The following is a 71,745-nucleotide window of genomic DNA, read 5'->3' as shown; positions in this document are numbered from 1 at the left end:
TGATATGTTATTATATGATTCAGTATGCTTATGTTATGATCATGAAACCAATATGTTTATGCTATGGATTATGTGATAGGGATAAGGGGGGAAATAGTCCCCAGATACCGGTTGGAAGATACCGAAGGGGGGGTTAGCTCCCGGGTACCGGTTGGAAGATACCGAAGGGGAGGGTAGCTCCTGGTTACCGGCTGAAAGATACCGAAGGGGAGGATAGTTCCCAGTTACCGGTTGAAAGATACCGAAGGGGAGGGTAGCTCCCGGTTACCGGTTGAAAGATACCGAAGATTCTGTGCTATGGGTATGATGGGGGAACTCACTAAGCTTCGTGCTTATAGTTTCAGTTTTGGTTTCAGGTACCTCTTCTTCTAAGGGGAAGGAGTCGGTGGTGTAGCAGTGCATCACACACGTACATGGTTTTCGCACCGGTTTTCTGGGATTGTACTCTGATTTACACTGTTCTTGATTATATGGTTTTGAGACATGACATTATGTTTTTACAAGTAATATGAGATTGATGATGTTTTGGTAAACTGATTTGTGAATTAAGTAATTTAAAAACGAAATTTTTGGCCTCGAAATTTGGGGTGTTACACTTCATCTCCTCGTCAGCCACATACTATGAAACCAGCAAACCCGTCTCTCATAACATGGTGGTGAACTCTGCCACAGACGCAATAGTCTAACGCAGGTCGTGAAATTCTCTCGCCAACTGTTGACCCTCAATCACTGGTGCAAACTCATCCCTGAACCCAAACTTGATCCCTCACCGGGACTTGAACCACCTTGATTGACCACCATACTGAAAATAAACAATGCAACCCATCAGAAAAAACACTCGAAGAATCTCACACCCTACAAGTTCGTTAGTATCCTCGTGACTCCCCTTGATTCGAGTACAGATCTTGCTCTTCCAGTAGTACTTGCCCAATTCTACCTTCTATACCTATCTGTACTTTCCTCAAGATTCATCCCGATTCTCCTAAGTAACTCCCCTACTACCATACATTCGCCATTCCCACTAACAATGCATCTTCCAAGCTATCATACTTCCTAGGTTCTCCTAGGATTCCCTTCACACCTCTCCCCGCCATCAGGTGCAGAAGAAACTCCCACTAACATCAACTAACTACCTTACGAATACAATTACATGCAGTAGGAACTAGATAACTCTTTGACTGCAAGGTATCACACTACAATGGTTGGACTCAAACTAGAGTTTCACAATAGAGTTAAACCTAACCTTATCAAATTATCTAACTTCTGTAATATGTAACCTAGTGTATTCGCTTGATAGTTAATTGGTATTAGCGGTGATTCCTAAAAGCACAAAGCAAGCAGCATTCAAACATCGAGTCCTAAACCAGAGTACTACCTAATCAGGCCACTCTATCCAAAAATCTGATATCCATACTAGCATGTAGTTCTAAAGGCTCATACAGCAGGCATACAAAGGCATCTCTCATAGCATTCTATCATACAATACCAAGCAGATCCTTAGCCTTCTTCTAGCATGCTATACACATATACACATACTAAAATAAGTAACATGTATAGGTATTTTAGGAAATACTTACTTGAGCTCGGCCGATTGCACGCATCACACCCCTTTCTTTTATAAAAACCTCTTTGGAAAATAGTTTCTTTTTACCAATTCCTCAGTTTGAGTTCAGACACACCTAAGAGTGTGTCTGAATCCCAAAAACCAATGCTCTGATACCAACGTGTAACGTCCCAAAAATACAAAGAATTTTTTTTTTATATTTTAAGTCAATCAAAACCGTCATTCATCCATTTCAAAAACCAATCAAGTATGACAATGTAGAAAATAGTTATATGAGTACAATTCAAAATCATAGAATCCGGAAAACTGGTGGATGTTGTGAGATCATGTCAGGCCCTTCCCTTTTCTATCCATAGGTACCTGAAACCATAAACATAAACTATAAGCACAAATCTTAGTGAGTTTCCCAAAATACCACATACCATACATACAATGAGCCCCACCGGTATCGGACCCTGTCAGATACATACCTGTTAATAATAAGCAATGGGACCTACCCAAACATACATACAAATACATACAATACATACAAGAGTCACACAGATAGCTAGCAAACTATAAACATAAACCAATGGGCTGGACTTGGGAGTACGCCATGTATACTCTCTTCTTACGCCCTACGTACTGAGTTACCACCAAGAAGGAAACAACACAAAATATGTTACGCCCTGCGTACCCTAGGGTTACGCCCTGTGTAACCCCTCTGATGCCAAATTCGATTTTTAATCTCTTAATACCTAAAGACTAAACGTTCAACTCACATATCTTAATGTTGGGAAGGTGTTAACTGATGAAGTCATCAACTTTAAGCATTTGCATGGCTTAATGGAGCCCAAAACCAAACCCTAAGTCCATAACACTCTTTAATAGCCTTAAACTCTCACATGAGTGAGAACCAGCAACATAGACTTCATTTTTATGACATAAGATCCTCAGAAACAACATAAAGTGACAAACTTGAGCTCTAGAGTAGCGTTTACTCACAAGAACCAAAACCATGGGAGCAAAAGCATGCAAATCTCTAAGCTAGTCTAGATCTAAGCCATAGAACCATAAAGGTGAGAGCTTTATACCTCCAGAAGCTTGCAAAGGTGATGAAGGCCCTGGATCTTCAAGCTCTAGCAACAACAATCCTCAAAGGAAACTTTTATTCCTTCATTATGCACCAAGAACACACAAAAGAGGCTCACACAAGCTAATCAAGGATTAGGGTTTCGAAACACTGGTTGGGGAGGATGGAGGTTGAACATGGAGAGGCCTCAAGGGACTTAAGGTCCTTAAATAGAGGCTCAACCCAAAAATTCAGGGTTTAGGATCTGCATAAGTACGCCCTGCGTACTTGACGAAGTCCGCGTTCCATCTTACTTGACCTACGTCCAACGTACGTATAAAGTACGACATGCGTAGGAACTAATTTTGCAAGAAAATTAATAATTGAGCTGGAAATGAAAATATCTGAAAACGAGTGTTACATAACAGTGATATAATCAAAGATATTTCTTGAATCTGACAAAATATACTTAGAAAAAAAACCTATAAATGTCAATAGCTTAGTTCTTGAGCAATAACTTGCAACCTCTTCAATTTCCTCATTTATTTTGGATCTAATAATCCTTACTTTTTCTATTTCATTTTTTTAAATATAATGATGTAATAGGAAAATAAAAGAAAAAATTTGAATTTTGACAGCAAACAAGGAGAATATTTTTAAAGATATATTTATTTAGAACAATTTATAAGGACATAGGCACATGAACTTACATAAGTTATGTTTCTTTTTAAAGTATCCATTAGCCATTTTATTGCAAGAACTAAATAAAAAACAAAAACCTTAAAAAAAATAATTATCTACATCAGAAATAAAAACTTATCCACCAAAGCATGTAATATATATATATATATATATATATATATATATATATATATATATATAAAACCGGTGGGTTACCTATCACAACCAAGTACAACTTTGAGCATCCTTAAGCCACATGCTACCTGGAAAAAGAAATGCAAAAGTGATTTGTCCATAATTTAAATTTAAAAGTATTTCTTAATAATTTAACTTTGTATGGCCAAGCTTTGAGAGCACTTCTAAAACTATATATGAATGTTCTTTAAAAATGCGTTGAAGCTGTATAGTACCTTTGGTAACTTGTTTTTCTTCTTTTCAAGCTCAATAAGGCGGTTTTTATCCAAGAATGTCAAAAATAATATGATATAGTTTTGGAAACCTGAAACAAATAATCATGTGATGATCTTCTTTCCAGCATCATTTTTTTCCTCCACGTATAACATCAAGGTGATAACACATAATGCAATTCGTTTAGTAGTTATATGAAGAACAATCATAAAATAACTAAATTTGGGATATTAGCTTAATAACGTTTGTTTTTTTCTAAAAGTAAAAAAGAATATGATACAGTTTTGGAAACCTGAAAAAACAATAATCATGTGATGATATTCTTTCCAACATCTTTTGTTTCCTCCATGTATAACATCAAAGTGAGAACATTTGATGCAATTCATGGATCTATGCAAACTACATATATCGTAATATTAATCACTTGGTCTCATAAGTACATTTAAGTATTATAAGTTAAAATACTTTTTAATGGTTATTTTTAATTATGTGAAAATGAATAGTCGTGGGGGTTTTAAATGATTGTGCTAAAGCTAAAAATGCCTCTTTTATAAGATACTAGGCGAATATCCGTGCGTTGTGCGGAATATCATAATATTAATATATGTTATTAAAAATAGTAATGTCGGTATCATTGACTTTAAAATAATATTTTTTTTTACATTGTAATTACTTTAAATATAGAATAAGATATATACATATTTAAACTAACTCATCTCAAGAGTGTTTATTCTTAGATAGTATAAAATTTCATTAACTTTTGATTTTTTGTATTATTTACTATTATGATAATTAATCAATTTGTATAGCTATCTTTTAGAATTGTATTATCTTACTGATATATATCCAAACATGTTTTTGTTCTCTAACAATAGTAGTTTGATCTATTGTTTTTTCCACATAAAATACATCAATAAATATTTTCTTCCATTCACTTACACAAATAAAAATTTACAATCCATATATAATATCAATTAACATTGAAAAAAATACTTAATTACACATTTACATAGACACAAATGTGAGTAATGAAGTCATTTTACCTAGAGAATATCACACCACCGAATATACTTCATGCGGCATGATCGTCATGCGGGTAAGTCAGATTTCAGGTTATCGGTTTGATGTTTGTCACTTAACCGAATCGTATTACTTCCGTTAATCCGCTTTTTGGTTATTCGGGTCCAGTTTGAACAAATTCGTTTCGTTACTCAAATAACACACTAAATCCAAATTGTTGCATTTGTCTTCTCGTACTCACATAATCTCATCAACTTGTTTAATATCATCTTGGTTATTATATCTTGGCAGCTATTAACTTGGTCAAGCTTTGCGACGTCTCCGCAGTCAATTTGTGTCACGTGTAGGTTTCTCTGTGGTCCGCGTTTTCACCTTCTAGAAGCGCACTGTGTGCAACGCAAAACACATATTTTGTAAATTCTATAATTTCTTCATACGAGCTCCGTTTTTTATGTTCTTTATTGAAGGTTTGTATCGATCAAATACACTCTAGTATGAATAACAAAGAACAAACAAACAAAGCAAAGATTAAATAGAAAACAGAAGAACACGTATGATCACAAAGATACTTTCACTAAGAAAGAGGGTTCTCACAAAGAGAACAAGGTCACAAAGACGATGCCAAGCTCTAGTAGGATTTGACCCTAATAGTACATTAGATACGATTATAATAATGAAGATCCCACTGTTTAGGGGAAGTATACTAATCTAAGTAAATGTTTAATCCTTATCACTAAGATTACGGATCAGACATCTATTCTCTATATATAACATATAACTACATATTATACATATAATCATCAAGATCATTAAGTCCATGCTGACGCTGATCATACTGAAGTTGGCGATGGTGTTGGTGGTCACTGTGTACTGTTTGACTCATCAGATCATAAGATGTGACTTACAATATCCCCTGTCTGACGATGTTAAAACTAATCTTCAACAAGTTCTTCAGCATTTTATTGGACACAAATAAAAATATCTCCCCCTGATCAAATGAAAGGTATATCCCCTGAGAATATGTATATGTCATCAAAGTATATCTCCCCATTTTTGACATAAGCAACATTGTTGTACTAGAAAAAGCGATCAATGTATCAGAGTTACTCTATCAGCAGATCAAGGTTGAAGCTGACAATCGAGTGAGATTCTGATGTCTCCTGATAGCATGGGTTAGGACTATCATTCACTGACATAGTATTGTATGGTCTCATCATCGTATGTTTTTATACGTTGAATCTTCAACTTCATTTATTAGTAGAATAAAAGGCGAGAATGGAATGATGCGTGTAATACATTCTAGTATGGAATGTACCCATCGACAATGTGTGTCGAAGTTTTATCAGTGTATGGCAGATATAATGAATCGTTAACTTCTTTAATGGAAGATTTATTGGGAGAGAATGCGTAGGTGCGTATAATACCTCACGGGACGTGATATACCCATCAACACAAAGTTTTCGAATTCTCATCAACGTTTGGTTTCATAGGTTGAATCATAAAATTATAAAGACGAATGTATGGTGGGAATGGATTGGTGCATGTGATAAGCTACGGTACATAGCTTAACCAGCAGCACAAATTTTTCAAACTTTTATCCGTGTGTGGTATATCATAGTGAATCGTTAAGTATCAACGAGAAGTGGATTATCTTCTATATCAATCTAGAATTTATAATTCACCATCAATTCATTTAATATGGTACAAGACAAAATGGTAAGAAGATTATAGCGTAAGAGATGGTCAACAGATTAATAGTTAAAAAAAGAATATACAGCTTCTTCAGAGGACCTGTATGTAGCCTTTTCCAAAAGAATTATAAAACTTATGCTAGAAAATCTTTGGATTTAAAAGCTCATGAACCAGTTTCCTTTCTTTGAGATATCTCCCCCTCAACACTGTCTATAAAAGAATACACAAGCAAGATCAAATACATTAACATAAAGCACAATTCACAACAAACCAAGAGAGAAGATGTCTTTAACCGTTAAAGTATTACAGATAGATTACAAGCTTCACGTTCACCCAGAACAAGAGAAGAACGAGAACCGGTCTTTGTAACCAACGAGTTAATGGGCTCTAATATGTGTAACCATCAAGTTGACAATATCAACACGAGGACACTCGAGTTTTTATCAAATTATGATTCAGTAGATGAAAGTAAGACTCATTGTATTGATGGTGGTTTTTTGCATCCATAACAGTGAGAGGAGGAGAAAGAGGGTATTGTTAACAAGAAGAAGACATGATGAAAAAATTCTCTTTAACAATCAGAGCACTCAGAACATGATGCACGGCTCCAACTCTTTCTAACTCCAGAAGGAAGAGATGCAGATCAATTGTAGATAAAATATTGGTAGACCTGAAAGAGAGAATATAGAGAAAAGAAAGCACTTGTAAACATTAGATACAAAAATTAAGAAAGTTGTGTAAACTTATTTTATGACGGCAAGATAAATAACGTACTTTTTTGTGTTTTTGTTTTTAAGAAAGCAAATAAAAGCAAAGTTTTCAAAGCAAGCTAAAAGAAAATTAAGTCACTGAAAGCATGTCCATATCAAGAATCAGTTTATTTCGGGTCTTCTCACCCAATGCCTTAGTGATAATGCTAGCCAATTCATCAGTGGATGGAATGTAGAATGGTTCCACTTTGCCCTTTTGAACTATGTCCCTGATGAAGTGATGAAGAATGTCGATGTGCTTGGTCTTAGAATGTTGCACCGGATTTTGTATCATCTGAATGGCACTGGTGTTGTCACAACAAATGAGAGTCTTAGAGAAGTTGAAACCATAGTCTAAGAGTTGATTTTGAATCCAAAGAATTTGAGTGCAACACCTTCTAACGGCTACATATTTAGCTTCAGTAGTAAAACAAGCCACTGATGTCTACTTCTTGTTGGACCAACTCACCAGTCTATTTCTCGGCATTTGAGCGCCTTCTGAAGTACTTTTTCGATCAATGCTACATCCACCATGATCTAAGTTAGTGTATCCCACCAACTTGAACTCAGAATCACGAGGATACCATAACCCAAGATTGGGTGTATGTTTCAAGTAACGAAATATCCTTTTTACAGCGATAAGACGAGATTCCTTAGGATAAGCTTGATATCGAGCACGTAATATGGTGGTGAACATAATGTTAGGGCAACTAGCAGTAAGATATAGCAACGATCCTAACATTCCTCGCTATAGGGTTTCATTCACATCAATGCCAATTGGATCAATGGAGATAGACGTTGATGAAGACATTAGAGTCTTCGCTAGTTTTCTATAAAAAAAAAGCCAAACATCTTCATTATGTCTGCAATGTATTTAGATTGATAGAAAAAGATTTCGTCGGTGATTTGTTTGACCTGCGAACCTAAAAGAAAGTTAGTTCACCCATCATGCTCATTTTAAATTTCTTGGCCATAACCTCAGCGAACTTAACTTCTTCGTTTGACCTGCAAACCTAAAAATTAAGTTAGTTCACCCATCATGCTCATTTCAAATTTCTTGGCCATAACCTCAACGGACTCAGCTTCTCATCAGCGGATCCGATAATGATGTCATCAACATACACTTAAGCAAGGATGATGTGAGATCCTGATTTCTTGATGAATAAAGTGTTGTCATTTTTTACTCATTTGAATTCACTCTCCAGAAGATAATTAGCCAATGTTTCATACCATGCCCTCGTTGTCTGCTTCAAACCATAGACAGCTTTATCCATACGATATACATGATTGGGAAATTCTTCACTTTAAAACGCTGTAGGTTGTTTTAGAAAGACTTCTTCTTGAAGATCCTCATGTAAGAAGGCAGTATTTACATCCATTTGATAGACTTTGAAGTTCTTGAAAGAAGCAAAAGCAAGGAACAGACAGATTGCTCCAAGTATAGCAACATGGTAAAAGGTTTCGTCATAGTCCAAACCTTCCAACCGACAAAATCCTTGAGCCACAAGTCTTTCCTTGTTTCTAATTACAATTCCATCTTCATCTATCTTGTTCCTGAACACCCAGCGAGTACCAATAATGGTCTTTCCTTCAGGCCTGGGAACTAGAGTCCACACGCGATGACGTTCAAACTCATTTAGCTCGTCTTGCATAGCTTTGATTCGATCATCAAGACAAAATTCACAAACATGCAAAAGTTACTACTGAATCTGTTGCGAGTGAGAATGCCATCATTGACATCTCTAATGATTTGAGATTCAGGATGATCTCAAAGAATTCTAAGATTACTACTTTCATTCATATTATTTGGGACTGAATCCTCCTAATTTTAGGAGTTTGATAGCTCAGCTTCTTCAGAAATGACAGCCTAATCTTCAGAGTTAGAATGAGAATTGACAATTTGATCCATATTAGGAACAACAAGCTCAGTGACATTTGGCAATAACTCAGGAACATGGTCTAATGGACTAAAGTGAGGCTACTCAGAATGGAAGAATGATGATCAATCTGATCATGGATGAATTAGTCTTCATCGAATGTGACATGAGTAGTTTCCTCAATAGTTTGTCTTGAAAGATTGAATACCCTGAAAGCCTTGGACACACTAGATTATCCTAGAAACACTCCTTTATCAGCTTTAGCTTTGCACATTGAGTGATGATCTATTTGATTCAAAATGTAGCAGACACATCCAAACACATGAAAGTAAGAAATGACAGGTTTTCTCCCATTAAGCACCTCATAAGTAGTTTTCCCATGACGTTTTACAATGATGGAACGGTTTTGAGTGTGATAAGTTGTGTTGATAGCTTCAACCCAAAAGGATAGAGGAAGACCAGCGTCAAAAACCATAGTTCTCCCAGCTTCAATGGGAGTCTGATTTCGTCTTTCAACAATGTCGTTTTGTTGAGGGGTTCTAACAGCAGATAAATTTTGAGAAATTCTTGAATTTGAGCAAAAATCTTCTAGGAGGAATTTTTGAATTCAATTTCTTGATCACTACGTAATTTCATGACTTTATAGTCATAAAGAACTTCGCATTGCTTGATGAGTGATATGATTTCATCAGCAGCATGACTTTCTTTCTCAAAAATATCACCCATGTAAATCTTGAATATGCATCCACGATGACAAGGGTGAACTTCTTCCCATATCTCAACTTGATTGGGACCGGTCCAAACAGGTCCATATAGATGATATTAAAGGGTTTGGTGATGGAGGAACAGGACTTTGGCTTGAAGGATGACTTGTTTTCTTTCCCTTTTCACACGTTGAACATAGTTTTTCTTTAATAAATTGCATCTTAGGAATTCCTCGCACAAGCTGATTCCTAGAAATCTTTGATATGTCCTTGAAGTTCAAGTGAGATAGTCTCTTGTGCCACAGCCAATTCAGATGAGATTGAGCACAAGAGAAGAAGAAGATTTGAATAAAGTTGTCAGCATAAAACATGTCCAGAAAATAGGTGTCATTTTGTCGGTTTGCAGTCAGTACAATGACATTCTTTTGATCAACAATTTTTCCTTCCTTTTTGTTAAAATGAACTTCATAGTCAGCGTCACACGGTTGGTTGATTGAGATAAGATTGTGATGAATACCTATTACGTATGAAACATTCTTGAATACACTAGATTTAGATTTAATAGTGCCATATCCCTTTCTAGCTCCCTTACCATTGTCTCCATATTTAACAGTTGGACCATCCTTTTTTACGAACTCAACCAAAAGTGACTTGAATCTAGTCATATGTCTTGAACAACGACTATCTAAGTACCAATATGTTCTTTACCCTAAAAAACTAAAATATACAATTAGTATACACTAACCCATCTTGCAATGGGCCACTTAAGAGAAAATATGATAACAAGCATCAGGGAGACAATTTAATGAGTTTCCCTTTTGAACCATTTATTTTTTCGAGTCATGATGTTGTCAGCGCGAACAAAGATTTCTTCAAATGTACGCTCGTTGACTCATTGAGAAGCATCACCACACCGATAACAAACTCTGGTTCCAAAAAATTTTCTTTTAACATTAGAACTTTGATTTCTTTTAACAACGAAACCTGAGGAATATTGATCATTAGATTTGAAAACTTTTGCTTTAGTTCTGGACCAAGGAGTGTCATCGATGGTGTACTTAGATGCCACTTGGGCATGGGGCACAGATGAGATGGATGAATCATCTAAAGTAGAGAGCTTTGATTGACTTTCAGATTCAATGTTGCTAATAGAGCACTAAGGAAACATGTTGAGAATTTCGTTTACGGACTGAACTTCACCATTGGAAATGGGAAATTTCAGCAAGATCTTTGCGGAGTGCAAAACATACTCATGATGAGGAGGTTGACGAGAAGGGTCAAGAGAAGATAAATGAGATATACATTTAGTATTTCCATTTGAGTCAGTAATACAATATGTATCAGGGGCGGCTCAACTAATTTGGAGGCTCTAAGCAAACCAAAATTTTGGGGCCCTTTGTACTCACCTAATATTGCAGTAAAAGTTGTGCTGCTTTTTTAATCTCCTTGACTCTTCAATGAGGACCTAAACACATTCACTATATTTGGTGTACACATTATTACCTTAAACTAAAATTTAGCATCTTCCAGTTTATAACACCAAATTAAATAATTATGTACATTAGCTTATGTTCATTTTTTTTAAATATGTATTTCGAGTTAGTTAACTTTTAATTAGAATATTAGATACAGTGACTTATAAATTTTAATAGTCCACAACCACCCATTTTAAAAATCCAGTCCATAGTAGCATTTTATATACATTTCCTATTTACTTTGGATTTTTAAGTAATATTCAACTAATTAATCATTTAAGCCTACAGGCAGTTGGGAATATATAAGGTTCTAAATAACGTAAGGCGTGACTTGGTGGTAATGTCAAGCCTCAAGCTTTTCCGAGCCTTGGCGAGTCACGTCGTTTGTAAGGCGTGACTTAAGGCGGCAATTTTGTGTATAATTCATATTTTTATATGTATTTTCTAATATTATTCATTTTTATACATATATATGAGTCAAGGCGGCGTTTTGGTAAAGCTTGGCGGCACATGCAAGCCTTGGAGTCATGGCGCGCCATGGCGGAGCCATGGCGAGCTTTTTAGAACCCTGGGAATATATATAAAATTAGCCAATTTCAATCGTGAAAAGTACAAAAAGTCAACATGATGTGTTATTAAAAGTTCACATTTTGTAATATGTTCTTTTGTAGGCTACTATACTTAGTGAAACAAAATAAAAGAAAAGAAACAATATGTAGTCATGGGATTGCTTTGCTTGCTGAGAGAAAGTGCCGAAATTAAGAGAAGAAAAGAAAATACTATCAAGGCACGTGGGGAGGAAGGGGTCCATCTTGATATATAGTTGAGTTATATATGGATAAAAGAAGGCATAAAAAAACAAGATATTAAAGACAGCATATCATCATGTTTCTGTCGAAGGATATAGAAGGGTAGAAAAACGAAAACAACAAGATTAAGCTGGCTTAGATCACCTTGCATAAGTCAAAACAAAATTATATTATATTTTTTCGGTTTTTCTTACCTATTAGGGGCTAAACCGGGGTTCTGTAATCAATGGACAATGGATTGGTTGAGCCTCAATGGGGCGGTGATTGATTGCGAGCATCAAATGGTGCGCGTTTGGACCCCAAGTGGGGGAGAGTTGGTGGTCCATGGATAGGGCGCTCAGCGCGGGCCATTCCTATGCTCAGCCGTTAGGGCTAGACGTTATCTTCATCAGGGTTGTTCTAGTTTCATCACCAATGTTATGGATACCCGGGAGAAGGGTAAGGCGATGGTAGATAATGTGCCGATTGTACGAGAGTACCAGGATGTGTTTCCGGATGATTTACCTGGAGTGCCTCCAGAGAGGCAGGTGGAGTTCTGGATTGACTTGGTTCCTGTTGCGGCTCCGATAGCCAAAGCACCATATTGGTTAGCCCCACCAGAGATGCATGAGTTGTCTACACAACTGCAGGAGCTGTTAGACAAGGGGTTCATTCGACCGAGTAGTTCGCCTTGGGGAGCGTTGATCCTGTTTGTGAAGAAGAAGGACGGGTCGCATCGGATGTGTATTAACTACCGGGAGCTGAATAAGCTAACAGTAAAGAACTGTTATCCACTCCCGAGGATTGATGATTTGTTTGACCAGCTTTAGGGTGCATCTTGGTTATCCAAGGTTGATCTCCGTTTGGGTTATCATCAAATGAGGGTCAGAGAAGACGATATGCAGAAGACAGCCTTCCGGACTCGTTATGGTCATTACGAGTTCGTGGTGATGCCCTTTGGGCTCACTAATGCTCCAGTCGTGTTCATGGACCTCATGAACCGCATATACCGACCAATGTTGGATCGGTATATTATTGTATTCATCGATGACATCCTGGTCTATTCCAAGACCAGGAGTTGCATGAGGAGCACTTGAGGGAGGTGTTGGAGACCCTGATAAAGGAGAGACTATATGCGAAGTTCTCCAAGTGTGAGTTCTGGTTGCGTGAGGTGCAGTTTCTGGGGTACCTTGTCAACCAGAATGGTATTATGGTCAATCCGGCCAAGGTCGAGGCCATGATGAGGTGGAAGGTTCCGAGGTCTCTATCTGAGATTCGGAGTTTCCTTAGGTTGGCAGGTTATTACCGGAGATTCATTCAGGACTTCTCCAAGATAGCGGTTCCTCTTACTCGACTGACGAAGAACACTGCCACTTTTTGTTGGGGTCTAAGCAGCAGGCAACGTTCGAGACCCTGAGAAAGAAATTATGCGAGGCACCGATTCTGACCCTACCGGAGGGTGTTGAGGATTTCGTGGTTATTGTGATGCGTCTATCACGGGATTGGGCACAGTTTTGATGCAGAGGTTACGCTTCGAGGAAGCTAAAGCCTCATGAGGCGAATTATCTGACGCATGATTTGGAGTTGAGGGCTGTGGTTTTCGCCCTCAATATTTGACGACATTACCTCTATGGGGTTCGTTGTACTATCTACACGGATCATAAGAGCCTGAGGTACTTGAAGGACCAGCTGAATCTGAATATGAGGTAGCTTCGGTGGTTGGATGTGGTGAAAGATTTTGATTGTGAGATCATTTACCATCCGGGTAAGGCTAATGTGGTGGTCGATGCTCTCAGCCTCAAGGCGGTCACGACTCCGATCGGGGATATCTGTATGAGGATGACAGTGATTACTCCATTCTTGGAGCAGATACGAGAGACTCAGGTCAAGGCTATGAAGGAAGAGCACCGCAAGAGGGAGTGCATAGTGGGTCATGTGGCTTCCTTTGATTATGATAGTCGGGGTTTATTGACTCTCCATCAGAGAATGTGGGTTCCTTATTGGGGAGGTGTGTGTCAGGTTCTGATGGAGGAGGCACACAAATCAAGATTATTCATTCATCATGGGGCGACGAAGATGTATAGAGATCTTCGTCCTGATTATTGGTGTCCCTATATGAAGCAGTACGTAGCTTGGTATATGGAGAGGTGCTTGACTTGCAGGAAAGTCAAGGCCAAACATCAGCGGCCTCACGGCAAGATGCACCCGTTAGAGATTCCCGTTTGGAAATGGGAAGAGATTACCATGGATTTCATTACGAAGTTGCCTCGGACAGTGCGTGGAGTAGATTCGATTTGGGTCATTGTGGATCGATTGACCAAGAGAGCGCACTTTATTCCGATTCAGGAGAGTATCTCTGTGGAGAAGTTGGCTGACATTTATATCAGGGAGGTTGTGGCACGGCATGGGGTGCCGGTTTCGGTGGTTTCAGACAGGGATGTCAGGTTTACTTCCAGTTTTAGGAAGAGGTTTCATGAGGAGTTGGGCACCCGTCTGCATTTTAGTACAGCCTTTAACCCATAGACGGATGGTCAGAGCGAGCAGACCATCCATACATTGGAGGATATGTTGCGGGAGTGTATTCTGGACTTCGGCGGTAGCTGGGATACGTATTTTCCGTTAGCGGAATTTTCGTATAACAATAGCTACCACGCCAACATTGATCGACCTCCTTTTAAGATGCTCTATGGGAGGAAATGCAGGACCCCGATATGTTCGGGCGAGGTCGGTCAGCGAGTCATGGGGAGTACCGAAGTGGTACTCAAGACCACCGAGTTGATTCAGTAGTTTTGGAGTAGACTTCAAACAAGTCGGAGTCCGCAAAAGAGTTATGCCGACAAGTACCGATCAGACCTGGAGTTTCAGGTTGGGGATATGGTTCTCCTGAATGTGTCACCTTGGAAAGGTGTCATCTGATTTAGGAAGCGGGGCAAGTTGGGCCCCAGGTATATCGGTCCTTTCAGGGTTATAGCCCGGGTGGGTAAGGTAGCGTATTGGTTAGATCTTCTGGTGGAACTCAGTCAGATTCACAGTACTTTTCATGTCTCTCAGCTATGGAAGTCTTTGGTTGATGATTCCATAGTGGTTCCATTGGAGGATATTTAGGTGGACGGCCGCCTGAACTACATTGAGAGGCCTGTAGCGATCCTCGACAGGAAGACGAAGACCTTGAGGAACAAGGTTGTTGAGTTGGTAAAGGTGTAGTGGCAGCACCGCAAGGGTTCATAATGTATATGGGATCCAGAGAACAAGATGAGGGAGCGTTACCCAGAGTTATTTCCGACAACGGACTTCAAGGACGAAGTCTGATTCAAGTGGGGGAGAATTGTAGTGCCCGAGTGGTCAGGTATGAAATTAATCTATTATCCTATTAATTAAACAAAAAGGTGGTGAACGGGTTCAATAGTACGATGGGCGTACATTAGGTACGTACGGCGTACTCCTTCCATACGCATCATCGGGGTGATGCTGGCGTATGTTGGGCATATTCAAGCCAGGGCAAACCCTAATTTTTAGGGTTTGCACCCTATTTAAGGTCCTTAAGTTTTTCAAGTGCATCACCCTTCAGCCTCCATTGCCTTTTAGTGCTAATCTCAAAAACCCTAGCCATCTTGAGTGCATTTTTGAGCTTACATTATGTGTTTGGGTGTTCTTTGGTGGTTTTGAACAAGAAGGAAGTTTGATAAGAAGCAAAGAAGAAGAAGGAGCTTGTAGATCCAGATTTTGCGCAGCATTTCTAGCCTATTGAAGGTATAAAGTCTGAAACTTGTTCATTCTAATCTTAGATCTAGACTTAGGGAATATTTTAGCATCTTTTGGTCCCATAATTTGCTCTTTTGGAGTATGGGATACTCCAGGCCATTTGAGTTGTCCTTTTGGACTCTTGGGAGTGCATGGATTCATAAAAATCATATCTTGGAGGTTAAGATTCAATCATGCATGTGTTAGTGACCACCTAAGAGAGTTAGAGGGCTTAATTCATGGTTTGAGTCCCATTAAGGCATGGAAGTGCATAAAGTTTGCAACTTTATGGCTTAAGACACTATTATGAGCTTGGATCTAAGTTTTAGACGTTAGGGCTTAATGGATTAAGACTTGGGTGCAAGTTTGGGATGACTGGCCAGTACGTCGGGCGTGCTCTAGAGTACGTTGCGCGTACTGGGCCAGTGCCCCGATTTCGGATCGTCATCAGCGTATGTTGGGCGTATGAGCCATGTACGTCGTGCGTAAGCAATCTGTGGACTTAGAAGATTTTTGGGCTCGAGTATTATTGGGTTTTTGACTTGTTTAGGTTTGGGCCTCAGGCCCACCTGTTGTAGCAAGGTATTTGTGGGCTTAGGGTCATGTTGGGTACTCTTGGGCCATATTGGGCCTTAAAGGCCTTGTGGTTGGGCTTGGATGCCTTTTTGGACTTGTATGGATTTGGTCCTTGGTGGTAGGAAGGCCCAATGAGGCAAGGGTGAAGAAACCCTTTTTGCCTTAAAGTCAAGAATGAGGCTTTGGACTTTCGGGTTAGAATATTGGCCTAATTTCTAATTAGGGTTTTATACTTGTGCCTTAGGGAGAGGATTTCGCGAGTCATCCGTTGAGTGAGATTTGACACCTTCAGTCTGAGGTGAGTTTCCTTCACTGTATCTGTGGGTCGAATGCACCAATGTCGGCCCACTAGTTCATTATGTAGTATGATGATTATCTTCATGACAACTGTCAGTTATGTCTGTATTTGCTTGATGACTCTGTGATTCTTGTTATGATATTATATGGAAGTGGTAGGGGTGAAATAGACCTGATATCCGTTTGAAATAAACCGAAAGGGATTGCAAGCACCTAGATATGCTTGACAGTTCCGGTTGAAATAGACCGAAGGGGATTGCAAGCACCCAGATATGCTTGATAGTATCCGGTTGAAATAGACTGAAGGGGAGTGCAAACACCCAGATATGCTTGGTTGTACGTTTGTATGGTATGTAGTATTTTGGGGGAACTCACTAAGCTTTGTGCTTACAGTTTTCAGTTTATGTTTCAGGTACTTCCAGTTCGAAGGGGAAGGGCCCGGCCTGATCGCACCGCATCACCCTACGGTTTCCGCATTTTGATATTTTGGGAATTTGTACTCTGATAACATGTGGCTATGATACACTTTGACTGTTTTGATATGAGTATAGTATCTTTTGAATGAATTTAAAAACAAAATTTTATCTGTATTTTTGGGATGTTACACAAGCTTTTACTTTTTCCAATGTACATTTTCATTAAAAGTTATTACCTCCTCAAGTATTGGCTCGTTGTCATCCATCTGAACATATGGATCGTCATAAGGTAGATTGTTTGAGGTTGGTTGCACCTTGGGGCAGAGCTTGTTCAAAAACGCATCATTCAAGGTCTTGTTCATTGGAATGCAATAAACATATTCAACGTCCAAATTACCTTGCACTTCATCTATGTCAATGTCAACTTCTCTCTCAGCATGCAACTCTTCTATAACTTCACCTACACCAGAAAGCTTGTCCTCGAGGGTGCATACTTCAGTTTTCTCATCAACAACCCATTGATGGACAATGACACCGAGATGATCCATGTACATAAAAATTACACAACCACATACTTCGATCAACTCCCGGTAGTCTTTTTCAGTGGCTATTATCATCAATCCATCAGGGAACTTAATATCGGGAATGCAAAAGTATACATTCATGCATGTCTCGTTTGTGAATCTTTGAAGGAAAACCACAAATTCGTTGTTGTCCATTCCAGAAAAATCAAAATCCTCAAATCTCTGTTCCACTTCATTTGAGTAACTAATCATCGGGTACCTTGTAAATATACCAGCAAAATGAAGATCGATCTACATGTAAACGACCATAGCAATAATCCAGTGGAGAATTTTTTGTGAGGAACATTAGAAGAAAATAGAATAAAGCCGCAGAAGAAAGCGGCTATAGAAGAATGTGTCCTTTATCTTCTAGAGGAAGGGTTATGTAGCTCGATTAACGATAGATTAGGTGACATCCGATTTGGTATTTTTTTAATTTCATGTACACTAAAACCGGCTAATTAGGAAGGGGGTCACCGGGCGACCCCTTCATTTTGTAGAAAATGGCCTTAGAAGCAGGTAAATTGTGAATTTGTACCCTTAAAAAGCCAAAAAAAAAAAATACAATATGAACGTTTTAAACCAAAATGTATAAGATTGTGGGGCTATAGTGATATCTTCCCCTGTATAAACAATGACACTCAACCATGTTATAATCCCCTTGCTTTTGGTACATCAGGTGCAATTGTTTTCGACGACAGTCCTATAAACAAAAACGATTTTGACATCATTATTCGCTTAAAGGATAGCACACCTCAAAGAGTTAACAAATTGTAGCCTTTGTACATGGCGTTGCAATTCCCACTATTATTTGTATTTGGTGAGCATGGATGGTCACCTAAACTAAAATTGCTCGAAGAATGTTCACGAGGTGCCAAGCAACTCACCATGAATATGTTTTATAGTTACCAGCTTCATGATCGTTACAATCTGCATACATTGTTAAATCAAGGAGGAAAATTGTTTCAGCAATATTCAATTATCGTTGATATCTTTATTGAACAAAATAGATTGGAATATATTGAATCGGTAGAAGGTCTTTTGCGAAACAAGTATCTTCAAGGTATTCATGATGCATTATTAAAAAAAAAAAGACGACTCTAATGGCCACGATGTTGGAAAAAGGATAATACTACCATCATCTTTTATTGGCGGTCCTAGATACATGTACAAGCATTACTAGGACGCTCTTCAATATGTAGGGTACACAAAAATCCGTAATGTTTTATTACATTTATTTGAACATCTAAAGATTAGAACACATTTTCAAAGATTACCATAAATGAATGCTGAAGATAGGAGTGATATCATTGCTATAAGAATCTTTCAGATGAAAGTACATCATTTTGTTGCCTATCTGAAAAATGAAAAACCATTCGGCGATGTATCTACACGTACGTTACAATTCTTCAAATCTTACATAATATTCCTTTTGGTCGTTTAAAATGACTAAAACTATGTTCATTGTACGCATTTACAAATTTATATACCATAGAATTTTTTTTAAAAAAAAGGGGTCTTCCCCATTGTCATACACTTCCATGGGTTTCACTTGCACCTACGCGTGGAAAATCAAGCAATCTTGTCATGTTTTTGTCTGACACGATACGACACGACAAGATTTTAACTTTTATTTAACACGAACACGACACGACACGTCGTGTTTGTTTAACTAACATGAAAACAAACCAAATAAAAAACGACAAACACGAAAAAGATAACATGAAATAACAATAAGTTTATTTAATTAATATTTAATCACACATAACACGACAAACACCAAAAACAAATTCTAAATAATGTCAATTTTTTGTCGAATTTTGAACACGAACCCGGCACGAAGTCGTGTTTTTTACATTTGACACAAACATGCCACGAACATGAATTCCAATTTCAGTTTCGTCACAATTTCAATTCATGTCGTGTCATCACTTGTCACCCCTATCCTTTCACTTCCACATAAAATCAAACCACGAGCACAAATTAATAAATTGATATCTACTGAAATTCCTGATCCAGAAAATGATCATGAACTTTACATCATCACAAGTAAACATATGGTGCATGGTCCAGGTGTATTTGCAAATCCTAATTCTTCTTGTTTATATTGAAACATTAGCATGATTTGACTTATAGAACCTTTCTTATCTATTCTTCATTTTATCATTTACTAGAAAAATCCAACAGATGTATTTTTCCAAAAAAAAAACATCTTATTTTTCTCAAAAGTTGATAAATAGAAACTCGATTCTTATATAAAAAAAAATTCACTTATTAACACTCAGATAAACTTCTAGATCCAAAAGTATTAATAGATCCTCCAATAACTCCATTCACAAAAATACTTACCAATCCAAAATATAACTCATAATTACTCGTTTCAAATTCTCAAGTGTTACAAAAATGATGGTATTTTTTACGTTTTTCTTATCATAATTGTTTCCTGTATTCTTACCATGTAAAATATGCTAGTTTAGTTCATTGATGGTTTGGTAAATATAAAATGCTCAGGAGCTGCAGCCAAAAGGAAAACGAGATATTCTATCTGTTGGTTAAATATCTGATATATTTAGCAAGATTATTAATTGTATATTATTAAAACTAAAAACAAATTTATTGATCATAATTATTAACTAATATTATTTAGTATTTATCTTACCGACAAACAAACCTCTGTCCTACCACAATGGATAATGATCATTAACCCAACCTTAATGCCATTCAGCTGGAATAGCTCAGTTGGTTAGAGCGTGTGGCTGTTAACCACAAGGTCGGAGGTTCAAGCCCTCCTTCTAGCGTTTTTTATCAACTCTTTTTTTCCCTCTTAAATAGAGATTAACCCCGGTTCGTTTCATGAGTTCTTATGTTTCTTTGTCAATTTTTAAAAAAAATTCCAAACAAACTGAAAACATAATATAAATACCAAAGTTTCAAATATAAAATCCAAACATTCCAAACCGAAGTTTTAAATATAAAAACCAACGTTCCAAACCAAACATAACATACAAATACAAACTGAAAACATAATCATAAATACCAAAGTTTCAAATATAAAATCCAAACATTCCAAACCGAAGTTTTAAATATAAAAACCAACGTTCCAAACCAAACATAACATACAAATTCCACACCACACACAAAAGAGATACATTCAGGGGCGGACGCAGGATTTCATAGTAGGGGTTGCACGGGAAAGTTAGGGTTGCACGATAGTAGAAAAAATAAAAAATTTAGAAAATTTTAGAAAAAATTTTCACTGCGGCCAGAAAAATTAGAGGTTGCCAGTGCCACTGGTGACCCCCTAAATCCGCCCATGCATACATTTGATAATAGAAATTGAAGTGTTGCTATGGAACTCGTGAAATGTGGATATAAGAGAACTGGATTTAATTTTGTCATAATATTGTTGTGATAACTTATATCCGAAGTTTGGTCGTTTTAAAATTTGGTGCCCTAACTGATATGTATTTATCAAAGGGCTTGTAGCTTAGTGATATCATGTATTTTTGGAATTGTGTTTTTACCAAAGGTTGAGGGTCAAGTCTTGCTAGAAACAAAATAAGTAGTTTAGGTTTAGAAGTATTGTAATGAGTGTGTTGCGTTTGCCACTCTAAAAATAACTAATATGTATTTAATGTATATATTCAATTTTCATCGTGTAAACTATAAATCATTTATTAGTTTAATAAAAAATAATTAAATGATGTAATTCGGTTTGGTTTGATACGAACCAGACCATAAATCAAACCATAACCAAATCATAATTAGTTTGGTATGAAGCTAAACAAAAATATGAATTTAAAATTTAGTTTGGTTAAAATTCGAGGTCGATTAGGTTTGATTTTCAGTTTCTTGGGGTCTCATATCAAATATTTCACACCCCTAATAGATATAACAATTTTTTTATTATATGTATGATAGATCTATTTGATTTATGTATAAGAGATCTATTTGTTTTATATTTTACCTTCCACGAATTAAAAGTCCCATTCAAACAACAAATCAAACTAAAACTGGTTGAAAATTTTCTAGATTGTTATTCAAATGATTTCACGCTTCTAGATCGATTTATAGGAACATATTATTTTAGTAGCCTATTTTATGTAATCATATTTAAAAAAATGGACAAAAAGTGAGCGTGGCTCAAACTATAGGATGATATTGTCTACTTGGCTATAGAATTAAATCATAAAATCATACTTGGCTATAGAATTAAATCATAAAATCATAAAATAGTAAAATAAACAATGTAATGAAATAAATAGTGTGTAATAAAATTGATCATTTTGGCTTGAAGAAATTAAACGCGTCTTCAAAAATGTTGTTTGTTAGGTGCAGATAGAAACTAAAAAACGTAAATTGATAAAGAAAAAAAAATGTTAATTTTAAAAAAACAATCCTCCTTAATAAATGAAGGTTTTTTTTTTTTTTGTCACATGTCAATCTCTTATGAGTTTTGACACTTGTCATTTTGTAGTATTTTTGAAATAAATATTATCCACTTATCAATTTTTGGTTTGTTTCAATTTTTAAAATTAAAGTTATATATTTATATATATGTAAAGTATTAAATATTATATATATATATATATATATATATATATATATATATATATATATATATATATATATATATTATTAAATTGCAATAAATTCGTTTTTCCTTTCTTATTTTAAAGTTGTAAATTAAAAAATATTTTTCTGTTTACACTTTAATTTAATGTTTAATCTTTTTTTAAATCAACCCGTGTTACACTTTAATTTAATGTTTAATCTTTTTTTAAATCAACCCGTGTAATACGCGGGTCTCACACCTAGTCGTTAAATAAACTACAATATAAAAATATTCCATTACATGTAATAATATATGCTACATATATTGAAATAGTTCAAAAAACTATTTATCATCTAAAAAATTTGTTTACAAAATAAAACAATTTAATACCATGAAATATTAAAATATTTACTAAGGAAAATCTCTATGTTTTTTCTCTAGAAGATCAAGAATTCGTGCGCAATACGATGAAATTTGTATTGCTATCAATTCATAAACATACTTCTTTTAAGTATCTAGGGTGAAATACACATGATGCCAACTAACTTGAGGTTTAGGTCAATTATCATCTTAGACAATTTACTTTTGTAAAAGATTTTACAAAAAATATCTTCATTTGCTAATGATCAAACTCTAAACTAAATTTGACATGAACAAAAACTATAAAGCATAGGTACTCCATGTAAAAAGAAATGACTACATAACAAAATACATTCCACTTATTATTATTATTATTATTTTATTTTTTTTTTGTGAATATAGCAACAGTTCCATTTTCTGCTCTTTCCATCCTAAAATAAAACGGTGTAGCCTTTATATTCATAAATGACTATTTTGCCCCTATCTTTTCCATCTCCTTTACATGAAAAACATTTATGCTGACTAAAAGGGTGTTTGGCTTAGCTTTTCACAGCCCAAAAGTCCTTTTTGGAAAAGTTACAAAAAGTCAGGTTTTCCTGACTTTTCCAAAAAGTTCATTTTCCTTGTATCAAAACTCTAAAAGTAGCTTTTAAAACTAGTTTTGCCAAACATCTTTTGCTTTTTTTCTTTTCCAAAAAGAACTTTTGGCTGTGAAAAGCTAAGCCAAACACCCCCTAAGCAATCTTCATGCCACACCCGGAATTATAATCCGAAATTTTAATCCGTTTACATAAGGGACAAATTTGGTTATTGCTGAAATTACCAAAAAGAAATAACACAAACTTACTGCAAAAATCAACATGATGTTTTCTATCTCCCTCACAAAAGCCCTAATAATTAGTTGCAAATGCATCAAAATCACTTGCAGACATTGACAGCCATTACAGATGATTCAAAGATTTAGCATCACCTCTTTTAAGCTGCGATTCTAGATCGACCCTTGGCAATCCTCCTAGCAATAACTCGCCTACCTCCTTTTGTTGCTTTCCTGCATAAAGTTCAACACCAAGTTGCTATTAATAGCCAACATGCAGAGTGTAATTACAAGATCATGAAAACTAAATTCTTATCTACCTAGCCAGGTAACCATGAACCCTTTTCCTCCTGAGGTTGCTAGGTTGATAAGTTCTCTTGATGCACAACAAAGGTTCACTTGATGATGAATCATCTCCTGAACAAATAGAAAACAATATGAGACCCTAACTCTAACCCTCTTCACAAGAATCAAAACATGGTTTAAGCTCTGCCTTATCAAGTTTCCATTAAAATCCATGTTGAAAATTTCATTTTTCATCAAATTTCGTAGTTACACATGACCCTGTTCTTCACCGATGACCTACTTTATATTTTGTACATAATGAAAACTGTAAATTAAGCTTCATCCATGTCCGGAAGACAACAAAGTAATAATTCGATAGGCAAGAATAAGTTTTTACATATGTTCAAATCGCAGTATTAGACAAATTCTCTAATTTTATTTAGATTCTACATTCTATTGAACATATATTGCACGATTTCAAATCGGGAAACAGGTAATTACCGTCAGGGAGGAAGAATCGGAGAGAAGGAAGCCCGCATGGATACAAGAACCCTTCTTCAGAAACTCTATTTAGGGTTTCTGCATCGTTTTGGATCAAATTCAGCGGGTTCTGTAGATTCAGAAGAGATGGAAATGGCTGTGGGGTGGAAAGCTTCGGTGCGATTTCAAAGATCTGGGGAACGAACTTATGAGCCGGGTCAGGATGAACAACCGGATTCATAATACGGCTCAACATCGAAACTCCGGTGCGAATTAGGGTTTTAGACGACATCTTTCCGGCCAAACAGAGGGCTAAAGGGAGATAGAGGGATGTTTCGACGGCGATCTTAAATTTTGTAGAAACGAGAAAGTTTCGGTATAGACTCTAAACTATAGAATATTTCAATAATGAGTCCCTCTGTTTTATATTTTCCTAAATACCGAGTCCCTCTATTTTATGTTATACCCGGTTAACCTATTAGGGCCCGGGTTTGGCCCAACATTGGTACAATAAAGCCCAAAAGGTCGGGTAATTTCCAATATCCATATTCGGAGCCGATTATAAAGGCTCAATTCAAAATTTTAAACCCTGTCAAAAAAAAGCCTGATTGTTGCCGTTTTTTGTCTCTTAGATGGACGGAGTGGGGGTAAATACGGTGCCTTCAAACTCATGGCTCCTCCCCTTGAACAGGTTCAGAATGGTGGCAGTGAGCGGCTTTAGTAGCCTGCTAAATCTTTCTCTCCCAATTGGTATATTTGGCTTTAGTACTTGTACATTACAAGTCAGTTGAGACTTGGGAGGGTTTAAAAAAATGGATCCCTTGTATTGTGGGTTTACAAAGAAAATGGAAATGAAAGAAGAGATAAGAAAAGAGAATTACTAATTTAGCCATTTTCCTTAATTACCTATCTAAAAATAGCCAAAAATTAGTAATTGTTCAAAAATAGCTCACAAAATCGTAGGTAATTAGAGTGACTTACTGTTTCGTCAAATGGTCTACTGTTTCGATTTAAATATAAAAAATAATAAAAAAATAAAAAAAATAATTTCGAAAATCTAAAACCGTAGGTTATTTTATAACCTACGGTTTCCTCTTGACGAACTACGGTTTAAGGAAACCTACGGTGTACAACCATTTAATGCACAAACTGTGCATTATAGGTTTCCAAAAAACCTACGGTTTCGGTAATTTTTTTTTTTTGTTTTTCGAAAAAAATCAATGAATCATAACATATATATAATTTTTTGCAGGTTACAACCATTTTTTTTAAAAATGAAAAAAAAATAATAACCGTAGGTTTCATACGAAACCTACGGTGTACAAGTCCACACTGCACAAACTGTGCATTGTGGACTTGTACACTGTAGGTTTCGTATGAAGCCTACGATTTTACTATTTTTTCGGTTTTTTTTTTAAAAAATTATCCCTTGTACAAAAACTACTCCTAACAAAAATACGGTAAAATTTCTATAAAAAATAGACGTACGACATTGTTCTTCGGGTGCTCCATTGAGAGAAAACAGTAGAGAAACAAAGGAAAAAGTAATAAAAATGACCTAATCAGAAAATCAATACATTATATACTATGGACCAATTGGCCCCGAAAGAGTAGACGGACCGGGAAACAGTAGTCCATTGCCCTAAAACCGTAGACTTCACCCCGTTGACCGTTGTCAACACACGTTGATCGTAGTCAACGCTAGTCATCTACTCTTTCGGGGTGAGATTCTTTGGGGCAAATAGGTTGGGCGGGGTAGGAAGGTTGAGTCAAAATTTGGCACATTTATGACTATTTATCCTTTTAGAATGTGTTTAAATAGGGGTGAGATTCTTTGGTTCAACACAAAAACATAAAATGCTTTCTTTCGTGTATTTTTGACAAATTTTTTGTTTCTGGCTTTTATATTTTGTAACTAGGCGAATGCCCGCGCGTTGCGCAGAAGCATCTATATATCTGAAATATTTACAAATATATGTTTTTTTAAATATAACAATAATGTTGTTGTTAAATTTGATATAATAATTCGTATATACTAAGTTGATATATAAATTATTTTGAATTATATAAAAATATATACATGTATTAAAACTACATAATCTCAATATTTTGAATAACCTCTACCTGCTAGTTAAGAATAAAATTAAATATAATATATGCTGTGATGTTATTTATAATTGTTGTTATTGTTAATTAATTTTTTAATATTTATTTTCTTAACGTTCTAATTTCTATCATTGTAATTATTTAAAACATCAAACAATTTTTTTTTTGATTTTAAAGGTAACAATATAATCATTTATCTAAAGTTATTTTTAACTATTGTTATTGTAAGTTATTTTAAGCTACTTATTTGAAAGTTTTAACGATTAGAAAAATATCTTTAGGAAATATTTTAGTTAAATTGATATTACAATTTAGTTTTTGCATTTAGCACTACAATTTATCACTTTTAACTATTCACAAAATATTCTTTGCGTTTTTTAAGTGGAACTGCAATTTATATTGAAGGTGACTCTGTCATGTTATATTTAAATTAACAATTTAAGTATTTTGTCAAAACTATTCAAAAGTTGTAGCTTTAAACTAATTATGGTTTACATACAACAACATATTAAATCTAATAAATTAAGTATAATATGTTAGAAGTTAAAGACATAACTTTATAAGTAGAAGTAAAAATATTATTTTAATATTTAAATTTAGTTTATTTATGATTACACTTTAGGTTTGATACTTATTTAACCTTATTAACAAACGTATAATCATTATTAGAAAGACACTACAGTTTATCACTTTTAACTATTTAAAAAATATTCATTAGGTTGTTTAAGTTGAACAAAAATTTATATTTAAGTTGATCCTGTAAGGTTATATATAAATTTACACTTTAAGTATTTTATACAAATTGTTCAAAAGTTGTAGCTTTAAAATGACAATGCTTTACATACAACAACATATTAGAGCTAATAAATTAAGTATAATATGTTAAAAGTTAAAAACATAACTTTATAAGTAGAAGAAAATATATTCTTTTAATATTGAAATTTAGTTTATATATGATTACACTTTAGGTTTTATATTTATTTAACCTTATTAACCAACTTAAAATCATTATTAGAAAGAAATTGAAAAGTCATGGGAGTTTCAAATGAATGTGGTGAAAGAAAAAATGAATGAGAGTTTCAAATGAATGTGGTGAAAGGAAAAATGTTTCCTTTATAAGTATATAATGATGATCTTGAATATCAAATTTCATGTTTGTGTCTCGATTATCATACTAATTAATAAATTTATTGAAAAATAAATATGGTAAGAAAGGATCATGATTATAACTGTTTACGAGGGCCTAAGGTACACGGTTAACGAAACCATGATAAGTATATGGATTGGTTATAGTTGGTTAATGACACCCGCCTCTATGTTAAATTATATGATCTTTTTTAATAAGAGCAAAATGCAGAAAAACACAATTATTTATCTACAAACATTCAGAAAAACTCTTATATTTCGTTTATATACATAAAACTCCTTACATTTTCAGTTACCTTTCACATTAACGCAAATATCCGATTTTTTAAAGGAATTACAGATTGTTTTGTGACATGACATTTATATTTTTCGTTTTTAGATTAACATGGAAACAAAAATAAGTATGTTCCTCTTGTTTAAGGTAAAACATGAGAACGATATCATTTACTTAACGGTCATTTACTCAAGCAAAAATAAGTGACATCATTTATTCATTTTTACATGTCAACCTAAAAACGAACAATATAAATATCATGCCACAAAACGATCGATAACTTCTTAAAAAACAGATATTTTGGTAAATCTAAAAGTAACTGAAAATGTAATGGTTTTTTTTTGCATGTAAACAAAATGTAGAGTTTTTCTAAATGTTGGTAGATAAATTGTTGTGTTTTTCTACATTTTGCCTTTTTAATAATCGAAAGTGTTAATACAATAAAAGACACTATATTTAGTTTTTTCGAATTAAACTTCAACTTATTTTTCTCCTCAAAAAGGTCTTGCATTTTTCTTTTTTTCTTTTCTTTTTTCATTTTAGCAAGTTTACCGCTAATCTTCTGTTTTTAGACTATTGGACTATATATATATATATATATATATATATATATATATATATATATATATATATAACTTGAACTTCACATGTGACAATTTTGTTGGAAGCTAATTTCAACTTTCATGTTTTCTCGACTATAAACGTTTTCAATTTTGGAAGTGATTTGATCCATAATAATCTCATTACATTCTTTTGAGAATTAATTTTTGTTTCCATTTGAACCGGAATTTTGTTTTGACTTATAATTCTCATGTTCTTTTGTTGTTTATATTGTTCTTAATGATTTTCATTTTTCAGCATTATATTATAAAAAAAAAAAAAAAAAAAAAAAAAAAAAAAAAACTTTTGATTTGTTCCAAACAAAGAGGAAAACTGTTATATCAAATTCGTGTTAATAAAATTCATATCAAAATCTATTTGCGAGGTGCTAAAAGACTATAACAGGTAAAAAACAACAGTACAAATAAGTTCGGTATCTTAGATTGTTTTATTTAGTGCATGTTAATTTTTAACATTACACTAATCAAGTTGAGAATACACATCGAATACCTCATGATTTGTAATTAATTGGCAGTAGTAACCAAAGGGTTTCTAACCCACAGGTATAAGGTGTTGTTTTCCTTCTTTGAGGACGAGAGTTCAAGACTTCAAGTCTCATCTGAAACATATATATAATTAGGTGTAGTTTATGAGTATATCAATTTGCCTTTTCTAAAAAAATAAAAATTAGTGTTACCAAAGATATTTTAGAATAGTCCACAAGCTTGCTCCAAGTCATTTCTAGCAAAATCAAGTGTTTCTTCTCTACATTACATAAACACTATAGTTGGTTTGCAACAAATTAATAAATACATTTTTGAAAATATTAATTTACTGTTTATCAGCATCTAGAGTTAGAACCTTACTAACTGAAATTTGTTCTCTTTGTCAAAGTATAATACATATGTTACCCTTCAGAATAATTTGTATTGCAACAAATCAGGTACTATTTTACTCTTCCAAATTATTTTATATATAAGACAAAGTAAATAAATATATACTTGTGATAATTCATAAAGAACATGAGAGAGATGTAGGTGAAAAGATATAGTAATAATTGGTAAGAGAACATCATAAAAAAGCAAAAGAAAAAATAAAGAAGGAAAAGTCACATAAACAATCACAAGACACCAAAAAAATGTTTTAAACATAAAAAATATACTTTAAATCATTATTTAATTTATTACTAAACACGCTTTATCTGTTGATAGCTCATAGAACAAGTCAGAGAAAAATTAAAGGCAACAATCTAAGTATTTAAGCTCTGCGGAATGCGTTCAAAAGTTTATTTAAAAAACAAAATAATATTTTAACAACCGGAGATTTCATCTAAATTCTTCTATTTTCGCTTCATTTTTATCAATATGAACTTGTCCCCATGCAAACTAAAAAAATTATTGACACATCAACTCATTGTATCTTAACAAACCAAAAAAGTACCCTTTTAATTCAAACTCACACTTACTCATTACATAATTTATTATTCCACCCACTCATTTTGCCTAAAAATGGAAGTGTCATCAACACTTCACTTCAACTTACTTTTCAAGATTTTTGACCATTACACCAAACAAGTGTAATCATTTTAAAAGGGCCTTTCTCCACAGTTTAATCTAGGTAAGAAAGTACTTGGCCAAATCATGTCTAACAATCATGAAAAAAACATATTCCACATCTTTATGACCATCATCAATTGCACCAACCACCTTAACAGGATTTGTCAAGTCAAGATTTTGACTTTTGCCCTTAATAAAGGGCAATCTTGTCAAGAAATGGTCTTCTCACTAGTAACAATCATATAGATTATTGGGTTGTTATTTATTACTATTATTTTTTTTTTAGGAATGCATGATTTGGATTAAATGTTTGTCGGGAAAAATAATGGATGTTTGAATTACATGTTTAATAAAAAAAATATTGTTAATGATAATTTAAAATGACAAAAAATCATTGATTTATGAATTAATTATATAAAAACAATACTTGACATAAGATAATGATGTAATTTCAAAAATAATTAATTATAACATCATTTATAATTAGTAATCAAACACCTAAAAACACCTCCGATCCATTTTCTCCATACAAAAAGAAACAATTTAAAAGAAAAAAAGATAAATAAATAAATAACCTTAAAATGTAGCAGTATGTATATCCATTTGACAACAAACAACTACAAAATTACAATTCCAATTCAAAGTTACATTTAAAAAAAAATGGTGACAATTGTCAGCAATAAATAATCAAAAGACCAAAAAGGTCTTTTACAACATGTCACACAATCTTGTGGGGAATGATTTTCTCACCCAATATAAATAAATAAAGTTGAAAAATCTAACCTCAACAACACAATTCAGCAATGATGTCCAATTCCTTCAAATAATTGCTAAAAGCTTAAATACCAATTTTCATCTTCTTCAAATATACATGAATAATTAATTACTCCACTCCACCTCAGTTATCGGTTTGAAGTGCAGCAGTAATCCATTCAGATGCTGCCTTTTCAATGTCTGGCTCAATCATGTGAGATACAGATATGGGAGTAACTGACACCTGTTTCAAAACAATTAAACAGATTTAGTGTATGTACTTTCACAAATTTTATAATTAAAAAAAAAAGTATTTAGTTTTTTAATGTTGAAATAAGTTTAGGGGACTTACAAATCCGCTTAGAAGGGCTCTGAAATCAAGATTTTCATCTGTTTCTTCTTGGGGAGTGTCTTGAAACTGCATCATTAATTATAAAATGCTTTTATTTTCATAACATAAATAATGCTAGAAACTTTGATTGAAATACATTCTTCGATATATGATAACTGATATTTAAAAAGCCTACCTCTAGCCTGAAGTATTTGACTGTTTTATTGGGGTCAACTTTCCCTGATACACCAACTGATTCAACAACCTCCAAATTCTTCTTCTGTGAGTTTAACCTTCTTGCTGCACCCTTCAATAAATAACCACAACAAAACAATCAAATTATAAAAAAGATCCAAACTTTTATAAAAATTTAACAGCTTTTATATAAATTACTTACTGCAGCAGATGCATCTCGACCAAGTTGTGCAAGTTGCAAACCCATGCCTGGTTGATTTGACATAAACCTTGCAGCTGAAGGGTTTCTATTGGCTGCAATTGCTTGCCATACCGGTTTTGACCTCCATAAACTCTGCTTTGTCAACTTAAACCCCTGCAAATATGAAAAGTAACAGTTTTAGTCCCTCAAAGATAAAATTGTGATTAAGGTATAAAATATATAACAAACCTTGTTTTCTAAAGGGGAAGAAGGAACGGTGATATGTAAGGAAGAGCTTTTGGGGAAAGTCCCATTTTCTACATCTTTCATGGCTGAGTTTATAACAGGTAAACAAACAGATGCAGCATCCTTGAATTCATTTTCTTGACTTTCACCTTTTTTCCTGGAACATATGAACATTTGATTTGATTTATTAAATGTGTGTAAAACTAATAATCTAAAGGAGAATTGGTTAGTTACCAGTTTAGGGAGATTGATAAAGATGGTATCCCACTAATTAAGGCTTGTCTAGCTCCAGCTACAGCACTCGAGGAAAACCTGTTTGATTATTAAAAAGATGATTTTTTTGGATTTTGATAACTTAAAATTTGAGAATATTTAGCTGATAGAGCGATAGAAGAAGTACTTACATGTCATTGCCACAGATTGGACCCTTGTTAACTCCAACAACCACCTGATGATCATACCAAAATGAGTCAAAATTTATGATAAAATTGATGATTGAATAAGGATAACACCTAAAGAAACATACCAGTTGTGGTTTTGACCAGGCAAACAATGCCCCAGATAAGGCTAAAGAAACACAGTCCACAGGAGTACCAGAAACCTCGTACGCAGTGGCACCTTTGATTTCAACTGAGCTTACAGCAATTGATTCTTGAAATGTATACGAATGGCCAGATAATGATTTATCACTGCAAATCCCATGGATAAATATATCAATTAACCTCAAGATTGCAAAGAAATTATCTTTTTGATTCGAAGGATAGATTTTGGTGTTTGATACCGACAACAAATCCAGATGTAAAGTAAAACTAGTTTTGAATTATTAACATCACATGATCAAATTCGAAAAGCACATCCAGACACCTCCCAATATTCCATAAGCCAGAGAATCAAGCAGAAAAAAAAGGGAGGGATTTATAACATATTAGAGCTAATTCGGTAAATCACTTATGTATAATGTAAAGGGTGAAGAAATTTACACTTGAGGGGCGCAGACACTGACATTATAGAGGCCTTGACTAACAAGAGCTTCAATGAGAAAAATGAGACCAGGAGAATCGATCCCGTCACTATTTGTAACAAAAATCACAGGCTTGGAAGGGTCAAAATCATCAACGGGAGCAGAAGACTGAACGGCGGATTCATCATCCTTTTTATTGTTCGATTTGTCATCATTTTCTTCGGGAGCAGGGTTGCCTTTCTTCTTAAGAACATCCTGTAGATTCGAAACCAAACCTGGAGGCAACTTCATGCCAGGAGTCGTCATTATTTTTCTTTTTTACAAAACAAAGATAGAAAGTTAGGGAAATCAAACCCTAGAGAGAGAAAAGAGAAAAAAGGGGGGAGGATAGGGAGAGAGAATGGGATGAGGGATTGTGGAAAAAGTGTGATTGATGATGGAAGGAATGGATAGAGCGATTCAAACGGCGTGTATATAAAAATGGCGATGGAGATGTAGAGAGAGAAATAAAGAATGTTGCTTGAATGGGGTACCACTAATCAAAGAGAGGGAGAGGGAGAGGAAGAGGGAAGGATAAAGAAACAGTGTGATAATGAATGATGGGGATATCCTTTCATTCACCCTTCGGAGTTATTTACAGTTTCCTCTCTTTTCATATAGTGAATATCAAATAAAAATTGTCTTCGTAGATATATTTCTAGTGTATTAGATTATTTTTTTTTGGTTATATATATATATATATATATATATATATATATATATATATATATAACTTGAATACTTGATAATTTTTAATTATTTTAAATTATTTAATATTTATTCATTATTTTTATGTTTTTTTTTTCTTTCATTCAAAGTCACCTATTAAATATTATCTTCTAGGATAAATAACACAAAAGATACTAAATTTACACCAAAATTCTAATTTGACACTGTATTTTTTTTGTCTCAAATTTGATACTGTGTTTTTTAATTTTTTTACAATTCTGACCATTTGACCGGTCAACCCGGTCACCTGCTGATGTGGCATGATTACGTGTCAGCTTTGATGATGTGGCATGTTGACATGACATGCTGACGTGTCAAAATTGAATTTTTTTCCACAAAAGACATTAAGTTTTCACTTTTTTCGATTTTGACACTAAGTTTAATTTTTTCTTTCAATTTTGACACTCTGTTTTTTTGTTCCAAATCGAACATCATTTTTCCAATTTTGTTTAATTTTGACCATAAACCATTTGAAACCGTATAAATATTTTTTTTATTACATTTTAAACCGTATAAATATATTTTTTTCGTTTAAAAACCACATTTTTATTTAAATACAAGGTGTTCTTTTTTACATTCAAACCATAATGTATAAATATGCATTAGTTATATCATGAAAACCAAACTAACCATAAGCTTCGAATAAGATGTAAAAATTTCACGGGTTGCTTTGAATGTTAAAAAAAATGTGATTAATACGCGGGGCATACCATAGGGTACGCTTAGCGTACTAGCTGAGAAGCTAGTACGCAGGGCGTACCACATGGTAAGCTTAGCGTACTAAGGGGGAAGTATGATCGTGGAGTAGAGCCTCGTACGCTGGGCGTACGAGGGTTTAATGAAGCCCTAATTTTAGGGTGTTGCGCCCTATATAAACTCCTCAAGTCCCTAGGGCTGGCCTCTTTACTAGCCTTCATACCTCCTAAACCCTAAATTTCGACCCTTAGCCATCATTTTGTGTCTTTGAGCTCTTGAGAAGAAAAGTTGGTGCTTATTTGCTCATTTTGAAGGGATAGAAGAAGGTTGAAGGTCCATTGCTTAGTGTGAAGCTTAGAGATCCAGAATCATCACTCCTTTTGCAAAGTCATTTGAGGTATAAAGATCTTATCTTGATAGGTTCTCTTATGGATCTTCTTTTGGACTTATTTATGACCATTTTAGTCCCTTTTGGTTGGTCTTGATGAGCTAAGACCGTTTTAGAAGCTAAATCTTGTAGATCTGGATGTTTGGATGGCTTATTAAGCTTAAAGGTGCAAACTTTATGGTGTTTATGGTCTCATGCATGCATTAAGTCATTTATTAAGCTCTTTTGAGCTCTAAGAGCCTCATTAAGCCATGCATGCACGTAAAGTTGGCAACTTTACGTGATAAACCATCTTAAGGAAGTCAGATCTGAGTTTGGTTGAGGTCTTAATCGATTAAGAGCTTGAAAAATGGAAGTTGGCCAAATGGGGGAGTACGTTGGGCGTACAAGCAGGTACGCTTAGCGTACAAGTCTTTAAGCGAGTACGTTGCGCGTACGTGCTGAGTACGCCCCGCATACTCAGCAGGTTGGTCTTCAGACGCTTGGGCTTTCGGTTTGAGCTATGTTTGGACTTAGATGCTTAGGGCCTTGTTGGGCCATCAGGTTTTTAGGTTGATGCTTGTTTTGGGTTTGCTTGGAAAATGCCCATGAAAGAGATTTGGGCCCAATTTGGAAAATTGGGCCATAATTGGGCTTGAGGTGATTATTTTGGAATTTGGGCTTTTGGAAAATTGGTTTAGGCCTAGGCTTTGGGCCAAGGGTAAAAAGGTCTTTTACCATATATTAGACTCTTTGTGTGAGTTAGGATCTAATTATTAATTGGATGATTATTTTGTGATTGATAGCGCGGGGATTCTAGCGAGCCAACAACCAGAGATTTATCTGTACGATTCAGCAGTGCGAGGTGAGTTTACTCACCATGTTTAGCGGGTCAAAGGCACCAATGTCGGCCCATGATTTTGTTATGTTAGGATGCTAGATGTCTGCGTGACTCTTACATGTGATATGTACTCGTATGCTTACAGGGCGGGGCTCGATGACCATTTTGTATGTTATGTATATTTGTGATTATTGCATGTGTTATGTGTTTACATGTTTATATGTTTATATGTATGCTGGGTGGGGCCCGATGAATTACAGATATGTATACCGAACGGGGCCCGATGAAGGGTGGGGTTCACTATGTGTTTATTTATGTATGTGTGTTATGTGGTATTTTACGGAACTCACTAAACTTTGTGCTTACGATTTTTGGTGTATGTTTCAGGTACTTATGTCTTCAAAGGGAAGAACCCGGGAGGATTGCAGAGCACACACCACTCGATTTCGCATTTTGTGATTCACTCTGATTATTATGATGTATTGATAAAATTTGATTACATTGGTTTTATGACAACGATATGGCAACTGTTTTATTAATTTAAAATAAAAGATTTTTGGGTCTTATTTTTGGGACGTTACAAATGATCTAAGTTCTACTAACTTTAGCAATAAATAAGAAAAACCATAACTTTAACATATAAAGATTTTTTATCAAACAAATATAATATATTAAACATAACTAATATTCGTACGATTGAATCACACCAAATCACTAGGTTACATCTAATCTAGTGAAAACATTAGAGTTTTACCCCATAATCGATAAACTAAAACATAAAAACATAAGAAACGATTTACAAAACATGATTATTAAGCAAACCGATTCGAAATCATAATGTTTCTCGCTCCGATTCTTCAAATCTTTGCTTCAATTTGCTTATCCACCTTCAAAATCGACCAAAAGGGTTTTTGGACGATTAGAATACCTTCTGACCTCTTAGGAGAAGTCCCCAAGGGTTGCACACAAGAATTAGGGTTGAGAAAACATTTATTTATAGTGTTTTATGTTGGCATATTTTCGCAATGCTAAGGGTAATGGTTCGTGGCGCTAAGCCTTATTTGCATTTAAGTCAGTCTCGATCTTCTCGTTGTCGAAATTTGATTTTTGGAAATCGCAGAAATTCGTTGTGCGACTACTTTCTCGTCACGGCGTGATTTTGGTTGCTTCACGTTTTTCAATATTTTTTTAGCTCTTTTCAACTCCAATTTGTTCCTTTTGCTCCAAGCCATGTTTTTTCCTAAATTTATTCAAAACAAAGCATTATATGTATCTTTTATATTTAATTATATAAATTAAGCCCTAAATATTAAGATAATTACCCCAAAATATATGACTAATTTGGACAATATCACTTTGGAGTGACACGAGCTAATTTGAAGACAAATTATAGACAAACTGAAACAGTAATGTGTGAATGTTGAGCATGATCTGGAAGACAAAAAGTCGAAGAAATTTTGAAAAAGATTTGACTTGACCATGCATTTTAGACATAGCCATGCCAGTTGAAGAAATTAAGAAAATGACACATACTTTGGAGTGACATGACCATGTCAGTTTTTGGCCTTCGCACGACATGACCATATAATGAAGTTCTTTGTTATAATTTTGAGTGACATAGTTTAGTTTTTAGGAGTAACATAACCAAGTTAATCATTTTTCCAGAACGTGGATTTTTGAATTTTAAGAGATTTTTTTCCGGAAAAAATAGGAGGTTTGGTTTCTAGCACCACGTTTTCACGAGAGGAACAAGCGGGGGGACAACGACTTGAAAACTTTTAGGATTCTTAGTACCAAAACACTTGATTTTCTTCCATTATAAGTCTTTGATTATCTTTTTCATATAATATTTTATAGTTCTGGATGGTTTAGTTGTCTTAAATGGCTAAATCATTGGTGTCAGCATTTGATTTTGTAATCATGTGAGTAACTTTAGGTTTAATATTAGAAGTTGTTGATTAGGCTTTTTTTATCCATATAATTCCGTTAGAACAAACTTTTGTTGTTATATTTCTTTTGAATTTGATCACTCAATTTGGGTTTAGATTATTGAATTTCTATGGTGGTGGTTTGATTTTGTAATCAGCCATTTAATTGACTAAAGTAGTGAATTATGTTATCGTCTTGTTATAGATGTTGGTGGACATTATGAAATCCATCGATACAATTGTTCGTTTACCGAGTTTGTTCGAACATTAAGGCAATTCTCACATAATTATTGATAGCTTTTTCAATAATTATACAGCGGATTAGTTCCGATTGAAGAGCTTGTTATAATTGATTAACTTTGTAACTTGGTTGAGGAGTTTATTTCAATCGAATGCTAAACAAATAAGATTTATTATTCGATAAACTCACTAATGAGTCTCATCAATCAAAAACAAGTGTAAAAAACTATTACACGACCACGACTTATGATCATGTTTTTCCAACAATTATATAATGTTAAAATCATTGACCAAAACCATAATATAATCATGTCAAAAGAACATTTTTTTTTTGCAGAATTGACACTTTTTTGGATCAATCTACAAATAAAGAGCAAACTACAGAGACCAAGTTTTGCAACTTCCTCAAGGTTTTTTATTTATTTATTTATTTGTAAAAATGACAGTTTTTGGATCCAATCCAAAAAAAAAACCCAGCAAACGACAAGAACCATTTTTGCAGCTTTCTCAAGATTATGTACCAAGAAAAATACCACCGTATCTTTCAGAATGATAATGACCAAAAATTATATTTAACCTTATAAAACTTGTTAAAAAGTAGAGAGTTGCAAAGGTATGTAACCAACTTCTTTATTGTATCACATGTCATCATATTGCTTTCTAGTTGCAAAAGCATAAAAGTGATAATAATTGAAGACAGGTTTTGGTATTTTGTAGAAATAGTCAAAAAGAAATTAAATACACCTCACCAACCATAATTGAATTAGTTTTATAGTTAATGTCTCCAACCTCATAAAACCACTTCATTACTTACAACCTGTTATAAACCGTCGTGTATTCATTGTCGGAGGGGAATAATTCTTACCCTTTTTTTCTATTTAACAAATGTTAGTTACCATAGAATAATAAAAAGATAGTTATTTTTTTTTCCTTTTTATAAAGAAACAAGCATATACTCAAAAAGGTATAATATAATCCCATACATTTGAAGTTGAATGAGACACATATACTTGTCGATTATACAAAAAAGGATCTTTTCAGTTCAATTTAAATGAATACACAAAACATACAGGAGTATTAAGTATTAAGTGGTGTTTTTAATCTTTTAGTTTGACTTTAAGTGCTTCAATAACTGCTGAAAAATCATGGTCACTTAATCCATGAGACTTAGCCACCTTGTAAAGCTCATTTGCAGCAGCTGCAATTGGTGTTGATTGAGAAACAGATTCAGCTAATCCAAGAGCAAGCCTCATATCCTACAACAACAAATCTTTTTTTACTTTTATAGATTTAACAACTTAGAGGTTGTTTGATAGTTGCCATTAAGTCATAAATTTTTATAAAGAAAGTGAGAGGCTTTCCCATTAAGTCATAACTTTTTATTTTTCCTTTTTATTTGTCAAATATAATTTTTTTACCTTCTGTTGATGCTTTAAGGGAAAAGCAGTGGGGTACTTGGATTGCACCATTGAAGGGCCTTTCATTGAGAACATTGGTGAACTAATGGCACCCTGTGAAATTACCTACAAAAAAGACACCACATACATTTTTTTTTTAAATTTAAAGATGTCTGCTTACATTTGGTCAAAAGTATATTTGTATAAACAAATAACATGAAAAACTGAATCTTTTTGGTATAGGTGACAAAAATGGACAGGTTGGGATGCTGTATCATGTATGTCAATAAGATTTGGTCAAACAAGCAAAAAAAGAAAAATACGGGTTGGGTTGGGTTGGGTTGACCCATTGACTTTTTATTTATTTATTTATTATTATTATTTCATAAATAGGTAATACATTTGAGAGTAGTAGAGTACCTCAACAATGACAGTTGGATCGAGTCCTACTTTCTCACCAAGAAGCAATCCTTCAGCAAAAGAAGTCATCATACTGCAAATAGTATCGAATACAAAAAACAAAAATAAAAAATAAAAAATAAAAAATAAAAAATAAAAATAATACACAAATAAAGAAATGGGTGAACGTGAAAATTTAAAAAAATAAAAAATAAAAAAATTGGATTTGAAATACCTTCCCATGATCATGTTTACAACAAGTTTCATTGCAGCTCCATTTCCAACATCACCTAGGTAAAATCTTGACTGGACCAATAGCATAAATAATAATATAAATTTTTCTTAAAAATTTTAGTAAAAAATTATATAATTATAAATATGATACCTTTCCCATGATATCAAGATATGGAGAAACTTTATCATATAAAGATTTATCACCTGCAAAAAAGGCATTTATATAATTTAAAATGAGGCTAAATTTAACGAATTATATCATTATTTTTTTTAATACCTGCAGTGAGGAATATTAGCTGTCCATCCTCTGCAGGCTTTTTAGACCCTGAAACCGGAGCCTAAAACAAAGAAAAAAATTTAAAATTTAAAAGAAATAGAAATTGTTGTGTTGTTTGTGAATCTCTAAACTAAAAAGCATTCTAGAACTATTTTCATTTTCAGTGATGAGGATGAGAAGGGCATTTACGTCTTTTGCATGGATGAAAGATCAAGAACTACTCACCTCCAAAAATAGTGCTCCGGTTTCTTTTATCTGTGCATTTATTAACGTGGATGTGGGCCCATCAACGGTTGATATATCTACATATCTACAAGTATCCATTTAAAGAACAAACAAAAATATTCAATAACAAACCTTCACAAATTTTTTTAAAAGGAAGTGTGGCATATACCCTTTTTTTGTAAAAAAATCATTCTAATATTACTTTTTTGCCCTTATGAAGTCATTACCATAAACTAAAGGCATCGACTTTGGTCCACAAGATTCGCTTAATTTGTCTTCATTGATGAGTATTTTATATCCAAAATGAGAATTTTGCTACTTAAAAAGTAATCTATATTAACCTAAATAACAAATTATTATATGCTTTTATATACAAGCAATAAGAATATACATATATATACCCTTTTCCTGAACTCATTCCACTTGCAGCCCCTTGTTCACCACAAGCAACAACCATCTGATTGTAAAACAATTATCACAATTAGTCAAAAATTGCATTGAAATAATTATATATAAAAAAAAAGAACATTCTAATATGACATACTCACTGCACTTTCAGGATCAGCCAGCATGGCAAATGTGACATCACAAGATGCTGCTACTTCCCCAGGAGATGCCTTATATCTTCACATATACAACAAAAATATTTACAGAAATCAAATGACTTCATAAAATGATATTAATTAGAAAAATACGACTTCATAAAATGATGTTCTTATCTTAACTTTTTTGTTCATACTGTTTTTTCTTGATAAATCAAATAGTTTTTTTTAATAGTCTTTTTAAAGTCATGGGAACCATCTTATATTGGTAAAAGAAAGTAAAGTACATTGCTATTCTCAGCAACTTCCCTTTACTTGAATTCTAAATTCTAAACAAGTATCTGTAGTTCAAATATATTCTCACAAAGATCGTATCTTTTAAGCATAAAGAAACAGGAAAATCAATAGTTGTGCTATAAATATATTGAAAGTAGCACATGAATCCTTACTTTGCACCAAGATCAATGAGAGGATCACATTTGCTCTTAGTCCTATTCCAAACAGTCACGTCACATCTACAACAAACCAATCAATATATATCATAAATATATAACAATTTTATGATTATATAATTATAATTGTATTATCCCCATATATATCATCTCTTAACCAAATTAAAGAAACATAACTTTTGGCTAGGTAGATACAGTATAACATGACTATAAGATTTAACAAGATGAAAACCAGAAGTTGAATAAGGTAAAACTTTGACTCTTACCCGGCTTTTATCAAATTGTGTGCCATTGGAGAACCCATAATTCCAAGACCAAGAAAGCCCACACGTGTAGGGTTTTCATCTGCCATACAAAATAAAATAAAAGATAGATGAAATTGGGTGTTTGGATGTGTGCTTTGAAAGTCATAATCTGCTAAACAAATTCCCCCTCGCAGCATCTTTTCCCAAATTAAACATTATGTTGGTTAATGTGATTACAATTGGACAACTAAATTTGCAGAAGCAAAATTGGAATTTAATCAGGAACGAGGAAGTATAAACTGAATTCTACTCCGTCATCAAAACCCACTGATAATCACAGCTAAAACGCACTCATTAAGAATTCCAAATTCACAATGAAGTAAATAGAATTGAAAAAAATGGATACCTGCGGAGGTTTGAGAAGAAAATACTTTGAAAGAGAAAGAAACTTTGGGAAATCTGGATATGGGTGTTGGTTTCAAGTGGTGGGGGAGTGCGGGGCAAAAGCTTGCTGCCATGGCTGCGTACTGGTGACTGTAATTCGCCCCTCTGGCCAGGATCGACATAGGCTTGTTTTTGTTATCTCTCTCGTTGCGCCAATGTGCTCACACATTTCAATGCAGTTTCTATCCTAATCAAGATAACATTTTACCATGTTTGGTTGAGGGATTAAAAATTTAAGAGTCGAGGGGCGAAAATACGCATATTTGTGGTAAACGGAGGTAGTTGATTGGTTTTATATTGATGAAGAGCAGTTTTTAAAATAATCGAATCTCGTTTGTGGTATTGCAAATTAGACAAAATTGCAAAAATGTCCGGTATGCATTTTTTGGAGGTTTTGGTCCAAACCACGGGTTTTTTTGGATTCGTGGTCCTTTTGGGCTAGTTTCATTGTAAAACTAGTCCCCGATAAACTTGAAAAGACGACTTTGCCCTTTTAATTTGTTTTTTTCATTTACTTAATTATTTTTTTTCTTTTATTTAAATATAAATGTTAAATCAAATCAAGAATGGGACCCACCTGCTCTCTCTCTCTCTCTCTCTCTCTCTCTCTCTTCCTTCCTTCAGTCGTTCCTTCCCGTTTTTCTTCACCACCGGCCAAGGAAGAGGTTGTCGGCCACCGGAGTTGCCTTCTCCTTCCTCCTCCGGCCGAGCAACACCACCCAAACACCCTAAAGATCGTCATTCTCTCCCAACCCCTTGTCTGCAGCGTTTTCTGTCGAATCAGGAAAGAAAAAAAAACGAGGAGCTACCAGAGCAACCCTCTCCCCACCATTGTCAGCGATGACAGCCACCAACAGTCGCCTCTCTTTCTTCTTCACTCCTTTCTGCCGTCCATAACAGATCCAAAAACACCACCCTGATTGGCGACTGCTTTGCTCCTCCCCCCCCCCCCCCCTTTGTGTGTTGCTACTAGCGCCGAAGCAAATGAACCAAGGAGGGCTCGCCAGAGATCGGCTACCCCTCCCTTCCTCGGGATTTCTCAGTCACCACTGGAGCAAGCTTTGTTCCTTTATTTCTCTAGTGTTTGCATCTTATGGGTTATGATAAGGAAGTAATTAGGTATTATTCATAACTCATATCTTGTTCAAGTAGAAGAACTTGGAGCTTGGGAGTAGTCTCGGTGGAGAGAGAGAGAGAGAGAGAGAGAGAGAGAGGTGGGTCCCATTCTTATTTTTTTAATTATTAAAATAAATAAATAAGTATTAGATTTAAAAAGAAATTAAATAAAAATGGAAAATAAATACCCCAATGGTATTACAGTCATTTCACAATTTGGAGGGACCAAAAACACAATGAAACTAGGTCAAAAGGACCACGAAGCCAAAAAAGTCATTGTTTAGACTAAAACCCCAAAAAAAATGCATACCACAGGGACCATTTTTGCAGTTTTGTCTGCAAATTATTACTATTACTTATTAAACTAAACTAAGGTGATATTATAATTTTTTATGGGGTCCTAATCCATAAATTTTCTATTGATTGGGATTATATTTATAATTTTTTAAACATATGGACTATTTTTGTAAAAAAAAATAAACATGGACATTTTATAAGAATAATTTTTGGAATTTATTTTCTACATATAGACTAAATCTATCAACATACGAAAATCTTAATTTTTTCTATGACAATGGTTTTTGTGTTTTTAATTTTTGGTCTCATTTTGCTGGAAATGTTTTGAAACTCGGGTACCATTTGTGTTATGATTATAGATTACTACTACTGATGCAAAATTTTATTTGCACTTTTGCCGTTAGCGATTTTGGTTGCTGGTCGTGTAAGTGTGATGGTTGTAATGTTATGATCGTGGTTTGATGGTGTTTACAATCAAAACAACATGGTGGCTTGTTTAACCGTGTTTATGGTTGGGCCTTGACGGTTTTTGTAGTATTGTGTATGTGATTGATCTTTAGACACTCTGTAACAATGTGACTTCTTTAACTAGTAGGAATCGTGTGCCACCTAGCTTACTTCAATTTGAACTTCTTAGAGAGTTATAAGCTTTTGGAAGAATATATATATATATATATATATATATATATATATATATATATATATATATATTGAGAGAACCCCTCTCTATAACTACATCATATTACTCCAAAACATGCTACATGCATATTCATAAACAATATTTTACATTGATAGTTTAATTACAAAATGTTGGATATAAACCGACTAAGTTTTAGTATATTACATAACTACCCAGGAAATTATAATTTTATACATACACGATCACTAAATACAAAAGTAATATTATTAACTATTCTAAATCTTCCAACAGTACATAATTATACTGGATGCTTATCACCTGCAATAATTAAACATTGAGAAGGATAAGCAGTGACGCTTAGTGAGTTCTAAAATAGATACAATATAACATTATGTCATATATATACCAATATGACAGAAGCAAAGAGGAACAAAGAACAACAAAGGCATATGTGAATCATGTGACAAGTTTTTCATATCAACAAATGATCTGATTCAAAGATTTACAATCAATGAGATACAACAATTTCAACTTGATATACATCAATAAGACTTCAGCCCAAGTGGCACAGAAAATAAACGATTTCTGAATTAACATTTTTGCTATAATTTACAGGCTTTCAGCCCTATCCAACATTCTGCCAATGTCAAAGTGATGCTTACTCATTCACTTCATGGTCAAATGCTACATACCAATACCCAAGTGATGCTTAGTCATTCACTACGTGGTCAAAGGTATAGCTCATTTTCATTATAACACGGGAAAGCATATTGCACACATATAACACATAACGTACAATTGTTCATATAATTTGAACTCACCGTGAATAAACGGAGGTTAAAATAGTAATTTTACTTCGTTTCTATAATTAACTTTCTTCGATAAAACCGGGAGCTTTATTGAAAACCGGGCCTTGCGAGGGTTGAGCTTCAAACTGAAAATATAAATTTCTCGGGGTCTTTGGACACTTCGGGATGTTTTTCAGGTGTTAGGTATGATCCTGAGGCTTCGGGGGGTTTAAAAGTAGCTTAAATTAAAGTTTAGAGTGTAAAAGTATGAAAAATACCAACCAGAACCGGGAGGGTTCGCACCTCCCTTTATATAGGGCGAGGCTTCGGACCAAAGGGGGAGGGAGGACACGCGTCGGATGCGAGGTCGAGACACGCGTCAGCAGCGAAGGCGAGGCACACGTTGGATGCGCATGTGAGGTGGCTCACTCCAGAGCTTCGTACGCGCCACGAGTCGGACACGGGGCAGGCATGCGAAGGTCGTACGTGGCCGAGTCCGAGCCATGCATGCGAAATTTCTCGGATTTTGTGCCCAATCTTCAAAAATTCATAACTTTCGCATACGAGCTCCGTTTTTGACGTTCTTTATATGCACGAGTAGGTGAGATTATACTCTACAACTTTCGTTTAGACTCTGTTGGCTAATTTTGACTTTATTTTTAATATTATTATTTTTAACAGACTGGGACAGGAAAATCCGTTAAAAATTCATAACTTCTTCATCTGACGTTCGTTTTCATCTGTCTTTTTACCGTTGTACTACTATTGACGAGACCTTCGATTCTCGTTTAGGTTGTGTTGGCTAAAAATCAGTCGATCTTTATTTCGAGTTTTTAGTTGTATACTATTATACTGAAACTTAGAAAAATCATAACTTCTTCATACGGAGTCAGATTTGGACGTTCTTTTTATGAAAGTTATCGGTTTAACGAATACTACGAATTTCATTTAAATCACAAAGGCTAAAAAGTAGTTTATCGAAAACTCACTTTTTAAGCTAAATAGTGTTTTGCCGGTTTTGTCGCGGATCTTCGATTGGTCATAACTTCTTCGTTATAACTCGGATTTCGATGAGGTTTTCGCCTAAACATTTCTAACGAGATAATCTAAAATTTTCAATAACATTATTTTTATTTATTTCCAACTTTATATTGTCGTTAATTTCAATAGTTGACTTTTGATCGGATCTCATAAGACTTTCAATACTTTCCGAATGATTCTACACATAGTTTTACTGCAATTCTTCATAAAACTATCTTGTTAGAACTCAACACTCAAAATCATATATTAAATAATATTCATTTTTAAACAAAACACGATAACTGAACGTGTATGTTACATATATATATATATATATATATATATATATATATATATATATATATAGTATTGTATTGTATTGAATTGTATTGCTATAAGAGATATTGAAAGCTTACAAAAGAATTTGGAGTGTTCTTTTTGGATGATTTGAGAAACCTATTCATAAGTGCTAGCTTAACCTTCCACATCATAATCAAAGGGAAGGTCCTAGAGTCTTCTAGTTATAAGGTTTTAAAATATTCTGCCATGTTTTATAACTGTTAGCCTATATATTATTAGCCCACATGTTTATGGGCTCTTTAGTCTTTAGCCCATTAGGGTTTTGTCTAGCTAGTATTTACATCCGCTTTATTCTTTGTAGCCTTTATGCTTTTCATTGAGAACCTTGTAATTTCCCTCTATCATAATCATATGCCAATGTTATCATGGTATCAGAGCTGAGGTTTGATACGTTCACTTGGGGGTTACGGGGGGCAGCGCGCCCCCGTCTGGTATATTATTCGTTTGTTTGTTGGTATTCGTTTGTTGTTGCTATTAATTCATTGTTGTTGTTCGTTTTATTGTTGTTTGATTGATTGCTTCCGCTGGTTTGTTACTCCTCTCATTCTCATATTTCTATATTATTATTGTGGTTATTTATTCATTTCCAAAATGACTGGAAAGGATGATTCCCTTCAGTCAATCAGTACCCGTCTAGATGGAAATAATTATATGTATTGGAGTTATGTTATGAAGAACTTCCCTCGTGGGAAGAATATGTGGGGCTATGTCACTGACACTAAAGCCAAACCCTCAGTGCCTCAAGCTGATAATTTCGATTTGTTGGTTGATACCTGGGAGACTGATAACTCCAAGGTCATTAATTGGATTAATAATTATGTTACTTAGTCTATTGGTATGCAGTTGGCTAAATATGACACAACAAAGGAAGTTTGGAATCATTTGAAGAGACTGTATACTCAGTCCAACTTTGCTAAACAATATCAGTTAGAATATGGTATTCGTGCCCTTCAACAAAATAACCAGAGCATTCAAGATTTCTATGCTGCTATGTCTAATTTTTGGGATCAATTGGCTCTTACTGAATCTAGAAAGTTAAAAGATTTTGAGCCTTACATTCCCAGGAGGGAATAACAAGGTTTGGTCCAGTTCTTGATGACCTTGCGTTCTGATTGTGAAGGCCTGCGTGGAATGATTCTTCATCGCTCTCCCTTCCCTCGGTGAATTTTGTTGTTCATGAGTTGATTGTTGAGGAGACTCATATAAAGTCTCATGTGGATAAAGGGTTTATAGCAACCTCTATTCCTACTTCCACTCCTGTTGTTCTTGTTATTTCCTCTAATCAGTCTCGAAAAACTTCAAGGGTTGCTTATGATGAGTGTGCATTCGGCAAAGAGAAAAATCATTGGAAAGCTCAGTGTTCATTGTTAGTTAACAAGGGTAAATCTGGTCAGCCTCAGTCGGGACAACAAAATAGGTATGGTCAACAGAAGTTTCAGCCACGTTCCTCTGGTAGTCCTCCATGGACACCTCGTCCTCCACAGTTTGTTGTTGCTACTACACCACCAGTTGACACAAAATCTGTTGGAAACATGCCACCATTTGCATTGGATCCCAAGGTTTTTGAGAGTTTCAGACAGTATTTGCCCTCTAGGGATGAGGATTTGGCCCGAAAACCCAAACCAAACCAAACCGAACCGAATTAGGCCCGAATAAGCAATTTGGTTTGGGTTTCGGGTATCAAATATTATGCTTATTCGTGTCTCGGGTTATTCGGTTTGGGTTACCCAAATAAGTGATTATTTGGTTCTAAATACCCGACCCGAATAAGCATTCCTCCTCCCATTTCTTTGATCGACATAAATCAAAATCATGATTCACATTGTTGTCCTCGTCGTTCATAACAGAAAAAAAACCCTACACACGTTCTTGTCGTTTCAAAATCGACCAATCTTCTCATCTGTTTCCAAACTCGAAATCACTTTTGTCAATCCTTTCTCTTGTTTCAAACTTTCAAAAATCGACCCTTCCTATTATCTCTAAGGATTCACGAATTCCTACTTTGTCTAGTCATGGAAAATTAGGCACCAACTCAAGCAACTCAAGTAAGAAATTAATTCTCATTATGTTAATCTACTATGTAAATGTTATTATTTCAATGTGTTGTTGTGTTATGTTAGTCTTTGAATGTTTTATGTTGATGTATAAAAGTACATTATTATTCTATTATTCGGGTTATAGAATACTAATACGGTTTATTCAGTTTTTTTCGGTTATATTAGGTCCTTAATTATCTTGTACATGTCTTCTTTTCGTTTGAGTCCTTTGCCGTCTGAGTTTTATCTTTGGCATTCTCGTTTGGGACATATGTATGTATCACGTTTGAGTTTTCTAGCATCTAGTGGTGTTTTGGGTCATTTGAACACTTGTGATCTTTCTGATTGTAGTGGTTGTAAACTGGAAAAAATCTCTACTTTACCTTTCAATAAAAGTATGTCTTGTTCTAATGGTCATTTTGATATTATTCATTCTGATGTGTGGGGTCCTACACCAGTATCCACAAAGGGTGGGTCAACCCATTATGTATCTTTTATAGATGATTATACTCGATATACATGGGTTTATCTCATGAACGTATATCTGATTTCATTGGCATTTACAACAATTTTAGAGCTCTTTTTAAAACTCAACATTCGGCTGTAATTAAGTGCTTCAGGTGTGACTTAGGGGTGAATATACCTCTAATGATTTTACTCAATTACTTGCTTCTGATGATACCATACACCAGTCATCGTGTATTGACACTCCTCAACAAAACGGTGTGACAAAACGAAAACAAGGTCATATTGTTGAGACAATCCGTTCATTGCTGTTGTATGTGCAGGTCCCTAGTGCCTTTGGGGGAGAAGCAGTCCTAACTGTTGTTTATGTGATTAATCGTATCCTGTTGGATTAGGTGTCTAAGTTCATAACTATTTCTGGAATGTACTTGACCCGATTAGCATGGTCCATTTGGGTTGCATGGCATCATGCATTTGGATAGACCAAAATGAGAGAAATAACACTTAAGGTTTATTAATATATTAGAAGTTCTAATATATTAATAATATTATTTAATTATTATTGATCAAAGAATTAATTTGAAATTAATTAAGTGATCAAAAAGAGACTAATTAAATATATGGATTGATTGTGTAAATCACCCATACTTGTATAGTGGGCTAATGCTCCATGGATTATCAAGTTGGGCTAAAACTCATAGGTTGCTCCATGGATGATCCATGGTGTCTTTGAACCCATGGATCATGGAAATGAAGAGCAATGTCAAGTTAGGGTTTACATGGTGTAACCCTACTTATGACACACTATAAAAAGAATATGTGAGCAACCAAAATTGGCACTAAGTGAGAACAAGAGGGCATAGCTGATTTTAGAAGTGTTCCATTTCTCTCAAGGTTATTCCAAATGTATTTGGTGTTGTGAGAGACATTTGAGGCATCACACTTGAGGTGCTAGGCTCACAAGGCTCTCAAGGAATCCAAGCAACTAAAGGTATGTATTTCTTACTATCTTTTATGTTTAAAAGTTCTCCATGTATGCTAGATAGATTATGAACCATGGAAAAACAATTTTGCATGTATCATAGATAAAACATAGATCCAAGGTTTCTAGGGTTACATGTACACCATAGGAGTGTTAGAATGCTCAAAAACATTCAGTGGTATCAGAGACTAGGTTTGTTTTCTTGATACTTGATGCTATTTGCAAGAAAAATTGTTTTTTTTTGGAGTCTGCCAGTTTACCACGAGGTGGTGACTGTTCAGTGGAAAAAAAAATTAGTTTTTGGCCTGTTTTGGATTAGAATCATTACCACAAAGTGTTTTTGTTCATAAAACTTGATTTTGAAGTTATGGTAATGTTTATTCTCATCCAAATAAATGGTTATTATCAAAATTTCAAGCTTTGTATGGTTTAATTTTATGATTCTTGAAATTGTTGATATGAACATTCATAAACTTATGAGTTTAGAAGATCATAGGAATTATTTGTTACTTGCTTGTTAGTTTAATTCTTGATCATTATGTGTTTTAATGGAATCCATAATTTGTCCTCAAGTTATAGATTACCAAAAGTCATTCTTTTAAAGTCCATTAAAGAAACACATAGGTTACATAAAATGAAAAGTCTCTCATTTTAATAAACCATTTAACTCATAAGTTATGAAAGATGAAAAGTTTTGAAAGTTACAAAACTTGCCCTCAAGTTTTGGATATGTAAAGTTACTCTAAAAACTTTAGTTCCAACCCCTAGAATTTTAAAAGTTAAAATTCAACCCTTATACTTTATAATATTATAAGTTTAATAATAATTATATATGTATAAGAAAAATTCGTTTTACCGTTAGTAGGCCTCATTCACGAAGCCAGTCTATAAGGGGGGTATAAGGTTGTTGCCTATAAAATGGCAGCTTAATGGGTGTCCACTCTCACCCACCGCTTCCTTGATCGGTGGAGGGTCGTTAGCCGAACGGGTAAGACAAGGACTTTAAATCTTCATTAAAAGTATTAATGATGAATATAAAGTAACTAAATGTTTTTATAAATTCCCAATCTTAGTTACTTTAGGAAAAAGTGAATAAGGTGCTAACCCATGAAATTACACTTTACACTTTGCTTAAGTCGGTTAGTGGAGCGCGTGTGGTTAACCGGCACACTAGCTGGACTTAACAAGGTAGGCAAAGGGTAACTTAATGTTTATCATAGTATCGATGGAGCGTGTGTGGTTAACCGACACATCGATTGAGGGGTAATACATTAAGGGTACCAAGTAATTTACATGGTTACTTCACACCTTGTTTTATGATCATCGGCATCTCTGTCACAAAACCTGAAGGGCACACTCGAGATTGAAACATGCCATTGAAAGTTCAATGAATCTCAAAGATCTAGGAGTTTCAAATCCAATTAAAACCTAATTAATTATTTCGTTTTTCATGGTGGAAATTGGTGAATCGTCATTCACCCACCTTCAAATATTTCATAGCTTGGATTACGACATCCCAATGGAAAGGGATCGGCCATAGTCAACTCGGTTGACCAAATAGTAAAGAGAAAGGTTAAGTCTGAGATAGTCCTGTGTACTATTCCCAAAGGGTCCATATGGTTCCACTGCCAAAAAGGAAGGGCCATTGGTTGCAAAGCTGCCCTAACTACCTAAAAGATCTGAGAGAAGGTCTAGTCAGAAAGTTTGATTCTGCTTCAGGTAAGTCCCCTATCTAACTCTGTTAAGTTCCTTATTGATGATTCTTAATACAAAATGTGACTCGATTACATTTTGGTGTTTGGCAGAATCAAGCAAAGGGGAGGACACTTAAAGAAAGAGTATGTTGAATCTGATCGCGAAGATGGATTTGAATCGCATGGTTCGAAGATCGGATTCTTGAGCTACTACTTAGGAGTTATGATAGATTGCTAGGAAATATGTAATAGCATAGTTTTCATTTAAAGCTGCATTGTAAGGAAAAGTTTTTTCCGCATTTTATAAATAAATAAAATTTTGATTTTATTGAAGTTTATATCTCCTTGCAATGGTTTTTATGGAAAATTGATGTTTATATGGTTCTAGAAATAATGGAAATATGAATTTGATTCTTTCATTTGTGGTAGTGTCTAAATTTACCAAATAACGAAAGATTCTCATCACCCAAGGTTTCAATTGGACCGAAACTTGGAATCATGCAAGTTGTATAGTATGATGAATGAGAATTTTCATCTTTGGAAAATTAAGACTATTTCCTTGTTCACATTTATATGTGAGTCAAGTGAAGGACTAAGGGATCGAGTACACATTCTTGTGCACTGGTCAAGTCCACCACAAAAGATCAATAAGACTATTCGTCATGATTTACTAAAGTTTAGTAAATATGGTTATACTTACCAGTTTAAGTATAATTCTGAAACATTGGAAAAGTTTTGATGTTTTGCAGGACGAATGAGAAGAATCAAATTAGGCAGAAAGATAAAAGTTTCTCAAATCTGAAAAGATGGGAGAGTTCTTTAGTATCATGTTTTGTGATCATCTTAATGATTAAGAAACCATATCACAATTGGTCCTCTAAGGACATCTTAGTGCATTCTTATGGCTAAGAAGAGGAATCATGAATTGTTGAAATGGTTAAGTCAAGAAGGTGAGCCATACTTTGTTCCAAAACAAGTCTTAGAGTCATACTCCAAGATTGTAACTTGGGTGACATATCTTAAAGAAAAGTTTATAACACCTGTCAAATGTAAGAGTAAAATGTATCCTACTCTTGTACATTTGAAATCGGTAAGTTGTGATGTTTTGGATAAAACAAAGACCAACTAAGGCCAACTGTGTGAAGTGTTTGTCTTGATAAAGAATCCGTACTATCTCTTGAATATTTGGCAAGTGAGTCTTATATGTCAAGAGGACAGTGGGAGTCTCAAAGATCTTGGAAAAACTTCCAGATCTAATCAAGAAGAAAAACCTATAGTTTATCACTAGCACACGACTTGAGGTTTATAACCTATCGTGTTGACATATTACTGTTTTTGTGCTCATTCCAGTTAAAGTTGGCTTTGCCTATGAGTTCTGAGAGTTCTCAATTGGTTGCATAACAACTTGGAAGCAAAGGCAGACCCTTGTGATGCGAGGTGGCAAGAAGTTAAGACTGCACAAGTTCAATTCATTAAGAGTTTGGATTTGTCACTAACCTTGTCTTGTGATTATGGTTTTGACAAATTCACATGGATAGGAACACATACACCATAAAATCTAAGTGTCATAAGGTTTCTCTCCAATTCATGAACATGATGGTGAGGAAACGCTTTCACTAAGTAGATTTTAGGTAGATAGCAAGCGTGATATTTGCATTCTCAAAGTCGTTAGTGGAGCGTGTGTGGTTAACCGGCACACTAACATGGACTTGTGAGGAATGTCAAAGGTCAAAACAATTGAGACTATGATTACGACATCCCTCTTCATAGTTCTGAAATTGTTTAGACACACATGTGTGCTATCTAGGGAAAGGTGTATGATTTTGATAAAGTTTTATCAAAGCATATCGTATCAGAAATATGAACTTTGGTAAGAAGGTCAATAAAGTATTGATTTCTAGAAGTCCAGCAGATTTCTGAGTACATGTCAAAGCTAGTGGGAGCATAAGCTTCATGCTAATAATCATCATGCAAGTGGGAGCATGATAATTATAATAACTGTTGCAAGTTAGCAATGTTAATTATAGAAAACAAAAGGTTTCAATTCGGAAAAAGTTGTTTTGCTATAATTAAGGGAGAGGAAATTATACTTCATTTCAATTCTAAAAGCTTAGATTGAGGTTTTAATCATCTTTAGTCAAGGATATATATATATATGAATTTTATGTTGGAATGGCTCAACATAAGGAAATTCTATATATGGGTCCATTATTTGCGTTCTAAAATTCGATTATGATTACGGCATCCCTTTTCATAATCTGAATTATGAGAACTTGGCAAATAGAAATAGAAATATTATAGCAAAAGACTGGTCTAGTATTATGTCTTTATGAATCGTGTCCCATATGCTTCGGATATAGAATCGATTGCATGTGCTATAATATTCATATGTTCTAAATTTTTCCAAATGCCCAGAGCATTAAGAGGGAAAAAGTACTAGAACTAGATATGACTAATTTGATTAAGCAATTTTCGAGGACAATCTAAGGTTTACCAAAGATTGGTTGCTCAGGGACAGTTGGAAGTATAGTGTTAATTTTGGAAATACCATATTGACATATTCTGAAAAGAGGCAACTCTTGTTCAGGAGTAATAGTCAAAATGTTAATATGGAAATATTCCCATAGGTGGAAGTTATTCATTAAATCTGTGTAAGATTAGGAAACTTAATGCAAGAAGAATGTTCAAAGGCAATGAACTTTGAATATGAGACTTCGGTTCCATGGAGTTGATCTCCACTGGAATACTATGTAATGTCTGTTGACAAGTCTTTGTGACTTTGTGCATAATCATTACAAGAGGACCAATGCATATAAGTTTAGAATCTAACAGATGGTAGAAATTTGGAATTCTTGCATTTGCGGTAAGGATTTGGGACTGTGAAATGAGTATCATTAGAATTATGTTCAATCGATCTATTTCACAGAGTTAAGATCATAGACAAACTTAGTGTGCATACTTGGTGTATGGCATAACTAATGTTTGGAAAAACATAGTGTGCATACTTGGTGTATGGCATGACTAGTGTTTAGAAAAACATAGTGTACATGCTTGGAGCATGGGACAACTATTGTTTTTAAATTCAAGTATAAAGTTGATAATTTGAAACAGTATGCAATGAATGATGGGTAATCAATATGGTGATAAATAAAAGATGTTTTATTTATATTCATAAGTTCTGAGACAATATTGGATTCGATTATTCTTGTGTTTCACTTTGCATGTTTTGACTTCCAGAATAACTAAGTCGCTCTTCCTGAATGACTAAGTTATTCAAACCATCCACAATCGGTCATATGTTGGAAGTAGATATGAATCAAGATTGTCATGGGTTGGCTTGTAGAGGTCTAAGATGTTGGACAAAGTGGCGCTACAACACTCATGAGTGCTCATAAGTTATGAGTATTAGATTCAACCCACGCTCACTGGTATCACTTCATGGAATTTATCTCGAGTGATCGTGAGACGGTAATATCATATAAGTCTTCAAACCTAGAGATATGACTTGTTGCCTATGAGTTGGTTATACATTGATTGTACGTAAACGCATTGGTAACTCGATGTTATAAAACGTGCCTTTGTGTATGATTCAACAAGTAGTAGAACAAGCATATGAGTCGAAGTTTATCTGTTCCTTCTTGGATTAGAAGCGATATCTGGGCCCCTCGATGATTTTGTGTTGACCCATGTACCGGGCCCAGTCAGAACTAAGTTGATTTGTTCAATTAAGTTCTATGTCAAACAAATCGGAAATCAAGAAACAAACTGCTGGACAATAAGTAAGACATTGTTCCATGTATTTGTCCGGCTGATATCTAGAACAGAGGGTTATATGATCACTTATCTTAAATGGCGTATGAGCATCATCTAAGTTCCACGGGACCTTGAAAGAGCTACGATTGCTGATCGGTTCCTGAAGTTATTCTTGCAGATATAGTTATTAGACTTATCCAAGTGGGAGACTGTTGGATTAGGTGTCTAAGTTCATAACTATTTCTGGAATGTACTTGACCCGATTAGCATGGTCCATTTGGGTTGCATGGCATTATGTATTTGGATAGACCAAAATGAGAGAAATAACACTTAAGGTTTATTAATATATTATAAGTTGTAATATATTAATAATATTATTTAATTAGTATTGATCAAAGAATTAATTTGAAATTAATTAAGTGATCAAAAAGAGACTAATTAAATATATGGATTGATTGTGTAAATCACCCATACTTGTATAGCGGGCTAATGCTCCATGGATTATCAAGTTGGGCTAAAACCCATAGGATGCTCCATGGATGCTCCATGGTGTCTTTGAACCCATGGATCTTGGAAATGAAGAGCCATGTCAAGTTAGGGTTTACATGGTGTAACCCTACTTATGACACACTATAAAAAGAATATGTGAGCAACCAAAATTGGCACTAAGTGAGAACAAGAGGGCATAGCCGATTTTAGAAGTGTTCCATTTATCTCAAGGTTATTCCAAATGTATTTGGTGTTGTGAGAGACATTTGAGGTGCTAGGCTCACAAGGTTCTCAAGGAATCCAAACAACTAAAGGTATGTATTTCTTACTATCTTTTATGTTTAAAAGTTCCCCGTGTATGCTAGATAGGTTATGAACCTTGGAAAAACAATTTTGCATGTATCATAGATAAAACATAGATCCAAGGTTTCTAGGGTTGCATGTACACCATAGGAGTGTTAGAATGCTCAAAACCCTTCATATCCCTACTTCATTGAATTCAGGAATGTCTCCTTTTGAGAAGCTATATGGTCAGCTACCAGACTGCTCTTCTTTACGAGTTTTTAGATGTACTTGTTTTGTTCTTCGTCTTCATGTTGAGAGGAACAATTCGGGGCCGAAATCTGCTATTTGTGTAATTTTGGGGTATGGTGTTGGACAGAAAGGATACCGTTGCTATGATCCTGTGAGTCAAAAGTTATATGTTTCCCAACATGTCACTTTTTTGGAACACATTCCTTTATACTTGATTCCTGCTACAGCCCATAATGTAACGAAGTTAGATCTTCTGCATATTGATCCTTTTGATGAAGAGATAAAGGCTTGAGACCCTTCTATGCCACCTGATCCTTCAGCTTATGACACACCCGCTTCTTCAGAGATTTCCTCGACTCTCTCTGTTCCTGCATCTGCTCCTTCGACTATTGAAATTGAAGATCCACCTCCACCACCACCGCTCAAGAGATCTACTCGTCTTGTCAAGTCCACCAAGCTTCTAAAATTTGCTTACTCTACATACTCAGGACCATTTGCTTCATTTATAGAGAGCATCCATCATCCGTCTGAACCTGAATCGTATAGAGAAGTTGTTTTAGATCCTCTTTGGCAGAATGTTATGGCTGAGGAACTCATCGCTCTTCATCAGACTCATACATGGGATTTAGTTTCCCTTCTCTTGGGAAACATACAAGAGGTTATCGTTGGGTGTACAAGATAAAAGCAAAAGCTGATGGGTCTGTTGAGCGGTACAAGGCCAAACTTGTAGCAAAGGGGTATTCCCAACAATACGATTTTGACTATGAGGAAACATTTCCCCAGTTGCAAAGATGACGACAGTTCATACTATGATTGTAGTTGCATCCGTTCGACAATGGAAGATCTTTCAAATGGATGTCAATAATTCATTTTTGAATGGCGACCTCCATGAAGAGGTTTATATGACTCCTCCCCCAGGAATTCAACACCAGCCGGGTGAGGTTTGACAGCTTCTCAAAGCTTTGTATGGTATCAAGCAAGCTCATCGTGCTTGGTTTGAGAAATTCTCCACAGTGATTACTTCTCTTGGATTTGTCCAGAGTAATCATGATTCAACTTTGTTTGTTAGATGCTCGAGTGCAGGACAGATTCTTTTGTCCTTATATGTGATGACATGATTATTATTGGTGATGACCATGGTGGTATTGAGTCTTTGAAGCATGATCTAGCTCATCGATTTGATATGAAGGATTTGGGCTTGTTGCGTTATTACTTGGGTATTGAGGTAGCTCAGTCTAAGAAAGGGTATCTTCTTTCTCAGACTAAATATATATTGACTTGTTTACACGGGCAGACCTCTCTGACAATCGGACTGTTGATACTCCTTTTGAAACCAAGGCACTGTATTCTCCTACTGATGGTGTTCCTTCGTCTGATCCGAATCTTTATCGCGCTGTTGTGGGAAGTTTGGTTTATCTCACAGATACTCGTCCAGATATTGCTCATGTTGTTCATGTTGTCAGTCAGTTTGTTACTGTTCCTACCTCTGTTCATTGGGGAGCTGTACTCCGTATTACCTTCGTGGTACTCAGTTTCAAACCCTCTTGTTTCCCTCGACTTCTTCTCTTGAGTTGTGTGCCTATAGTAATGATGATTGGGATGACGATCGTCATGATCATAAATCCACCACTGGATTTTGTGTATTTCTTGGAGAGTCTCTCATTTCATGGAAGAGCAAGAAACAGGACGTTGTCTCTAAATCTTCCACGGAGGCTGAATATCGTGTTATGGCAGTGACTACATGTGATATTATCTGGTTACGGTGGCTGCTTGCGGATATGGGAGTTCACATTTCTTCATCTACTCCCCTGCATTGTGATAACAAAAGTGCGATACAAATTGCGAATAATTCTGTTTTTCATGAGCGGGTGAAGCACATTGAGATTGATTGCCACTTTACCCGTCATCACCTACAACTCGGGATCATATCGCTTCCGTTTGTTTCATCAACCTTGTAGCTTACATATATTTTTACGAAAGCTCTATCGGCTTCTCGGTTTCGGTTCTTGTGTGACGAACTCTCAATGCTTATTGTTGGTGGTTGTCGAGGCCAACAAAATTAATACCCTAAATATTACACACTAAAATAGTGTATAGTGGTAAGGGATCGTATCCACGGAGATTGGTTCAATTTAATAACTCTATGAAAAATCTCTTTGTAAAAATACTTGTAAAATGTCAGTAAAAGTAAAAATGGGGGTTTGGTCTTTTGAAATACTTGAAATAAACTAGAATTAAACTAAGATTTAAATGGATAATTTCGACAAGAATAAGAGTTTGATGTAAAATCAATAAGAGAAAGATGGTTGACTTAAGGTTTCCTCACTTTAACTTTTGATGAACATATCATTAGAATCCAATGGTGTAATACTTGTTTTAAATCCTTAATTTGGCTATAGTAATCCAAGAAGCTTGAGATTACCTAGACTTTTCTTAGTTGTTGAAATGGTTAGAGAAGCTCATAACAATTTTCTTAGTCAAAGTCACAAATTCCATTAAGCATGTAATTAGTGAAAGTCAACTAGCATTAAGAATTAAAAAGTCACCAAATCCAAGAGGAGTCAAAACTTTCCACTACCATGTTGGAGAAAATGTTTTTATGATTGTGTGAAGTAAAACTAACAAAAAAATCACTTGTTGCTTGCTAATTTAAAGATCCTTTACTTAATCAAGAAATTAGCCAACTAATCACCACAAACACATTTAAACTCATGAATAAAAACATACAAGTAGTGATAAGATGTTAAAACACAAAACATTCCCATAAAGATTTAAGAACAAGTTCATGGATTCTTCAACATTCAACAAAAGTTCAAAGGATTCAACAAAAGTCAACCAAGATTTGTTTAGCCAAGCATGGCTAAACTCAAATAAACAAAGTTAGATAAGATTGTACCAAACATTTGACAAGAATCAAGAGATGAAAAATGAAGTTATTCAAGGTTTTTGGTCTTCAAAATGCTCCAAATTCTCCAGAGAATAAGTGTCAAAATCGAATGGTTAAGATAAGGCTAAAGAGGCACACCAACCTTCCCAATATAGAGCTCTCAACAAAATCCCGAAATTTCCCTTTCAGGAATCCACACGGGCCGTGTGAGTGTGACAGATTTTGGGCTTCTTCAAGTCTTAGGCTCCCACAGCTATTCCATTGGCCCAGTTCGAGTCTAATCAGCTTCTAGCCTATTTTTCTTCAAGATTTCATCAATTTAAGCCCAAATTGCCTCCCTAAATCACTCAAAGCTTCCGCAAACTCTCGATCATCGATCTCCGCACACTTGAAAATTCTCCCGCGCCTTGTAATTTAAAATTCAAATCTTCCAAGCCTTCAAGCAATTGACAAGCCCACTCCATGAATCAGCTCCATAGCCATCAAGCTCGAAATCCCCATTGCCCTTCAAGTCCAATCACCTCCCAAAAATCCCGCTCCGCTAGTCTCCAAAAATCTACAATAATGCTCAAGAAACTAGAAAGTACCCGAAATGCTCATAAAATAACAAAAAGGAAAACATGCATGGAAATTAACTAAAATGCGAATGAAATGTGCTAAAATAAATTATAAAAAGAAGTAAATAAAATGAAGCTATCAATTGTTGTGACATTGTAAGTTTGAGGGGGGATGTTAGTCTATATATTATTAGACCACATGTTTATGGGCCCTTTAGTCTTTATCCCATTAGGGTTTTGTCTAGCTAGTATTTATATCCGCTTTATTTTTTGTAGCCTTTATGCTTTTCATTGAGAACCTTGTAACTTCTCTCTATCATAATCATGTAGCAATGTTATCAATAACTATCTGCAAGACACCGCATGTACGTTTTATCATATTGACTTTCGAAGGTCTTCCAAAACATTTAAGAACATTCCAAAGTATTTGAAACATTCTAAAAATCTTATAAAGTTATCTAGGAAACACGATCTTCAAGGTAAAGTCCAATAGCACCTGGAATGGGTATGTTGGATAACCAAAATAAGTTTACAAAATCTTGCATAAATTTAGAAAGGGTCATGATGAGGATTCATAATTTTACCAAAACGGCCTACACACCTCTAATCCACTCACATGATGTTTTTCTTTAATTATATGGCAATTTGCCGAACATTGCAAAAAAAAATTGTTCATTGCAATTTCAAGTAATAGAATCAAATCCAAACATTTTGACTGAAATATAAGTTTCATAGTTTTTCTTAGAGTTTTAAATTTTAAGTTATTTTACTATCTTTTCATTTATAGGTATTGGATTTCAGAGTATATCTCCTCGGTGAGGTTTGAAGGCTGGAAAAGTTAGAATAAAAAACCGAGAAGAACTATACAAGGAGAACAAACAAGTAACTCAAGGACTATACAAACATGTCAGATTGCAAAAGCATAAGGGAAAATGACCCGTCAAAAATTTGCTTTCCTGTTTTTTTTAATAAAAATGAGTTTTTTTCAAAAAACTTTATAAACATGAACTTTTCTATATACAAAACGATAGTATTTTAATAAAACTAGACGAATATCCGCGCGTTGTCGAAAATACAACTATATAGTTGAAATATTTACAAACATATTGTTTTTTTTTAAATATAGCAATGACGTTGTTGCTAACTTCGATATAATAATTCTTATACTAAGTTTTATATAAAACATTGATTATTTTGAATTATATGATAAGATAAACATCTATTAATATATAATATCAATCGGATTAATTGTATTTACACGCAGATCACTCATGAATAAAATTAAATATAATATATGGTTTAATGTAATTTATAGTTGTTATGATTAATTAATTAAAAAAATATTCACTTAACATTTTAATTTATATCATTGTAATTAAATAAAACACAAACCATTGGTTTTTTAAATGTAACAATATAATTTTTTTTTATCTAATGTTACTTTTAAATATTGTTGTCGTACACTTATTGTTAAACTACTTATTTGAAAACTCTTAATGATTATAAAAATAGTTTTAGAAATGTTTTCGGTTATTATAACTTAGACTTTGCATTTAACATTATAATTTATAACCTTTAACTATTTACGGATTTTTTTTTTTAAATTTCAATTTATGTTAATTATTTAACGTTATATTTAAATTAACAATTTAAGTATTTTATACAAAATATCGAAAAATTATGACTTTAAATCTACAATAATAATGTTAAAAGTTAGAGATATAATTTTATAAATAAAAGTAAACAATAATATTTTATTATTAAAATTTATTTAATTTAAAATTATAATTTAGATTTTATATTTATTTAACATTTTTAACTAACTTGTAATATAATTAGAAACAAATTGAAAACAGAATTTAAGATGTTTTAAGTTGTAGTAAAAAAGATATTAAAAATATAACAGCTAAAAATTTGCTTAAACAAAATCATAAAACCGGTTTTCTGTTTTCACTTTCATCTCTCTCAGTTGTTTTCTTCGTCTACACAAACCCTAGCCCAGAAAGTGTATGATTTCGACCACGTAGCCTTGAATATGGATCAATTTGGTGGAGGAAACTGGAATATGATCCCAACCATGCCAACTCATAGCAACCCTACCACGCCATCCAACCAGGATCATCTATATCTCCAGCAACAGCAACAATTTCAACAGCAGCAGCAATTTCATCAACAACAACAGTTTCAACTGCAACAACAACAGCAGCAACAACAGCAGCAACAACAACGGTATCAGATTTCTCAACAACAGCAACAGCAGCAACAACAACAACAACAGCAACAGACTTCACAATCACTGGCTTCACACTTCCACCTCCAAAACGTACGCCCTTCTTCTCGATATCATTAAACTCTAATCGTAGAATTTGCATTTTGATTATTGGCCGAGTCATCTTGATTTCATTCTTATAGTTGGTGGAGAATTTAGCAGATGCGATTGAGAATGGAACTCGAGATCAGCATTTTGATACACTGGTGAGTGTTCTTAAAAGTAAATTTCCCCCTTTTGTAATCCAATGTGATCTATGTTTTGTGTTTTGACATGCTGCTATTACAACTTCTATGCATTATTCTATTGTACTTAAAGTTGATCGTTTTTCTGAGACGACTTGCAATCAGAGCCCTAAAAGTTACCAATTTTCCAACTTAGGGTTTTTCATTGGTTCTGTTCTGTTTTGTTTGTACTGTTCTCATAAATCACATGACATTTTGTTTTTCTTGAAGGTTACTGAATTGAGCAGCCACTTTGAGAAATGTCAGCAGCTCTTGAACACCATATCTGGATCTATTGCCACCAAAGCTGCGGTATGTTTGTTGCTTGTATATAATTTGAGATGTTACCTGTTGTTTGTTCTATCTGTTATATGCAAATCGGATAATATGAAGTAGAATGAAAGCATGCTAGATATGTTCCACCAAACGATTGAGAGAAACATTCTTTGAGAGCAAAAATGATATAATTCTGATTTCTGAATCATTATTCTTCTTTGGGATTATTTTAGACGGTGGAGGGACAAAAATGTAAAGTTGATGAAGCTGAACAAATGCTAAATCAAAGAAGGTATGGGGTTTGCTATATTCTATTCATAGTTGTAATTTTTATTATTATTATTATTATTATTATTATTATTATGTTTTATGATTCCAGGGAACTAATTGCAAAGTACAAAAATTCTGTTGAAGAACTTACAAAGTCTGATTTGTAAGTTAATTGAGTATATCAAGAAAGTAGGGTGTCTTTGTTAAAATCTTGCTTGAGAAAAATGAGTAATAGGTACATTTAATTGGATGTTTTGAGTGTAAATCTTCACTAACTGTGAGAAATGAATTTAATTGGATGTTTCTTAAATAACAATTTCAGTATGCCATATCATTTTAATTGGATTCATATCAAATTATGTTATCATTAACTATGCCATGTCATCAAAAGTATAATATTCTAATGAGAAATAATTTGAAAATACAGTTTTATTTTATCATAAGAAAAAAGTGCTATAGTTTTGTCTTAAAAAGGTCAAATTTTTTAATTAGTGTATATCCATGTTTTAGTCTAAAACTTTTGGTAGCTTATATTGCTCTGTAATCTATATTATAAAACAACCATCCTTGTATTCTGCAACTTCACCAAAACACTTGTTTTGACAAAAGATACAAGTAGATAAACTTACTTTAACCACAAATTTTAGATGTAAATGTACAAGTAATAGAAGATAATATGGAGGTTTACCAAAAAAAAATTGAACAAACTACCTAGCTACAAAAATATCAAAGAAAATCTTACAACTACCAAATCTGGCATAAGATGATTATTATACATCCTTCCCCAGTGGATCAACAACATACACCATTATATTCAATAACTTTTAACCTTTTGAGCCACAACAAATTTGGATGAGGGGTATCTATAGTGTAAATGAAATCGGTTTTAACTTTTTGTTACAATTTTGCTTGCTTACATATGGTTCCTATTTTGAACTTTTGGTAGCCCTCAAAACCCCCAGAATGTATTTAAAATTAATATAACTAGAGTGATGTTATCCCAGGAGCATAATTTGATGTAGTGTTATTTCTCACACAACGATGTGTTAACATTCTAGGACATTATTATTTAGCCTTTGTAGAGCTATTGGAAGATATTTATACCCCTTGTGTAATGGTCAAAGTAGTCAAATTTCAAATGAAAGGTAAAACCTTCCAACATATGCCCCTTGTTTAATGATGGAACCTGGAAGTAGTCACAACATATGCCCCTTGTCTAATGGTGAAAGTAGTCAAATGTTAATGAAGGGTAAAACCTACAAAACATAAAAAGTTATGTGGTCAAAGTCTCAAACCCAAAATATATTATTGCTAAATTGGTTTTGATATATAGAATAATTTATGAGGGTAACCAAGTTTTCTAATTGTACATATTTAATCATTTTTTATTTACATATTTCACCAATAAACTTATATAAAGTATAAAGTGTTCAAAAAATATCATTATAACCGACAATTAAAGGTTTTTTTATATTTTTCCGGCAACTAATAAAGTTGTGAGGGTAACCAACTTTTGTAATTGTAAACATTTACCATGTTTACTTTTTTCATATATACTTGACCTATAAATTTACTGTTAAGACCAAAGTTGGCTAAAAGCTAGTATTTTAAATGTCTCTAAACTTAACTTTATAAAAAAAATCCAATAAGCATACCGAACTTTGTGATCCAAGAAGCGCATCCAATCATCACTTTGAAAACCTACCATTTATGCAAATTTTGAGAACGAAGTTTCAACCGTGTTATAACCTATAATCTAGTAAGTCATACTCCGTACTACCTTAGACGATATCCAAAAAACTTTGGGATAATACAAAAAAATAGATGACTTTAGCGCTCAAATATACAAAATTATAATGTCATTGTCAAGTGACGTTTGAAACGTACTTTCATACTCACTGTTGCACACATTTAGTTATGTAGGAAAAATGTAGAAAAAAAAAAGTTGGGGAATGAAGTTGTCATATATATTTATTTTTGTGATTGCCGTTCAAAAAGAAAAATAAAAATAAAAAAATTATTAAAATGTTAAAAATTAAAAATCTGTGAAAAATTGTTTGCTGATCATGATTTTTGAACACTTAAAAAAAATATGTAAGGTTATGATTAAATACATACAAAAGAAAAAGGAAAAGGACTAATAATTTTTCAAATATTAGTTAAATACATATAAAAGAAAAGATTTATTCCTAAATGTGTACGCAAAACTTGGTTAACTTATTTAAAATCACACATGCACATAGATTGAACTTACACAGTCAAACACATTGAACATACAAGTTTGGATTTTTGATTTCCTTTACTGTTTGATGAGAAAGTTTCCAAATCTTTTCACTCAGAATCAACAAGCTTGATGATCATTGTTTCTCCTTCAAATTCGAGGTGTTTCCTTCATATCTCCTGTGCATTAGTTTCAAGGCGTTGGATTTCCAATGGCTACAGCTGCCACACCCTGTTTGAACCATACACACTCAATGAAGCTTTTGATCACTTCGATCATCTTCTACGAGGTTGCACCAACTCCAGACAATTCAAACAAATACATGCTCAAATCGTGCTATTGGGTGGCTTGTCAACCGCGTTCTTGTCCTCTACGCTCGTATCTGTCTATGGAAGATTCGAACGTCTCTGTGATGCTCGAAGAGTTTTTGAAGCTGTCCCAACTGAATGCCTTTTCAGCAACACAATTATTTGGAATTCGATGTTAAGAGCTAATGTCATGAATGGCCATTGTCGAGGAACCCTTGAGGTTTATACCCGCATGAGGCGTCTTGGTGTTTTAGCTGATGAGTTTAGTTTCCCTTTGGCAGTGAGAGCTTGCGCTAAGATGGGCCATCGATATTCATGCGCTTTAGTTCATAGCCATGCTTTACGAACGGGATACCAAGATAACCTTCACGTTGCAAATGAACTGTTGGCCGCTTATGGCAGACTTGGGCAAATGGCCCTTGCACACCAACTGTTTGACAAAATGCTTGTTAGAAACCACATCTCTTGGAACACTATGGTCTCCGGCTTTGCTTTCAATAATAACTCCAGTGGCGCTCTGAAGATCTTTAAAAGGATGGAACTTGATGGATGGGAGCCTGACCTTGTGACATGGACTTCTTTGTTGTCTAGTCATTCTAGATGTGGTCATCATCAGGAAACTTTGAGATTATACAATGTAATGAGAAGTAAAGGCATCAAAGCAACTGCTGAATCACTTGCTGTGGTTGTATCTGTATGCAATGATTCTAATAAGGGTAGTGAGCTTCATGGGTATGTCATAAGGGCTGGTCTTGAAAACTATTCATTTGCTAAAAACTCTCTTCTATGCATGTATGGAAGACACGGTTTTTTACAAGCTGCTGAATGTCTTTTTTCAGAGATTAAAACAAAGAGTTTAGAGAGTTGGAATGGTTTGATTTCATCATATACTCAAGTTGGTCTATGTGATGAGGCTTTCTCTACATTCTTACACTTGAAAAAATCAGAAGGAAATATCACACCTAATGTAATAACGTGGAGTGATATTATAAGTGGATTTGCTTCAAAGGGTAGACATGAAGAATCTTTAAAACTCTTCAGGCAAATGCAAGTTGAAAAAGTGAGGCCTAATGTGGTAACAATATCCACCATGTTATCAATTTGTGCAGATTTATCTACAATTGTTTATGGTAAGGAAATACATTGTCATGTTATTAGAGGGTTAATTGATGATAATTTATTAGTTGGAAACGGGTTGATAAATGTTTATTCCAAATGTGGTAGCCTGAAAGAAGGGCATATAGTATTCAAGAACATAGTAAACAAAGATTTATGCTCATGGAACACCATGATTAAAGGATATGGGATGCATGGATTTGGTGAGAGTGCTTTAAAAACATTCAAACAAATGGTGAATGACGGATATACCCCTGATGGGGTTACTTTCGTTTCGTTACTTTCTGCATGTAGCCATGCAGGGCTTGTTAGTGAGGGGCGTGAGATATTTAAAAAAATGAAAAATGAATTTGGGATTGAACCAGAGATTGAGCATTACACATGTATGGTTGACCTTCTTGGACGTGGTGGACTTTTTCAAGAAGCAAGTGAAGTAGTGAGGAAGATGAAGATTGAACCTAATGTATGTGTTTGGGGTGCTCTTTTGAACTCAAGTAGAATACAAATGCAAATGCAAAAGAAGATAGATTGGGATGATGGGTGTGTTGAAAAGATACTTGAGGGTAGTTTTGGAAGTGGGAATTATATGTTGGTTTCGAATATGTATGCTGGAAGTGGTAGATGGGAGGAGTCTGCAAAAGTGAGAGTGTCAGCTAGGGCACAGGGTTTGACCAAAACTCCAGGTCAAAGCTGGATTGAATTGAACAAAAAAGTGCTTATTTTTACAGCAGGGGAGTTTGTGGAAAGTGAGATGAAGGAAGTTGAGATGGTGATCAAGATTTTGAGTTTTGAAATGAATATGAAGGAAGGGTATATTTGGCATTTGGGCTTTGAATGATTTTGATGACTTGGAAAATTGATTCTGTATATAAATGGGTTGGTGGTGTTTAATTTGTTTTGAGTTGTGAGTAGAAAGAAGATAACCGCATGAAGAATATTGAAATATGAAAAAAAAAAAAAAAAAAGCCAAAAGATGTAGATATGAAAATTTTGTTAGAACATATGAAATCTTTGACACGTATTGAGCTTAAGAAGGGTTGTTGTTTTCCTGTTGGGAATATTTTTCTTTAACTCAAAGCAAAACTTAAGAAGCTGGTTATCTATAATAATGATTATTGCAAGTGTAGAATTCTTTGTTAAAAATATACTTATAAGGTAAATTGCACGAAATAGTAACATACTCTGTCTTTTAACCTTTAAAGCAATGAATTTACAATTTTCTACCAATTATATAAAATATTAAAATATGTAAAATATTAAAATATATATTATGTGGCATCTTAACAAATAACAACTCACTGAGTATGTATTAGGTTGTAAGTGTATTTAAAGTGTGATTTTGTTGGTTTTTGGTGAAGTGAATTCAATTACCAACTATAATTACATTCATGTGGTTTGTTTGATTTTTGAAGAAGACACGTCACACAGATTATACATACATATAATTATTGTCATATAAACAAATAGTTGATGTTAAAGAGTTTAGAGAGTATATATACAAACTTCAAACTAAATCAATAAGCATTCAATAAATCAAAATTTTCATGCAAACTTCTAAATTTTCAGTTTCAGATTACAAGAGTTTTTCAAACAAAATCCATAAGCATACAATAAACAAAATAAATAGGACAAAGTAGGTTGTTATTTGATGCAGTTTTTCATCTTCGGCGCCTCATCCTGACTTCTGGGAACTTAAGAGGAGCAGGAAGAGTAGCCAACATTATACTATTCTCCCTTACAAACTTACATCCCAAAAACTCAAAATGACGCCTCAAATCACCAGTTGACATTCTCAAATCTTTAGCTATGTCTGAAAATTCGGTTTTGAAATTATCAGCAAACAGAGTAAGCACAAGAACATAGCTAATTAACAGATCTCTTTTGTCATCAGCCAGCCTTTTTGATTCTTGATTGGCAAACATATCATTGAACTTCTGACTCAATATATTTGGCAGCTTATGATCCTTTGCAGAAGAAAAACCATCCATTGAATGCTTATCTTTAAACTTTATAAGATGATTGATATACGAAAATATGCATGCCAAACTCTCCTTCGCCTCCTCATCCTACAATATCATTAAAAGAAATAAGAAACACCCTTCAAAAAAGACAATGTTTTCAATGGCATGATTGTAAATATTATACCTTGACCTCCTCAATCTTATGAATTCTGTTGCAAATAAAAACAGGGAACCCTTGTGTTGTTATATCCACCCCTTGTTGTAGAAGCTCCATAATGTCTAGAAGATATCTCCACTCTCCCTTGAATATAATCTTTTGTAGAGGATAAGCTTGCTGAGGTGTCGTTGCTGACATGTCATGGGGTGGAATATTACGCGCACTAGTAACTGTTGCACCAACTTCTAAAGCTTCCTTGTTAACTTTAGCTTCAGCCATTTTGTTATTAAGATCTTCTTGGGCCTCAGGGTCACGGTTTGCACGTAGGGCCCGCTCTTTCTTAGCCTATAGTATCATTAAACAAACAAAAAATGAAAAAAGAAATTAATATTAAAAAGAACTGATTAACTTAATTGAAATGTTAGAAGAAATAACATGTTTTGCATACCGCTCGTTCAGATTTCTTAGTTGAAAAGTTGTATTTTGCTTCGGTATCTTCTGCTGTAACTTTATTTTCATCTTCTTTAACAGTTTCATCTACCGGATTTTCTTGATTCTCAAACTTTGGTTCCAATCTAAAGATCTGATTGAAGAAAAGGAAACCACATTAACACAAAGAACATTGTCTATGAAGTTATAAGATAAAGTAAAAATGTAGAATACCTTGTTGGCTTCAATCTGAACAATCTTGAGTGTCTGAGTCTGTTTATCAAGAACCCCAAGAGCATAAGAACATACCTGAGGAACTGCTCCTTCACCAGAATAATTGGTGCCAATGAAATTCATCTGAGAAGATTGATTAGGGCTTACAACAAGTTGTAACCTATTGCTACGTTTCACGTTTTTTAAAACCCTAATTTTAGGTTTTTCTGTTCTTTGGCGCTTTTCTGGGTCATATCCAGATGGGAAGTATCCAATTAAAGGTAAAGATTTGTCAGAGCTTCCATTGATGGTCTCAATTTTGACCTCAATTGTCTCATCTCTCTTGTGGATTTTCTTGTTTTTATGCTTCTTATTTGAAGATTGTTCAGGGGTTGTTTGGGGTTGCAGGTTGTTGTCTTCCTCCATTGAAAGATCCACCATGTCCTTTTTGTGCTTCTTTCCCATATCTAAACAAATTGGATTTTAAGAAACCAAAACTAAAATTAGCAAAATCTTTACTAACAGAGTAACAGTAAATAAATAACATTAACATTAAATGGAGAGTGTAGAAATCAAAGACAGTATAGATTAAATATATGATCGGGTTGGCTCAAATGGTGTTGAATACAAGCAACATCATAATTCTAATAGGTGCTTAGTTGATTAACTGGTGTAAACATTTAGAATTAGACTGACATTTAAGCCATCAAATTAGTTCAAGGTCTCTTTCTACTTTCTTTTGGCATTTTAGTCATGAAATTAGTTCACGGAATGCCGACTGTGGCTCCGATTAAGGATTTAGTTGGCTGAAGTCTCAAGTCTGAAGTATGAACAACAAACAAGGCAGTGGCCCCGAGTAAGGATCCGATTAAGTTTAAGTCACGCAAAAAATAATAGCAATCAACCTGATTAAGGCTCCAATTTGCGGATTATGTCATGGAATGCCGACTGTGAAACTCGAACTCTCGATTCTCGAAGTAACCACAAGACGAAAAACGTAGAAAACAAAGAATAATATCAAACCTGAGATGGAGGGTGGCGCTGGTGATGATGGTCGGTGGGGTGCCGGCCTGTCGCAGACGTAGGGTGTTTCGTGAGTTGGTGGAGGGCGGAGGCTGGAGCACGAATAAACCTTGCGTATCTACCGATTACGGGTAGTCCGGTACCGGTAGTATACCTAAAGAAAGTTGGGCTTAGACTTCAAAATTCAATGTTTCGTTATCTCATAATTTGGGCCAAGTATTTAACACTTTTCAAAATTCAATGTTTCATTATCTCATAATTCTTGTTTATATATTCTTTATTAATGCATAAATTTGATCCAAGAGTATGTCAATTTCGTTGTGGCTATGTTTTTTTTTTCTAAAACTCACTTTTATTAATCGTGGCCTCCTTCAAGATTTTGTTGAATATAATCATATGATATAACATTATTTTATATATTAAGCACCTGATTAGATGTTTTCAAAAGATAATTACTTAAAGAAACTGTAAAAATGTCCATGTTGTTTGTATTTTTTCAGGAAAAATGTCTAAACCCTTCAAATTTTGGATTGGTAGTCATTTTCCATAGGTTTGGATGTACATTTGGTCCTCGTAAAATTGAAATGACTATTATACCCTCAAAGTTTTTTTTTCTATTTATAAATATTTTATTATTATTGTGTAACACCACAAAGTTAAGACCAAATTTTTTATTTTTAATTTACCAAAAATAAGTTTCATAAACCAAGTTATCAAACACATAATTGTTCAAAACACCATTATTACAAAATATCAAAGTTCCCAAATTGTCCTAGTAACAAATCTCTCAGCTAGTGTGTACAATCAGACATTTGTCTTCCCGCGGTCCTCAGAAATACCTTCCACATACAAGTCAACAACTAAAAGTTCGAAGCTTAGTGAGTTCCCCAAAATACCACACACAACACACCACCAATAAACAGTTATGGGTTATCAGCAATCTTGGGGACTATCAACAGTCCCAATGGGCTAACAGCACGCCCGATGAGTTATCGACAACCCTGGAGACTATCAATAGTCTCGGTCACATATAAACATCATAATACAATAATAACAGCTAGACCTAGCTGGTCATCACAAATACAACTATTCTACCATACAGGCTCATACACATGCAAGAGTCTCAAAGGCAGCTAGCATCCTACATACATAATTTAGTGAGCCGGCATTGGTGCCTTCGACTCACAAGCACCGGGAGAAGACTCACCTCTATTGATGATGCTGAAACAACACTCGATCTGCGGCGAACACTACTCCTCACGCTAACCCAAAACCAGAAACAACCCAATCAATAATTAGGGTTTAACCCAAAACCATGGCCTAGTTCATTCCTTACCAATATAAGGTCAAAATACCATTTTGCCCTTTTATACAAGCCCAACTAGACTAAGCTCAAGATCCCTAATGGCCCAAGGCCCAAAATCGACCCATTAGGCTTCTGCACAGAACGTCTGGCGTTCCTCCTTACAACGCCTAACGTCCGAACACTGAGCGTTCACATGCAAACGCCTGGCGTTTGCTCACTGTTCACCAACTTCCAAACCAATGACTTAATGGCTTAAGATATCAAGTCCAAACTTTAGATACATAGCTAATAGAACGTCTAAAGCCATAAAGTTGCAAACCTTATGGCCATGCATGGTTAGAATGACCCCAAAGGCTAAAACTCCAACTCCTTAACCCATTAAGACACCTCAAAACTTACATGGAATGAAAAGAAGGTCCAATATCATACTTTTAACACTTAATCTATCATAAAACGTCCAAAAGGACAACTCCTTTAGTCTAAGGTAGCTCTTACCCAAAAAGAGCAAGAAAATGGGGCTAATAAGCATAAACTTCTAACATAAACAAGATCTAGAGATATGATGATCAAGTTCAAAACTTTATACCACAAAATGATGTTCCAAGATGCCAAGAGTCCAGATCCACAAGCTTGAGAGCAACACCAACACTCCAATGATCTTCTTTCTCTATCAAGAACAATAAAATGATACCAAAAAGATGCACAAGGCTTCAAACTCTCATACACACTTAGTGTTTTCGACATGAGGATGGGGGTTGGAGTGGTGAAGGTTTTTGAGGCCATAATGTTCTTTAAATAGGATGCAAACCCTAAAAATTAAGGTTTGGTCTCTGCGTGCAAACGCATGGCGTCCA

The 71,745-nt window shown here is 34.4% G+C and overlaps 6 protein-coding genes and 1 non-coding gene across 9 annotated transcripts; 3 read left to right on the top strand and 4 right to left on the bottom strand.

The window, feature by feature from the left end:
* The first annotated feature begins 20,326 nt into the window (after positions 1-20,326).
* On the top strand, positions 20,327-20,400 carry TRNAN-GUU (transfer RNA asparagine (anticodon GUU)). The gene has a single exon. It is a non-coding gene; the product is annotated as a tRNA-Asn (tRNA).
* Positions 20,401-23,279: 2,879 nt separating this feature from the next.
* Positions 23,280-24,480, bottom strand: LOC145111120 (Ribosomal protein L34). Its single transcript, XM_079047419.1, has 3 exons — positions 24,118-24,480; positions 23,652-23,748; positions 23,280-23,565 (listed from the first exon to the last, which is right to left on the bottom strand). Exons 1-3 carry the CDS (start codon positions 24,386-24,388, stop codon positions 23,493-23,495), a joined length of 441 nt encoding a protein of 146 aa, XP_078903545.1. The 5' UTR covers positions 24,389-24,480; the 3' UTR covers positions 23,280-23,492.
* Positions 24,481-30,320: 5,840 nt separating this feature from the next.
* Positions 30,321-33,040, bottom strand: LOC145117132 (Survival protein SurE-like phosphatase/nucleotidase). The gene is made up of 9 exons (XM_079053445.1): positions 32,465-33,040; positions 32,011-32,173; positions 31,889-31,932; positions 31,719-31,796; positions 31,488-31,641; positions 31,260-31,412; positions 31,059-31,169; positions 30,884-30,949; positions 30,321-30,775 (listed from the first exon to the last, which is right to left on the bottom strand). Exons 1-9 carry the CDS (start codon positions 32,749-32,751, stop codon positions 30,677-30,679), a joined length of 1,155 nt encoding a protein of 384 aa, XP_078909571.1. The 5' UTR covers positions 32,752-33,040; the 3' UTR covers positions 30,321-30,676.
* Positions 33,041-38,238: 5,198 nt separating this feature from the next.
* Positions 38,239-41,742, bottom strand: GLYR2 (glyoxylate reductase 2). Of its 2 annotated transcripts, XM_079053770.1 has the most exons (12): positions 41,463-41,742; positions 41,078-41,156; positions 40,809-40,874; positions 40,366-40,441; positions 40,219-40,274; positions 39,818-39,902; positions 39,593-39,653; positions 39,467-39,519; positions 39,317-39,387; positions 39,103-39,175; positions 38,704-38,808; positions 38,239-38,541 (listed from the first exon to the last, which is right to left on the bottom strand). In XM_079053770.1, the coding sequence occupies exons 1-12, from the start codon at positions 41,620-41,622 to the stop codon at positions 38,383-38,385; spliced, it is 1,044 nt and encodes a 347-aa protein (XP_078909896.1). In that variant the 5' UTR covers positions 41,623-41,742; the 3' UTR covers positions 38,239-38,382. The 2 variants fall into 2 exon arrangements, with proteins under 2 accessions (XP_078909896.1, XP_078909897.1); XM_079053771.1 differs by lacking the exon at positions 41,463-41,742 and having other exon boundaries at positions 41,078-41,163.
* Positions 41,743-61,054: 19,312 nt separating this feature from the next.
* Positions 61,055-62,497, top strand: MED9 (mediator of RNA polymerase II transcription subunit-like protein). The gene is made up of 5 exons (XM_079053257.1): positions 61,055-61,441; positions 61,531-61,593; positions 61,843-61,923; positions 62,121-62,179; positions 62,267-62,497. The coding sequence occupies exons 1-5, from the start codon at positions 61,154-61,156 to the stop codon at positions 62,322-62,324; spliced, it is 549 nt and encodes a 182-aa protein (XP_078909383.1). The 5' UTR covers positions 61,055-61,153; the 3' UTR covers positions 62,325-62,497.
* A 1,153-nt stretch (positions 62,498-63,650) lies between these two features.
* Positions 63,651-66,892, top strand: LOC145116960 (Pentatricopeptide repeat (PPR-like) superfamily protein). Its single transcript, XM_079053256.1, has one exon. It carries the CDS (start codon positions 64,511-64,513, stop codon positions 66,638-66,640), a length of 2,130 nt encoding a protein of 709 aa, XP_078909382.1. The 5' UTR covers positions 63,651-64,510; the 3' UTR covers positions 66,641-66,892.
* Positions 66,893-67,312: 420 nt separating this feature from the next.
* On the bottom strand, positions 67,313-69,698 carry LOC145116958 (DNA binding / DNA-directed RNA polymerase). 2 transcript variants are annotated; one of them, XM_079053254.1, is made up of 5 exons: positions 69,586-69,698; positions 68,584-69,029; positions 68,369-68,503; positions 67,948-68,265; positions 67,313-67,868 (listed from the first exon to the last, which is right to left on the bottom strand). In XM_079053254.1, the coding sequence occupies exons 2-5, from the start codon at positions 69,025-69,027 to the stop codon at positions 67,461-67,463; spliced, it is 1,305 nt and encodes a 434-aa protein (XP_078909380.1). In that variant the 5' UTR covers positions 69,028-69,029; positions 69,586-69,698; the 3' UTR covers positions 67,313-67,460. The 2 variants fall into 2 exon arrangements, with proteins under 2 accessions (XP_078909380.1, XP_078909381.1); XM_079053255.1 differs by having other exon boundaries at positions 69,468-69,603.
* Positions 69,699-71,745: the final 2,047 nt, after the last annotated feature.

The sequence above is a fragment of the Lactuca virosa genome, chromosome 5 (assembly GCF_052849685.1).
Source record: "Lactuca virosa cultivar CGN04683 chromosome 5, Lactuca_virosa_CGN04683_v6, whole genome shotgun sequence".
NCBI lineage: Eukaryota > Viridiplantae > Streptophyta > Magnoliopsida > Asterales > Asteraceae > Lactuca > Lactuca virosa.
Note: the sequence above shows the minus strand (reverse complement) of the source record. Positions and strands in the feature narration are given on the sequence as shown.

Bases quoted from the DNA above. Each gene is read 5' to 3' on its own strand.
- LOC145111120 (XM_079047419.1), bottom strand. From the start codon at position 24,388: ATGTCGTCTAAAACCCTAATTCGCACCGGAGTTTCGATGTTGAGCCGT. The intron at 23,749-24,117 runs GTAATTACCTGT...CTATTTGTTCAG, and splicing joins CCGATTCTTCCTCCCTGACG to GAGATGATTCATCATCAAGT. The intron at 23,566-23,651 runs GTAGATAAGAAT...AACTTTATGCAG, and splicing joins GTTCATGGTTACCTGGCTAG to GAAAGCAACAAAAGGAGGTA.
- LOC145117132 (XM_079053445.1), bottom strand. From the start codon at position 32,751: ATGACGACTCCTGGCATGAAGTTGCCTCCAGGTTTGGTTTCGAATCTA. The intron at 31,933-32,010 runs GTATGTTTCTTT...TATGATCATCAG, and splicing joins CCTGGTCAAAACCACAACTG to GTGGTTGTTGGAGTTAACAA. The intron at 31,170-31,259 runs GTAAGTAATTTA...TATTTATTGAAG, and splicing joins GTCGAGATGCATCTGCTGCA to GGTGCAGCAAGAAGGTTAAA.
- GLYR2 (XM_079053770.1), bottom strand. From the start codon at position 41,622: ATGTCGATCCTGGCCAGAGGGGCGAATTACAGTCACCAGTACGCAGCC. The intron at 39,903-40,218 runs GTATATATATGT...GGATACTTGTAG, and splicing joins GGAATGAGTTCAGGAAAAGG to ATATGTAGATATATCAACCG. The intron at 39,388-39,466 runs GTATCATATTTA...CTATTGGTCCAG, and splicing joins ATCTTGATATCATGGGAAAG to TCAAGATTTTACCTAGGTGA.
- MED9 (XM_079053257.1), top strand. From the start codon at position 61,154: ATGGATCAATTTGGTGGAGGAAACTGGAATATGATCCCAACCATGCCA. The intron at 61,594-61,842 runs GTGAGTGTTCTT...TTTTTCTTGAAG, and splicing joins ATCAGCATTTTGATACACTG to GTTACTGAATTGAGCAGCCA. The intron at 61,924-62,120 runs GTATGTTTGTTG...GGATTATTTTAG, and splicing joins CTATTGCCACCAAAGCTGCG to ACGGTGGAGGGACAAAAATG.
- LOC145116960 (XM_079053256.1), top strand. From the start codon at position 64,511: ATGATCATTGTTTCTCCTTCAAATTCGAGGTGTTTCCTTCATATCTCC.
- LOC145116958 (XM_079053254.1), bottom strand. From the start codon at position 69,027: ATGGGAAAGAAGCACAAAAAGGACATGGTGGATCTTTCAATGGAGGAA. The intron at 68,266-68,368 runs GTATGCAAAACA...ATGATACTATAG, and splicing joins CTAAGAAATCTGAACGAGCG to GCTAAGAAAGAGCGGGCCCT. The intron at 67,869-67,947 runs GTATAATATTTA...ATGATATTGTAG, and splicing joins ATAAGATTGAGGAGGTCAAG to GATGAGGAGGCGAAGGAGAG.